Genomic DNA, 72,089 nt, shown 5'->3' with positions numbered 1-72,089 from the left:
ACTGTATATCAAATTATCCAGGCTCTATCGCTTTTTTCCATTGTAATATTTAAACGCCAACCCAAATTCAAATACGTTGGAAAGTATATTATCGGCTATGAGAGCAGGGAAGCAGCTGGATGTGGCCTTCGTTGACTTTGCTAAGGCTTTTGATAAGGTAGACCACTCCATTCTGATATGTAAACTGAAAGCCTACGGGATTCATGGCTCACTGCTCTCCTGGCTAACTGATTATCTAATGGATCGACGCCTAAGAGTGAAATTGCCTGGTTTGCTCTCCAAAGAGTTTCACCAAGTGTCAGGCGTTCCCCAAGGTTCCTTACTGGGTCCATATTTATTCATTGTCTTCATAAATGACATAGTGTCGAGTTTGCAAGTGGAAGCTCTGCTCTTCGCTGATGATGTCAAAATTTTTACGATGGTCTCCAACCAAGATGATTTTTTACGACTGCAGTCTAGTATTAATTGTATCATGGATTGGTGTAGAACAAACAATATGAAACTAAACTTTTTTAAGTGCTCTGTAATGACCTTCGGCCGTCTACGCTGTCCTCTGCTATTCCAGTACACATTGGAAGGACAACCATTAGAAAGGGTGTTTTCCATCAAGGATTTGGGTGTTACCTTTAGTGCTGATCTATCCTTTCATGAACATGTTTATGATCTCTGCAAACGATCTCACAGGCTATTGGGATACATCTTTAGATCTACTCGTGGAATGACAAGCCCTGTTGTTTTAAAAACACTATATTCTTCCTTTGTACGCCAACTCCTAGAGTATGCCCCAGCCCAGTTTGGTCCCCTTATCAAGTTGGTTTGACTGACGAGCTTGATGCTGTGCAGAGGAAATTCCTAAGGTTGGTGGGAGTACGACAGGGGCTTCGTTGGACGGAGGTTCCACTTGCTGATCTCCAGGCTGACCTCCATCTCCATGATCTTCAAGTCAGACGTGAAGTGGCAGATGTAGTATTTCTCGCCAAGCTGATCAATGGCCTGTTGGACTGCCCAATGCTTCTCACTCAGGTGGACTTCCGCACTCCATCAGTGACCCGATCTCTGGATCTGTTCGGCAGGAGGCATCATGCTCGTGCTTACGACTTTCACAGCCCACTTGCAAGAATGATGAGGCTTGGGAATCGATTCTGCCACACAGTCGACTTTTTCTACGAGAATACTTCCTCTGTTCGTAGAAGAGTTCTCGAAGCCTGTCACACCATTGAACATATATGAAAAGTCTTATTGTTGCTGTTGTTGTTGTCATTTGTTGTTATTTGTTATTTGTTATATTTATTTATATTGTTGGTTATATTTATTTATATTGTTTGTTATATTTATTTATATTGTTTGTTATATTTATTTATACTATCTAGTAAGGAACTTCCATGTGTGCCTGATAGCTTTCTAGAAATTTTTCTTTGTGGTATGTCAATAGTTTATTAATTAGCCACAGTGTTGTTGTTGTTGTTGCATCGTTTGTTATTACTACTATTTATTTGCTTGTTATGTTATGTATTTGTTAGCACTCAGTATCCATTATTTTTTTTAGCATGTAAATAGTACCTAGCCATCTTTCTTGTATTGAAATGTATAATGGTTCTGCCGTTGGAATGAAATAAAATAAAATAAAAAAAATAAAAAATAGTAAATATTTAATTTCAACCAAGTCAGTAAATGTTTGTAGCAAACTGTAAATTGGCAAACTTATTGCCTGTTTATAATTAACATATATGTTCTTCTTCTCACTTTTAATTTCTGACAACAGCTTGAGTTTCATAACAATTTTTGTTTCCCATGTTAATCTTATGGAGAAATACGAAACTTTAACCCTTCACGGACGGGTGACGGATCCGTCTAAGTCTTTGGCGATAAAGGTTGGGTGGCGGATATATCCGCTTATGGATTTTGATGTTCCGGACGGGAAGCGGATATAACCGCCTTCTTATTAAACAGACTGGCAGGTGCTTGAGCAGTAACCAGATATTTCGCGGTACCAAGGCGCCACTTTCCTGCTCTCTCCATGGCTACGCTCTCTCCCACACTCTCCCCTCTCACCCGCGCCTTCCCCTCTCCCGTGTAACCCCCTTCCGCGCACCGCCCACCTCTCCTACGCTCCCCCCTCGTCGTTTTGCGCTCAACACTACATTGTCTTTATTTATTGTTTATATATTGTTCTTTATTTATTGCCTGTGATAGAAAATATTCCCAGCTGTTGTTGGACATTGTTATTTTATTTGTTTATGTTGAACGTTTGTAATCATTATTTCATTCTCTAGATTTAACTCTTACTTATTAATTTCTTTTACTTGAATTGTGTTAAATAAAGCCTACTCATTCAAGGCAAACAATCTTTATTCTTCAACAATTTATTTAACACAATATCAGCAATCATGGAAAAACATTTTGCTCCGGCAAAACTTTCAACAGATCCAAACTCTTCAACAGCAGCAATGGAATGGAATCACTGGCTCAGGACATTTACAAATTTTATTGAAGTGACAGAAGCAAATGAATCTGAGAAATTGAAACTTCTAATCAACTACGTGGTGCCTTCAGTATATACTTATATCAGTGAATGTTTGAATTTTAAAGATGCAATTGGTAATCTTCAAAATCTATATTGTAAGCCAGTGAACGAAGTATTTGCTCGCCATAAGTTATCTACTCGTCAGCAACAACCAGGAGAATCAGTTGACCAATATCTAGAAGCTTTAAAGATACTCAGCAAAGAATGCAATTTTAACCCTCCCAGTGTTACTTGACGAAAATTCGACAAGCAGCACACTTTGTGTAGTGTTACTTGTCGATTTTTCGACACGCAGACATCGTTTACGGCGAAGGCTCTATGACTGACTGAATCGGATTGAACTGGATCGAGTTAGGTATCGTTCTTTCCGTAATATTCTAAGCTTTCTCCAGAGGTCTGTCTCTAAGCGCTATTCATTTTAGTTCCGAAAATATTGTAGCAGACAGCTGACGTGCGTGTATTTGTAAACAGCTAGGTTCCCCCGGACCGATGACTGATGTGTTTTATTACGTTTATCATTGTTTTAGTGTTAAAAATCAAAAGTAGTGATATACGTGGTGCATTATAAGAAGATTTAAGTGGTTTTGAAGTGCTGGTTGATGATCCTGAAGAAGTAGGTAGTGATATTGATGTAAATTATCAGCCAGATTCCTAGCTATGGTTAGGCTATGCATTCTTAGCTAAACGCTATGTACTGAAATCAGTTTTTTGCCCATAACTTATTTATTTGCAAATCTACTTCCTTATATTATTATATATTTGTAATCCTCATAAAATTTAGAACAAAGTGGCTATTTTCAAATATTTATAGGCCTATAATTTATACAATTTCATTGAGCGCGAACTTATTTTTTTTTTTGAAAATTTTCGAAATTATATTTTTTTTACCTAAAAATTTTTTTTTTGAAAAAAATGTTCCTTATGTTTTATATATAATATTGAAGCCCATGATTTTCCAAACAAAATGGTATATGGAACATTAGAATTAACATTGTTTTAAGCTTCTCAGATCCGTTTTAATAAAACCTTGCAAATGCGCCAAAAATAGGTGGACATTAAGGCCTAAACTATGGACACTTGGAGGGTTAAAGCTACTTCTGCAGAAGAAAATAGAGATGACTGCATTAGAGATGCATTCGTAAATGGTCTGATTGCTCCACACATTCGCCAGAGACTGCTAGAGAACTTTAAGCTGCCTCTTTAAGATGCTTATGAACAGGCCCGTTGTTTGGAAAGTGCACAACAACAAGCCCTCCTACATCAACCCAGCTCAAATCTCAATTTAGTTTTAAAACAAGAAAACTCAATCGTTCAAGACGATGACACAAATAATCCAACCATAGCCGCTACTTCTGGGAGTAATAATAGATGTTTCTTCTGTGGATTCAATAGACATCCAAGAAATGACTGTCCCGCAAGAAATTCTTACTGTAAAGGTTGTGGTAAAAAGGGTCACTTTGTTAAGGTATGTAAGTCTTCCTCTCAAATAGATAAATCAAGTTTTGGTCAAAACTCAAAAATTAAACATACAACTTCATCAGTCATAAGCCACATAAGTTGTTCTTCAAGTTATCCCCTAGGTCTTTCAAAAGCTATTGTCCCAGTTAATGTAAATGGTAAAGTAGCTCAAGCCCTAACTGACACTGGTAGTACCACTAGTTTCCTGAGTAGTGACTTAGTAAATCAGCTGAAAATAAAAACCTATCCTTCTAAAATCAGTCAAGTATCAATGGCGGCTTCTGAGTTAACTTCTAAAACTAAAGGTGAATGCAAAGTTAATTTGAAGATTCTTGGTAACTCATACAATAATGTGATTTTGTGCATTTTACCCAACCTCTGTTGTAAAACCCATTACATCATTGGTGGTTATTGTCATTGGTTGTTATTGGTGGTCATGATTTACTCAGTCGTCATTCTAAATTAGAACTCACATTAGGCGGACCCGAATCTCCTCTTGCTATAGTATCTGTAGCTGCTGCAAATGTACCACAAGCTTCACTATTTGAGCATATTTCACATGATTGTCACCCTATTTCTGTGAAATCTCGCCGTCATTCAGTAACAGATTATCAGTTTATTTCAGAAGAAATTCGCTCACTATTGCATGAAGGGGTAATCGAACCAAGTATATCTCCATGGAGAGCTCAAGCTTTTGTTATCAGCTCCGAAAACCATAAGAAGCGTATGGTAATAGACTACTCTAACACTATAAACAGATTTACAAGTCTCGATGCTTATCCAATCCCAAATCTTGAAGAAATTGTCAATAAAGTTGCTAACTATGAAGTGTTTAGTGCCATTGATTTAAAAAGCGCTTACCATCAAATACCAATCAAGGCTGAAGATAAGCCTTTTACAGCTTTTGAAGCATGTGGTCAGCTGTATCAATTTACCAGTATTCCTTTTGGGGTGACAAATGGAGTTGCTGCATTCCAGAGAGTTATTGATAGCATAATCAGGACAGAAAATCTTAATTGTCACAACAACAACATGACAACATGACAACATGACAGGCTACAACTGTAGCCTTTGCTTATTTAGATGACATAACAGTATGTGGTAAAACACAAGAGGAGCCGAGGAGCATGATAGGAACCTAAACAGGCTGATGAACGCTGCTAGCAAGTATAACTTGACTATTAATAAAAATAAATGTTCTTTTTCAATGAAATCTATTAGTCTCCTTGGATATACAATAAGCAACAAAACCATTAAGCCAGATTCTGATCGGCTTTTACCTCTAAAGAACTTCCCTTTGCCCACAAACGCATCATCCCTAAGAAGGGCAGTAGGAATGTTTTCCCATTTCTCAAGATATGTCCCACGATTTTCTGAAAAGATTAAAGTTCTGACAACCAGCTCTTTCCCTTTATCCGCAACGGCTATAAATGCATTTGATGAACTGAAACAAGAGATTGAAAATGCCTCAATGAGTCCCATAAATCCTGATCTAGGCTACCCTTCACTGTTGAGACTGATGCATCTGACACTGTAATAGCAGCAACACTGACACAGGAAGGAAAACTTGTAGCCTTTTTCTTAAGAGCTCTGTCATAGTGAACTAAAGCACAGTTCGGTTGAAAAGGAAGCATATGCAATCGTGGAGTCAGTACGAAAATGGACACACTATTTGCTAGGCAGACATTTCAAACTAATAACAGACCAGAAGTCTGTCTCTTTCATGTTCAACTCTAAGATATCGGGGAAAATTAAGAATGACAAAATCATGAGGTGGAGACTTGAACTATCGAGCTATAGTTATGATATTGTTTGTAGACCTGGTAAACTGAATGTAGCTGCTGACTCTCTATCACGAGTGTGCTCGATGAGCGACAAAATGAACAAACTTCATCAATATCATGAAAGAATGTGTCATCCTGGTGAAACTCGTATGTATCATTGGATAAGGAGCAAAAATTTACCATACTCCCTTGATGAGGTAAGAAGAATGACTGCTTCCTGTAAGGTATGTTCTGAAGTAAAACCAAGATTCTTCAAAAATTATGGAAAATTAATAAAAGCAACATCACCGTTCGAACGTCTTAGCCTGGATTTTAAGGGTCCTCTTCCCTCTTCTACAAGAAATCGGTATATGCTAACAATCATTGATGAGTACTCACGATTTCCATTTGCGTACCCCTGTCCTGATATGTCCTCTTCAACTGTTATTTGCAAACTGAAACAGTTATTTTCATTGTTCGGTACTCCTAGCTACATTCACTCCGATCAGGGATCTTCTTTTCTTTCAAAAGAACTAAAGGAGTTTCTCGCTTTAAACGACATCGCTTCTAGTCGGACTACTGCTTACAACCCTCAGTGTAATGGCCAGGTTGAGAGGTATAATGGTATAATCTGGAGAACAGTAGAACTTGCCCTTAAGAACTATCAACTTGACGTGACAAAGTGGGAATTAGTTCTGGATGAAGCTCTTCACTCTATCTGATCCTTGCTTTGTACTGCCACGAATTGTACGCCACATGAACGAATGTTTGGACATCCCAGAAGATCACAAAATGGTGTTTCCACACCAACCTGGTTGATGACTCCTGGAAAAGTGTTGATGAGACGTCCTATCAAACTCTAAGTAAATCTATATAAATAAGTATCCTTATATATAATACGTGAAGGCGATTTCTACGAAACACTACTCCTCCATTAATAATGGATGGATTTTTACAAACGACGTGTCCAAATAAAGTATTTTTTGTGTAGACGACCCCTTTCACCAATTCCTGTCATAACAATCCTCGGGCTTTGCCCCACAGGCCTTCAAAGTTGGATTTTCTCCCATAAGATTAACATGGGGGAATTTAAATATTTAATTGGAAACTTTGTCCCCACTAATTTGAGAGGACGGCTGGGCGTAGAAACTTGGTAGAGGTGTCCAAAGAAAGGTCTTGATCCGTAGATGAGTTATCAAAAGAAAAACTAAGCAAAATTCCTTAGGGCTCTGACCCAGAAGCCTTTAAAGATCCCTTCACAGAGTTGTTTACATTTTGGCTATATATATGAATAATACTTTTTAATAAAACAGCTGTTCATTTTTAAATTGTATTTCAAACAACACATATTTATTGGGAGTTACTGAATTGTACCAAATAAGTATTTGCAGTGTTATTTTCTGATTTTAAAATTGATTCTCCTCTTTATCATGTCATGTTTTGCAATATAACGTTCCATTACAAAATCAGTGGAAAATCCTTTTATCACAGCAATTCTTAAATTATTTCTTATTGAACTATCTTATATCTCTTGTACGCGTTGGTGTTTGCCTTTTCACCACTTTTGCCTACATTTTATCATATTATTCTACACATATCAAATAATTATGTAGAAATATCTGCTCTTATCGTGTCGAATAAAATCCAAACATAGAAACCTTGCCTAAAATGGTACCCATCTTGAAAAGTTATTTGCACCTGTCTATATTACGAACTTTGGCACACTGTGTTGTAACATTAATGAAAATAACACTACATTCTTGCTGTAAAATATGGTACAAAGAGAAAATACAATTTAAGCAAGACTGTCATGACAGAAAGGTCATATTCCTTTTAAACTAGATCACATCCTTTATAAGATACGTTGATTACCAATATGTAAACGTCAATATATACGTAACAGCCAATTTACAGTATTTTTGCTTTTTGGAAATGTCCCATTGCTATGTTATTTGCATTATTTGTTACCAATGAAGCCGCCAAGACCATATAAATGAGGAGGCCCCTAACAGTTCAAGAATAAAAGCCAACTTCACTTCAAGTATTCCACTACACCTAACATTCCGTAGAGAGATTATTTTGACAACTTTATGTTAATGATAAGGCTGAGACAACTAACTGACACCCCCCATGTCAAGGAATTCCAGCTTTAACAGTAAACCCACAATCAATTTCTCAAAACTATGCTAGAGGGTTCATTCATTGGCACAGAAGTACGATATGAACTGACGCGACGTGACGAAGGAAAAATCAAACTTACACTGTAACGGATATACCTCCCTTTGAAGTTAGAATACGTCTTCCCAAAAAATATTTTCTTTTCAAATTAAATAATATTACACTGATGAAATCACGGAAGTTTTTAACTACGAAAGACCCACCAATACGATTGTAATACTATTTAAAGGTTCTTCCAAAGGAAGAAATATATAACTTACTAATAATATCTCCGATGACGTACGGTATGGGAAATATTTTAATCATTGAATGATCATCCAAATTTGGCCACTAACGCAATTAAAATCACTATTGTTTTTACACTTAATACTCTTTAAACAATGATAAATGCTCAATATATGTATATTTCACCCAATTTATCGCAGTTAGATGAATAAACGTAATCCGTGAAAGTAACCGTCGATTTCGACGGGTTTCACCTAGTAGATATATAATACGTGAAGCCGTTTTTTGTTATCCTTCCTTATTTGTGGACCAATTTCAACGTTTAAGGTGTCAAAAGATTCGTCTCAATATTTAGTTTTGCAATAATGTTTTAGAATTTTAAAATTCCTTCTCTTAAGGACGTGAGGCCCTCTGAAAGGTCGGGTTTTCCCCATAAGAAATACATAGAGTAAATTTAAAAACAAAAAACAGCTGTTTATAAAAAGAAACTCATTAGCTTAATGGGAGTTAAAAATATTAACGTTTGTAATATTCAGTAGGTTAAGACCAAGTTAAACAGTTAATTAGTTTTGTCGGAGAACGGAAAATGCATCAAGTTCAAAGAAGAAATATTGAAAACGACAGGAGGTGACAATTAAGATATCTTATGCATATAAGGAGAGCAGAGAAAGAGAGGCCTGGCCTAACAGATACCCATCCAGATACACATCCACTTGGTGAGCTGAATAATATTTGCCAGTTCTGCTATGCAACTTACTTTGGAAGTGAAAAAGTATACGAAGCACATAGTATTATTGTCAAGGTGGTAAAGTAAACTTGCCCAATGTCAGATCAAATGAATGCATGCAAGAAATGTTTACTTCTGACACTGACAGATCGAAATATTTCCAAACATTTAGTAGAAACCATAATAATGCCTTGACTAAGATAAGTTCAAGTAGTAAGATAATACCAAATCTTGGCGGACCTTATGTTTTTATTGTAAACTTTTGTATTACTCGCTCTACTTAATTGAGAAAAACACAAATGGATTGTTTACTTGTAGGTTATGTTGCCAGTTCCTCGGACAAACTTATTCAAAGTTTGTTGACTTAATTCACCAACACAATCACGACATTTCAAGTAAAAAATAAGAAGTTTCAAAAACTCATTTGCTATTGAAAGTTTTAGTGGCAATATTAGACCAAACACAAGTGAAGGAATTAGTGTTTATGTATTCAATGATCGAGTAGTTACGGTAAAGTTTATTTTTATTATTCAGGACAGGCAAATAATATACGCTGTTCAAAAAGAGAAAATGAAAATTGCTATCCAAATCTTATAGCTACAAGAGTTATCCAACCTATTTCGACAAATGAATCCATACTTTCAAATCTTTGGAACAGGTATGAAGAGAAACTCCACCGAACAACGTGAGCACGTTCTGATGTGGGGTATACTGTGACTGACAGACAACACGATAAAATACGTTAACCAGCTTTCAATAGTGTTGCTGCTTTAGGCTATTCAAAGCAGATTATGGCTGTCCAGTTGGTAACCCAGAGTTTGTGGGTAAAATAATGGAGCACATGAAATGGTTGATATCACCCCACTTTTCAGGATTCTCTACGGGGAAAATTTGTTTGATAAGGGGGATGTCTCAAATCAAAGAAATAAAATGACCCAACTTAAATTACCTAACACAGGTTATCAGTAAGGCAACAGTTTCCTTAAATTCTCAATGCTGGAAAAACTTTGTTGCAACATGTTAGCTCAAATTGAAGCAGATCGTTTAGCATTCATTAGAAGTTATCAGTTAAAAACTTAGAGCAGAAATAATGTAGGTGAACCTTGACGACGCAAATAGAGATATTTAAAATTAGTTTCTAACAAGTGTTTAAACAACTCTAATATGTAACTAGATTACTCAAATTTAAACATAACGTCCTTGGCGTTATGTTTCATACTATGCGGCTCATTGAGTAAGTATAGATTAATTAACATTAAAAAATATCAGTGTAACAAAAGTTTATTATCTGGACACCTTTTCATTACAGCTAGCTGGAGATCAACAATCTGGTGACAAATCCAGAACATTTATCTTCAATGACGAAAACCATACCTTGGGGAACTGCTTAGTGTCAATCATTACACAATAGTAAGTTTATTTTTTTCTACCATTCTTACTAAAAACATATTCTTGTATTCGGGATCGAGCTGGGTTGAAATAAGTAAGTTAGTGACCGGTACATTTTTAATCTGCCTGATGATGAGATTTAAATCTCGAAACCTGGTTGCCATAGATTACTTTTAGGAATACTGACAGACTGGTAACATAAACCATTTAATTCAACAAGTAATCATGGACCACTAATCATAATGACATTAAATTCTCCTTAAATTTGAAAGGTTTGCTCAGAGATGGTATAGTCAGAAGTACGGCTCTCTGACCAGCCCTCCAGCATCCTGTGTAGTGCTGAGCGCACACAATATACTCGATGGTAGAGGCTTTTAGTGTAGTTTTCAACCCTGAAGTAGTTTTCATTATAGTTGCGTGCCTATCATTGTAATATGAGCCCATTTCACATGGACTCCTGATATATTTGCATTTCATATTATGCCTATATTTATGACATATAATGTGATGTAGTGAGGATGTTCTGTTCTGCGGATATACTGTGCCACACCCTGCCGAACAGAAGATGCATCTGAGGATACAGACTAACGGGCCTCCAGCCATTCAAATCCTGCAACGCGGACTGCAGGATCTGGAGAAGAAGTGCGACCAGGTGGCTGCCAATTTTAAGGTTAGTATGTAAATTTTGACAAATATTAGCGGACATCGCATTCCCATAAAGCTAAAGGCAGATTTAGGACTAGTCTTGACTGGGCTGCATAAATCACGTTTACACAACAATGGTCTCTCTGGCAACAGAAAGTTTGTCCACAGAGGATCACGTGATAACAACGCAACAGTAGTAGGCTGTACTAATGGATGTTAGTACAGATTTTTGGTATAAAGTGAATGGTGGGATGGTAAACATGTAAGAGGTTTGAAAACGCATGTTGTTACTTAAAAGCTACATGCTCACGCTCGTGTAGGCACAATTAAAATAAAATCTATTAAGAACTAGATACTAGAGCTCCAATGAATAACCTACTTTAATTGACATACAAATCTGATGGATTAATTCTCTTATGGAAAACTAAGAAGGATCATAGATTAGCAGTTTTAAGTCCCACAAACTAAAATCTTTTTGTTCAAAGTTGTCATTCTTTCATCAACAATCTACCATCATGGTTGGCAACTAACTCGGGTTTTGTTACTATCTCATTTACTTAGGCCTAAATATTCTTGCCAAAAAACATAAAAATGAATAACTTCAATTGGCTTAACATGTTTGTAACAATACTGAAAACTTGGCTCTTACAATAAGTTTGAAAGTCACATTTACCAGTGGGTTGGTAAATTAACCTATTGTTAATTTAAAATGACGGTAAAACTATCGACCTCCAGTCAACGTTCTAAAAAAAAATTATTTTTTTCCAAAATGTTCGTTTTTTAGTGCTGATTCCAAAAATGATATTCATTTTTTGCGGAAAAGTCCCGTTTTCCCGGAAAATGGGAAAAACGGGAAAAATATTTTTTTTCGCCCAAAACCCATGTTGTGGGTACTTAAATTGTGCGGAATTTCCTCCTGAACAAGAATATGTAGGCTAATTTTTATTACGATCGGACTACTACTTTTACTATTAAGTAAAATATCACCGGAAAAGCGGCCGCTGGCTACTTACCCTATATACTGCCGCATAGCGCTAGCATTGCGGGTGACTCTAAGCCATTGTAGAATGCGGGCTTTATTTTGGGTTAGGATTGGTTAGGTTAGGTTAGGTTAAGTTTGGTTAGGTTAGGTTAGTTTAGAATAGGTTAAGTTTGGTTAGGTTAGGTTAGGTTAAGTTTGGTTAGGTTAGGTTGAGTTTGGTTTGGTTAGGTTGGATTAGGTTAGTTTAGGTTAGGTTGAGTTTGGTTAGGTTAGGTTGGTTTAGTTTAGGTTAGTTTAGGTTAGGGTAGGTTAAGTTTGGTTATGTTAGGTTAGTTTAGGTTAGGATAAGTTTGGTTAGGTTAGGTTAGGTTAGTTTATCAATAACATGAGTATTGTAAGAAAACTAACCTAACCTAACCAAACTTAACCTAACCTAAACTAACTTAACCTTACCAAACCTAACTTAAAATAAAGCCAGCATTCCACAATTTTAGGTTCGTTTACTTTCAATACTCATGTTATTGATAAACTAACCTAATCTAACCTAACCAAACCGAACTCAACCTAACCTAACCTAACCAAACTTAACCTAACCTATCCTAACCAAACTTAACCTAACCTAACCAAACTTAACCTAACCTAAACTAACGTAACCTAACCTAAATAACCTAACCTAACCAAACTTAACCAAACCTAACCTAACCTAACCTAACCAATCCTAACCCAAAATAAAGCCCGAATTCTACAATGGCTTAGAGTCACCCGCAATGCTAGCGCTATGCGGCAGTATATAAGTAGCCAGCGGCCGCTTTTCCGGTGATATTTTACTTAATAGTGGTCCGATCGTAATAAAAATTACATATTCTTGTTTAGGAGGAAATTCCGCACAATTTGAGTACCCACAACATGGGTTTTGGGCAAAAAAAGATTTTTCCCGTTTTTCCCATTTTCCGGGAAAACGGGACTTTTCCGCAAAAAATGAATATCATTTTTGGAATGAGCACTAAAAAACGAACATTTTGGAAAAAAATAATTTTTTTTTATAACGTTGACTGGAGGTCGATAGTTTTACCAAAATGACCAGTATGTTAGGAAAAAACATATTTTGAATCCACTGACTTCAAAAGGAATAAAGTTAAGCATTTGTTGGATGGATTCCAATAGGAAAAGTTTCAGAAATATTTTGAATTCACTCACTAAGTATTGCTGCTGTTGTTCCTTCTGATTTTAATACTGCATTCTTACAACTTAGTTCGACACAAGATTTTTTGAAGTTACCTTTTTTCAGTTTCCTTTTGTGACTACAAACAAGATCAAAAACAAAAGGCAACTATTGTAAAAACCCAATAGAAACTACTACTACACAATTAAGATGCTTAACTTTGATAAATTTCAAATTGGTGTTGTTTTTGTTTGTTGGGTTTGAAAGGCAACTGACAAAACAGGTCCTATGGGTTGTAAAAAGTTCTTTCAATTGAGTAACACTTTTAATTTGCACTATTGTTTGTTTCAGACCGCAAGGAGCGAATATATGAGTAAAGAAATGGAGGATGTGGACTGAAATGAACATTTGATGTAAATATTTTTTATAAAATTCTTTTTTAATAACATAAGGTTTTTATACCTCCTAATCCTGATAGAATTGAGAATTGTAAACCAAGAATTTATGACTTCAATACTTAGAAAATTACAGAAAAGGAAAAGGAACGAAAAAAATTTACTTATCTGTTAAGGATAATTTACAATTACGATTGAGATTTGACTTCCATTAGGCTGTGTTTACTTTGGTTGGGCAAGTAAAATGATGGCACCCGCTTGGCCAAGCTTGCCATTTGAAACAAAATTGTAGCAGATTACTGGAAACCTGTGGCGACTTGTCCATTCATGGTTACAGTGCTCGCCACTAGCAAGCACACACAGGGACAAGCTTGCGCTTCTCCAATCAGGAAACAAAAAAAAATTGTTTCTAGAAGCAAGTGTGCCTCAGTTTGCTGTGGTTCACTGACACAGTAGCATCGGTTGTGTAAAACTGTTGTATTAAGGTTTTAGTTGTTCAACATGGATACTGAGCTTTTTTTGTCACAAAAGGAAAAATGTTGAAACTTAAAAACGGTCTTTATTCAAACAATTTATTCCATTTTAAATAGTGCTTTACAAGCTAAACATTGTGTAACATTTGCATAGAGAAGAAAACTGAGGACAATATGACAATAGACAAAAGACAATATGAAACAATTTACCAACTAATAAGGTCAATTTGATTAACATTGGTTATCTATTGCTTTGTAACACTGCTGCCTAATTATTCTTGGTAAAACAATTGCAAAAGTAACAATTCACAAGCTCATTTAAATATAAGGTAGGCTACTTATCATTTTACATACATTTCATTTTAACAAGTACAATACACAAACTCAGTTAACAACCATTGATAAACATTTGGTTTTTTAAATTGGGTATGTATTATCAAAATATTTTTTTCTTATTCTGTAGGTATTAGTAGCAAAAGTTCATGACATTTTTCAAACAAATCTTAAATCTACATTTAAATTAGTTTTAGTAGGTACATTATTTACTACAGTAGGCCTACCTTTCTTTCTGTTAAATAAAATCATTACGATTCATTTATGTTCCTAGCCAGTGGGGAAAAGAAAGCCTCGGTCCTACCCATCAAAATCTTCAAGTTTTTTAAAAATTTACTTATAATTTAATGTAATCCCATCCTTTTCCGAGGCTTGGTAACTACGTTTCGTAACTGGTATGTTTTCCGGTGCGGGTTGTTGGCCCAAAGCCCAACCCTTACAAGCCCTTGGAGGACCAGGCTCAAGTTGCCTGCCTTTCGCCTACCTCATAAGTTCTAAGCCAACCTAGGATGCGTTTCCTACCCTGCACTACGGGGAAGCATCAGACAACTCTTGCTAACACCTTGGATTGCACTACTGGGACTGACAGTGTTAGCGTTTTCCCTTGATGTTAGCCATCGGCATGTGCTAAGAAGAGAGAAAGGAACAAGACTGTATGAAGTTTGGAGAGCCACTGATTAAATGAGGGAATAAAATACATAAAATACTTGATTAATAATTGATGTAAAAAGGAAAGATATTAAAACATTTACACTTCAAACTGTGAACATATTAGGACAACATAATAATAATCACAAGCAACTGATATTAAAAGTAAAAGACACATTAAATACCCCCGCCGCAGCAAACCTGCAGACTAAGCGAATTTCAACTTGTCTGATTACATTTTTACTAAAATATTTCCATAAATAAGACATATTTATTCCCAATTTAAATAACATTAGATTAACAAGTGCTTAGGTTTGCTGCTACGGGGAAGGTAAAAAGTGTTTTTTGACCATATGTCAATAGTATAGGATGAAATAAATACATTTGCCAAATTTTATCAATATATATCCATAAACAAGTAAACTACAACAGTTTTAATTTTCTCCATAAGAATAACATGGGAATTTTAAATTACACTTTTTTTTATTTTCTCCGTGACCGTTAGGCATACAACAGCGCTTCAATATACTAAATTATTTATTTTTTTAAGCTCTACAAAATGGTTCAGAAAGAAATTGAAAATTTTTTTGTTTTTAGGGTAAAAAATGGGAAAAACCCATTTTTACCCCATAAAACCCCCCATAAACCCCTGTTCCCATGGTCCGATTATGCTGGTTCGCGAACTCGTTCAAATAAACGTAGGTTTACACGTTTGTACCAAATTTCATCAAAATCGGATCATTTTTGCTCGAGTTATCGCGCTAACGGACACATATATAAATATATATATATATATATGAATTTGAACGGATGGTGTTTTTGGTCTCTGGGGACCTCAAAACGAAAAAGTAAATCGGTCCCGGGTCTAGGTCTTACCATGAGACCTACGGTAATAGCTTATTCCCTATATGAGAAATTCGCTAAAAAAGATATTTGATTATATAGCACTAAGCAAAGCAATACTACCTATATAAAATCCTCAACATTCCCCCTTAATCAAACATCTTTTTTTTATTTAATCTGAGCCTTTAAGTCCCAAGTCCGTCACAAAGTTATTAAATTTTTCACGTGACAAAGGTTTGGTTAAAATATCAGCTGTCATATTTTCAGTTGGCAAATACTTAATTTAAATGCACTTCTTAACCATATTCTTGACCTTTAGCAACAAGACGTGCTTTGAACTTCTCACGATCACCATCTACATTTTTCCTAGTTTTATAAACCCACTTGCGTTTAACCACATTTTCATTCTTCGGACGATCAACCAACTCCCAAACATTGTTCTTAATTAGATAATTATACTCTTTATCCATTTCATTCATCCATTCTTCTTTGAAATTGTTTTCAATTGCCTCATTGAAAGTGTGTGGTTCTGCGAAAACATCAACAGCTTGATATGAAACAAAGTCGTTCATCCATAATGGTTTTCTGCGATCACGTTCAGGTCTTTTATCTTCAATCAAAGAATTTCCTTTTTCCAAAACTTGCTGTTCTAGATAAGTATTTTCATTTTACTGAAACTTCCTGTTCACTTTCACTGTTAGAATGAACAAGATTTTCTTCGTTGTCAACAGATGTTATATCATTGTTTGGTTCTTCCACAAGTTCAGTTGTGCTTCTGTTTATAACAGTATATTCAACTTGTTGACTTTTATTTTTCAGGTAATCATTAACATCAGAGGTATGCGATTGGTCTTCTACAAAAACAACATCACGTGCTTTTATTATAGAATAAGGTTTCTTAGGATCAATTAGTCTGTAGCCTTTGGAATGTTCACAATATCCAACCATTACAAGGCTTTGCTTTTGTGTCAAGTTCCTTTCTGTAACATTTGGGAATATGAATATAAGCTTTACAGCCAAAAACCCGTAAGTGACTTAGAACAACCTTTGAACCAGTCCAAACTTCCTCTGGTGTTGCATCCTTTAAAGCTGCTGTAGGACTATGATTCTTCAAATAGATAGCTGTGTTTATAGCTTCTCCCCAATATCGTTTTCCTAAACCTGAATCTTGAAGTAAACATCTTGTCTTTTCAACTAGTGTTCGGTTAACACGTTCACTTACACCATTTTGCTCTGGATTGTGGGGTATAGTGGTCTCATGAATAATGCCATTTAAACGTAGAAAATCTGCAAATTGTTTGTTAACATACTCACCCTTGCCATTATCAGTTCTCAAGCGCTTAATTTTTCAACATCCATTTTGAAGTCTGGTTAGACTTAACCATAATTTCTTTATTTAAGTCATATGTTTTCTAATTATTAAAATGTTAGTGTTTACTTTCAAGAATGTAAATAAATAATGAGTTGAGTGAGTAAATGAATGAGAAAACCATGTCCACTTTTCTGAGTAAATATCTATAATTTCTGTATGGTCCTTCTACGCCACGCGATATGAGCCAGCAAAGAGTAACAACATTATTAAAACAGAGGAGTACAGTGAAATCATCCCTTACCAGAATCAATACCTACCTAGAAAATGTGAGTATTACCAGTACAGATAGGGCAAACCTGATTGTAAGGCAAGAAAAGCTTGATAAACTATTTGATCAGTATCTTCAAATTCATGAAGAAATTAGCAGTATAGATGAGGAACAAGCTAATGATGACATTTTAGGAGCTTTCGAAAATGATTATTTTGCAACTAAAGCTAAATTATTAAATTTACTAAGTGAATATCAAACTAATGTCCCTAATCTAGTTCCTGTTCCTTCGGTTAATTCTATTCAACAAAGTGTTTCAGTTGACCCTATTTCTCAAGTCAAATTACCTAATTTACATCTACCATCATTTAATGGGAATATTGAGGAATGGCCTTCATTCAGCGAGTTATTTATATCTATTGTCCATGACAACCAGTCGCTTCCAAACATCCAAAAGCTATTTTATCTAAAATCTTGTCTAAAAGGGGAGGCACACCAACTATTGCAGTCACTTCCGTCTACAGATCAAAACTATTTTGAGGCCTGGGACATTCTAAAGCTCAGGTATGACAACAAAAGGCTGATTGTAAATTCTCACCTAAAAGGATTATTCAGTCAAGTACCTTTACAAAATGAGTCTTCACAAGGACTTAGAAAATTAGTTGATGAATCTGAAACCCATATTAGGGCTCTAAAGTCGTTAGGTGAAAATGTAGGTGAATGGAATAGCATACTTGTGTACATTCTAACTAGCAAATTAGATAGTGAGACTAGAAAACAATGGGAAATGTCGTTAACTACACAGGATAGTCCTAATTTTGAGCAGCTAAAATCGTTTCTTATCCAAAGAACTAATGCCTTGGCATCCTCAAGCATATCTAAGACATCTGCATCTAACATTAGTCATTCTAATAATAGAGGTATTCAAAGTAAAGGGTCGTTTAACCAAGCAAGGGGAAAGTCTTCTTTTACTCATGTTTGTGTAATCTGTGAAAAACCTAATCATGCAATTTATCAGTGTGACGAATTTAGTAGCATGAGTGTATCTGACAGAATAGATCTTGTCAAAAAGCGTAAATTATGTTTTAATTGTTTAAAACCCAATCATTCTGCTACTGATTGCAATGGTTCTACTTGCAAACTGTGTAACCGAAACCATCACACAATGATTCATATTGAATTGAAAAAGGAAAACGGCAAAGCATGTGACAAGAATAAAGTAACATCTAACTCTGCTAGTCATAATGCGTCTGAACAAGGGTTTGCATCTAAATCTGTTGATTTAAGTAATGCAGAGGACCCAATATCATCATCACAAGTTTTGCTGTCGACTGCTATAGTCCTAATCGAGAATTGTAAAGGAGAACGTGTAAGAGTGCGTGCACTACTTGATTCAGGTGCACAATCTAACTTTATAACTAAGTCATGCGCTGATCGACTTGGCTTAAAACTATTAAACTCTTCAATAACTATTAATGGTATAGGGCAATCGAAAACAAGAGCATCAAAACGAGTATCATTAAATCTTTTTTCAAGAGTTAGCGAGTATTTTACCAACATTTCAGCAGTAGTTTTGCCAACCATCTCCACTAAACTACCTGCTGAGACTATTAACCACACCAACTGGTCTCATCACTTCTCTACACTTGTCCTGGCAGACCCGGAGTTCTACAAACCAGGTGAAGTCGATCTGCTATTGGGAGCAGAAGTTTACTTCGACCTTATCATTGAAGGAAAGATATCAGGTACCAAACAAACACCTTCTCTTCACAATAGTGTTTTGGGCTGGATTATTGCTGGCAGGTGTGGGCAGTGCCTAAATGAGACTGAGTCAACTTGCAATTTGACTATTGAGAGTCAACTTAAGCGATTCTGGGAAATCGAGCAAGTTGTTACTGATCCTGTTCTCACTAAAGAGGAACAATATTGTGAGCAGCATTTCAAGGAAAATGTCAAACGAGATGAATCTGGACGCTTTATTGTAAAACTACCGTTCAATGAACGTCTAAATGAGTTAGGAAAATCACAACACATAGCTTTGGGTAGTTTCAAAAAAGTTGAACAAAGATTGTCATTAAATTCCGAGAGAAAACAGCAGTATAATAGTTTCTTACAGGAGTATCTGAAACTAGGACACATGGAACTAACAGGGAAGCTAAATTACAGTGAATCAGTAACCACCACAGGTAACGTAACAAATTGTTTCTTACCTCATCACGAAGTAATAAAGGAGTCAAGCTCTTCAACCAAACTGAGAGTGTTTTTTAATGCATCCTGTCCTACAAGCACAAGGGTATCTTTGAATGATACACTTATGGTAGGTCCAAACGTCCAGCAGGACTTGTTTTCCATCCTAACACGTTTCGGACTACATGAAATAGTTATGGTTGCTGACTGTGAGAAAATGTATCGCCAGGTGTTAGTTGATGAAAATGATTGTAAGTTTCAACAAATATTGTGGAGGACAAACAGTTATGAGCCTGTCAAAATATATAAACTGAAAACAGTAACATGGCACCTCTAGTGCTCCCTTCTTAGCTACTAGGTGTTTGAAACAGTTATCAGAAGACGAGAAGACACGATTCCCTACAGCTTGCGCTGCTGCAGGAACGGATTTCTATGTGGACGACTTACTAACCGGGTGTCATGATGAGAAGACTGCTCTACAGTTACAGGAAGAACTTGATCAACTTTTACGTTCACTAGGTTTCAAACTACGTAAGTGTTTCAAACTACGTAAGTGGTGTTCCAATAGTTCTGCTGTACTAGACAGGATACCAAAAGAGGACAAAGAGGTTGGTGCTATGAACTTAGATTTAGAAGAGAGTAAACCTATTAAAACTTTAGGAGTTGCGTGGGAACCCAAATCAGACATGTTTCAAATAAACATCAATGTCACAACTCAAAATAAATCTAGTTTAAACAAACGAGAAATTCTGAGGGCTATTTCAAGTGTATTTGATCCACTGGGACTAATAAGTCCTTTAGTAATAGTTTCAAAAATCATGCTACAACAACTGTGGTTAACTGGACTAACTTGGGATGAGCCGGTGAGTGAAGACATAGCAAAACAATGGGATCAAATCAAAGGTGAGCTGTTAACTATCAATAAATTGTGCATTCCAAGACAAGTCACAACTCACAATTACTTACGTGAAAGTATTGAAATTATTGGATTTTGTGATGCATCCGAGAAAGCTTATGCTAGCTGCGTGTATGTGCGATCTATTTCAACCAATCATGAGGTAAATGTTAATTTGCTTTGTTCCAAAACAAGAGTTGCCCCAACCAAACAAATTTCCTTACCACGATTAGAACTTTGTGGTGCCTTGCTTCTTTCTCAATTATTAAGTAAGGTAGCCTTTTCTCTGAATATTGATGTAAATAAGTGTTGTGCTTGGACTGACTCCACAATTGTTTTGTGTTGGTTGTCTCAGTTGCCAAATAAATGGAAGACGTTTGTTTCTAACAGGGTGTCAGAAATACAAGACACTATTCCGCCTTCAAATTGGAATCATGTTAGTTCGTTTGAAAATCCAGCTGATTTGGCTACTAGAGGCATTTCTGGTTCTCATCTGAAGCAATCTAGTCTATGGTGGCATGGGCCGGAATGGCTAAGGCAAGAGAAATCAAGTTGGCCTCGAAATAACATGAATGTTAACTTAGAGGAAATCCCAGAGTTACGAAAACCATCCACTCAACTTTTGTTTTCCCAAGAAAAGTCAACTTTGCTTAAGAAATTGATGAACTTCTCAAGCTATTTTAAGATCATATGTATTGTTGCTTATATCTTGAGATTTACAAATAACACAAGAAAACCTGAAGAAGAAAGAGAAAAGGGGTCTTTAAACAGCAGTGAAATTGAGAAGTCTACAAAAACAATTGTCAAACTTATCCAGGAAGAATGTTTTCAGGATTAAATAAAGCAACTGAAAAAACATGGACATGTCAAAAACAAGAGTAAACTGAAAAATCTATTCCCATTTTTGGACGAGGAGGGTCTCTTGCGAGTTGGAGGCAGATTGGCAAATGCAAATATACCGTTTGACATGAAACATCAATTGTTATTGCCAGGAAAGCATCATTTTTCAAAACTTCTGATTAGAAATGAACATATCAGACATCTACATGCTGGCACTCAATTGGTTCAGAATGTAATACGACAAAAATATTGGATTATTAACATCAAGAATGAAATAAAGTCAGTTATTCGGAGTTGTACAACATGTATCAGGTACAAATCGTCAACAGCTTCCAATATAATGGGTAATTTACCAATCTCCAGAGTCAATGTTGGAAGAGCCTTTAGTAAAACAGGAATAGACTTTGCCGGTCCTATTACTACAAAAAGGATGGGAGGAAGATTAAAAGTATTCTTAAAGAGTTATGTTGCACTATTTGTTTGTTTGATTACCAAAGCTGTCCACATTGAATTAGTTTCCGATTTAACTTCAGATGCCTTTTTGAGCGCTTTCAAAAGATTTGTTGGTCGAAGAGGATTTCCTAACGACGTGTATTCTGAGAACGCAACCAATTTTAAAGGTGCCTATAACCAACTACACCGTGAAATTGTCAAGTCCGATTCAATTTCGAGATTTTCTCAAGAACGAAGTATCAACTAGCACTTCATTCCTCCATCATCACCACACTTTGGTGGATTGTGGGAGTCAGCAATTAAATCTATGAAGATTCACCTAACTCGAGTAATGGGCGATCAAGTGTTAAACTTCGAAGAACTTTCCACTTTACTGGTTGAAATCGAAGCTTGCCTTAATTCAAGACCATTATCCCCTATGTCTAATGACCCAAGAGACTTAAATGTTATTACACCTGGGCATTTTCTTATTTTTGCTCCTTTAACTTCAGTTCCTAACCGAGATTTGACTGGTGATAAAATTAATCACGTAAAAAGATGGACACTTGTAACACAAATGAATCAACATTTCTGGAAGAGGTGGTCTCTAGAATATTTAAATAATTTACAACAAAGAAGCAAATGGATGGAGGTAACAAAGAATTTAAAGGTCGGAGATCTAGTCATCGTCAAGGAAGAAAATATTCCTCCATGTAAGTGGCACACTGCCAGAGTAGAACAAGTACATCCAGGAACTGATGGAATAGTACGTGTGGTCACTTTAAAAACGACAAGTGGAATAATCAAACGATCCATCTCAAAACTGATTGTCATTCCAACGGACTGATCTTGAGATACAGGGTATCTCAAGGGGCGGAGAATGGTTAGACTTTACCATAATTTCTTTATTTAAGTCATATGTTTTCTAATTATTAAAATGTTAGTGTTTACTTTCAAGAATGTAAATAAATAATGAGTTGAGTGAGTAAATGAATGAGAAAACCATGTCCACTTTTCTGAGTAAATACCTATAATTTCTTTAAAGTCTTTGAACTTACTTAAAACTTCATTTTTGTGTTTTCAATAACCAAAAGTTTTTCTAGAGAGGTCATCGGTGAATGTTAAAAGATAAAGAGATCCACCCCAACTTTTAACTGACATTGGTCCACATAAGTCTGAATGAATTAGCTCAAGTAATGAAGTAGCTCTGATACTTTGACCTTTAGGAAAAGATTTTCTTGTTATCTTATAACTTCAATACATGTGCAGTGTTGGGGAAGCTACTTTTAAAATGTAGCTAGCTACAACTACTGCTACATTTCCAAAAAAGTAGTTTAGCTACAGCTACAGCTACAGTTCCGAAAAAGTAGCTAGCTACAACTACAGCTACAATGAAATGTAGCTACAGCTACAATTTTAGCTACTTTTCCAAAGACGTTACTTTTTATTCCACGCACATTAGGTAAATGTAAAATTAATTGCAACTACATTTTTATTGAACAATCATTCAAACAAAAAATGTCAGTATTGTATCATTGACTATAGGCCTATATACCTACAGGTATGTATAGTCAATGATTGTGTCTAACATTACTTGGAAAACAAATTATCCCTAGATTGTATTTAATTTGTTGGTATTATATACCTAACATTAAAACAACAGAACCAAATAGTTGGGTTTCCCATCATATTTAGTACTTATTTTTAAATATTGCATTATTTTTAAGCATCTTATATGTAAATTTCATTAAGTTCAAAGGACATAGGCCTACAACCAAACTATATTTTAAAAGCTAATTTTATTTCTTTAATATAGATTCATTTATAGATGTCTTGTATAAACAATTAAGACCAATAAAACTGTAAAACGATTATTTAAAAATACTTGTTGGTGTTACAGAGCCTAAGTTAGCCTACTGAAATTGGAGTTTATTGCCTTTCTTAACTTTTAATGTTAAAAAACGACATTGTTATAACTTTTAACCATAGTGATAAGTTACTTGTTCTATGAATAACACTTTTCAATGTCAAGAAATCGTCCTTTATTGTCATTATGCATAGGGCAAATTGCAAATTGTGCTTCAACCTAGTTGGTACAGAAAACAGTATTCAGCAACTTATCCTGAAATCGGCTTTTAATTTAAACACGTGGAAATTTGTAAAGTAAAAATAACATATAGGCCTACTTGGCTATGTAACAAGTTGTATAGTAGGCTTGTTCTTGCAAGCACTAAACAGATATATTCCTAATAATTGAACTTGGAACTTGGTATTCGTCTTAAACCATAGCATAGCCTAGGAATAGTCCTATACAAGAGCTGTTAGCAGGAGCAAACTATGCTATTTTTTTCAATGTAAGTTTCATGTTATATGGAGATTTTTTCGTTACAATTATCATTTAGTCTAGGCATATCTTAAATCACATCAGGTAATTTCTTCTTTGTTAATTTAGTAAACCTTTGAAAAATCTTCGTAATCTAACCAAGGAAGGGCTTGTGATGATGAACCACAATCAACAGCTGAAGCAAAGGTTGATAGACCAGCTTTCTCATTATTTTAAGGTTTAGTGTTGGTTTCCATTAAAACCCAAGTTGAAACACTATCGATATAATAAAGAAACTAAATTGGTTACTAATTTCCCTGTCAATCACTTGCAAGCATTCAATAGCTTCTCTTGTCACCGCCCACGGGTAACGTTTAAAAGTCGTCTGCATCTAGCGATTTTATTTAATCTGACAGTAATCATAGAGTAGTAAATTAAGGAAATGAGAGCCAAAAATGTGGATAACACTCATTTAATGGCCTCCATGTCCACACAACGTTGTATAGGGAATAAAACGGCTGCAACCAGCTGTATGAAGCCAAGAAAGAGGGCCTAATTTTTTTGAAAATCTCAGTTTGAAAGGTTTCACGTAAGGTTGAGGTTATGATAAAAATCACTATCTCAAACAATGTTAATGTAGCGAGAAAAGTAGCTAAAATTCCGCTACAACTACTTTAAAAATGTAGCTAGCTACAGCTAAAGCTACAAAATCTTAAAAGTAGCTTAGCTACAGCTAACGCTACAAAAAAAGTAGCGCACTACTGTAGCGTCGCTACTTCCCAACACTGTACATGTGGTACAAGTATTCTCCTTTTCTGATTTTGAATAATTTACTCCATTAACTAAACCATTTCTAGTTCAAGAAATTAGGTAACAAAATATTGTTCATAAGCCCAGAAATCTTACCAAACACAATCAGTCCAGAATTCTTCATGTAGTTTTATGTAGTTTTATACATATCCAAAATGAATTATATCAAAAACGTCTTCTGGGCCCGTAACCTGATGAAATGAGGGAATAAAATACATAAAATACTTTATTAATAATTGATGTAAAAAGGAAAGATATTAAAACATTAACACTTCAAACTGTGAACATATTAGGACAACAACATAATAATATAATCAAGCAGCTGATATTAAAAGACACATTAAAAAGATATTTGATTATATAGCATTAAGCAAAGCAATACTATACAAAATCCTCAACAGCCACACCTGGAGGTAAACATCCTTTGGCAAGGCCAAAATTGAGATGGACTGACCAAGTATTGAACGACATCTAGACAATTGGTGCAAATGTCAACTTAGCAGAACAAGTGGAAGTGTGGAAGAGGCTGGTACACAAGGCGAAGAATCAACTGAGATTTGTGGAGCCGCGGCAGTAAGTAAGTAAGTAAGTAATGTAATCCCATATAAGAATAAATAAGCATCTCTATACAGAAATACTTCCGCCCCAGCAAACCTGCAGAGTGCAGACTAAGCAAATTCTAGTGATGGGAACTATCCGATAGAAACAAGCGATTCATCCGGTTGTTGCGTGCCAACCGATTCATCCGATGGTTACTTTAATTTTCGTGAGCCATCCATTCTATCACATGTGATCAGCAGAATGAACTATCTCATCTACTGTAAACTACCCGATCCATGTTTTCATTCAATTGTTAAACTATCCGTCCTGCATTTTCATTCAGTTGAACTATGAACTAGTTATTTGATTAATGGACTGTTCTGAATGCCGTGTATTTACACAAATGAGTTAGTACTTTACATTATTTAATTATCTACACAAATGTAGAGTATTAAAAAGGTTTAATTATTCATCCATTTACAGTTAGCCTAAATTATCTAACCAGATCAACAGTAACTTGCATTTATGCAGATATTGATATTATTAATTTTAGTTTAAATTATTAATAATATTATTAAGTTAGTATACTAACAGCCTTGACACCTTTTTAAAGGTGTATAATTATTATGTGAGTAAAACATCAAATATAACGAGTGGTCAGAAATCTGGACACATCAAAAGATTAAATAACTACAACTACAACCAAGCAACTTAGAAAAATGGGAATAGTCTCCTTAAATAGCAAATAACAAACCTTGTAAAAAATAACATTTAACTATTTAATAACTTTAAACAAATGAAAAATAAATAAATATATTTATTGTAAAAAATAATACATAGACGAGGGAAGTAATTTACTAAATGTTAGTTCTTTAATCAGGCAAAACATCTAAAACACTCAAACAGATGATTTATCTGTTTATTCATAAATGGTTAAATTCTCCGAAATATGGCGCTGGATAGGCACGCCAAAAGCCACACTATTAAAACTATCTATCTGATCAGGCGCATGAACAAGATGGTCTATCTATTCATTCTCTAGTCGGACAGATAGTTTTATCCGTCTCCGGCAGCAGCACGGACTCTCCCCACCCCACTACACTAGAAAACCATTGAATGAATCATCCATCTGAAGACTATCGGATGAAACGTCGGATGGTCAAAATCAGTAGTTTGTCCCATTACTATGAATTTTCATTTACCTGTTTGGATTTTCAATTAAATCTATTTAAATAACATTAGGTTTAACAAGTACCTAGGTACGCTGCTACAGGGAGAGTAATAAAAAAGTTTGTTTTTTAGCAAAATATTAATAGCTTAGTATAAAATAAATAAATTTGCCAAGTGTTATCAAAATATATCCATACACAAATACAGTAAACTTATTCTCCATAACAATAAAATGGGAATTTTAAATTTACAATTTTTTTAAATAATCTCAGTAGCTAATAGTTGTACAAAAACACTTCAGATTTTAGCTAATAGTGTGTTTTTGGCCTCTAGGGACATCAAAATTAAAAAGGATATTGGTTCCGGGCCTAGGTCTTACCATGCCACCTACGGTAATAACTACTTCCCTATAGGAAAATTTGCTAAAATGTGGTGACAAACCTAATTTGTCGACAGCTGTTAAAAGATTGATAAGAAATTTTGTCAGTAGTAGGCTACTACTGGTAACATCTTTATTTTTCCTTTGGTGGGATCCAGATGGTTGGAATTCTACTATATTTCTGACATCAACCAATTTACTATAATAGCTCCCTGAGTGCTTGGCAAAGCTAATTTTCTTTCCAATGTCTTCTCAAAGTGCTTAGAGATCAAAATATTACTCAAAGCTCTCTCTAAAAAATAAGAAAAAAAGACCAATAAATTTGTGTTCAATGGCTAACTGACATAGGGTCTTTCCATTGAAAGTCTTCAGGCGAAGCGCCGTAGAACATCCAGTAGGCGAGGTTGAGAGCAGCGAAGGACGTTGGGAACAGAATGCGCGAAGCCTGGTCGATGTACGACACACTGTTGACGTGTTTGGGTACCTCTCTCGTAGCCTCCCGCTCTCTTTGCTTGCGGTAGTTCTCGTAACCCACTGCAATATGTCAATAATTAATTGTAGAATATAAGTATACCCAAAGTCTCTACAATTCGAAGGGAGGGATTCCTTCCTGTCATAACAACTATACTTATACATCCTATTAGCACAGTAGTTCATCTTAAATAATGCCATTGATGAGGCAAGAATTAATTGAAAAAAAAAACAAATAAAATGTAACAAATCTTTTAGTAGCTAACTAAAAAATAAGCTGTTGTTTTTTGCAAACCTAAAATAAAATATTTAATTGTAAAGTTCTGTCCCTTATATACACTATTTAAAAAATAAACTCTTTGTCATTCAAATAGTTTATCTTTCCCCGTTGATAATTATTCAACTCTCTTGATGATTTAAAATTTATTTGCTCTTGGCCCACCATTTCAAATTATCAATAGACTACTATGTAGTTATATTCCGTTTTTAACCATAGGAATAAAATAAAGAAAATAAGATGCATAATTTCTGACCAAGACAGTAAAAGAGCTGTTTCCACTTTGGCACTTGATTCTCAGTCTGAGTCTGGCGCTCGACGGTCGTGCGGCTCGTGTGCACTCGAGCGCCAACTGTAGACAGAGAGAGTCTTTTGGGAGATGCGCTTATACCTCCTGTCATTCCTATACTTGGGTCCTGGAAACATTATAAACATGTTGATTTTTTTCTTTTGAAATAGAATCCTAGAGTTTCAAAAGAGAACTCAAAACAGGATTAATTAATACTGAACATTTTGGTGATTTATTTAGTACAACTAAACTTTAATTCTGACAATAATTTACATGATAGTTCCCTTGCCAATAGAATCACCTAGGGGCGGTTTGGGAGCTCGAGCCCAGCTAGTACGCGCCTAGTGTTAAACGCGCCTAACTTTAGTCCCCGGACGAGAAACCAGGCTTGGGAGCTCGCGCCTAAGTTGAAATGGTCGTAGATCAAGTATAGTCGCGCCTAAGTTGCAGCGCGGCTAGATGGACAGGGAATCGCGGGGAATTCAGGTTTTGACGTTGGCAACGGCCATTGCAGAACCCGTTACCATTGACAACAACAAAAAATGAACACTTATTGAAGATGGATACAATTTTATCTTGGTATATCAATGGTGGCTAATTAGTAGACTATGGTGTATGTTTCTGCATTGTACCATTGCAAAAATGTAGTTTTGTAAGATCGTTGTTTTACATCCCAATGACTGAAGAACCGTAATTGTTTATATTAAATTCTTTTAAGATCTAACTTTATTTTCACTTTACGATTTAATCAGTTGTCCTTAAGTACTACTAGTTGTCTTTTAAGTACTACACCTTATAAATACGTACAGAGCAACATAGGATTAACATCGGAAACTCGGTTTCATGCAATAAAAAGCTTCAAAATTAAACAGTAATTTCCCAGTACAATATAGGGGTACAGTATTGACAAAAAAAATAATAATAAGTAATTGCGGAGGTTATGATTGTGTGAAGCCAAGGTAAATGTAAAAAAAATCTTTTAATACAGTACTTAGAAAAAATTGTTGTCAATTTAAAATCTTTTTTTACATGACACTCTTTATCTAATTTTCCTAGGGAAGTATCTATTACCGTAGGTAGCACTTAGTTCCGGGACCGATAAACTTTTCCATTTTGATGTCCCTAGAGGCCAAAAACACTGTTCGTTCAAAATTTTATATATGTATAGCCTATATATAAATGTATTATATATACGTCCATAACCGTGATAACTTGAGTAATTTTTGTCTGATTTTGATAAAATTTAGCATGAAAGTGTTAGGCGCGATTCTCCTTAATGAGTTCGCGAACCAGCATGATCAGACCAAGGGAACCCGGAGTTGTATAGGTAGGGTAAAAATAGTTTTTTTCTCAATTTTAACCCCTTATAACATAAATCGTATTCTTTAAAATATTTTAAAAAGTAATTTAAAGAGTAAAGAGTAGTTTAAAGAGTATAAAAACAAATTAATATCTTACAATGCTTTGTACGGTTATTGGCTACAGAGACTATTGGTAAAATTGTAAATTTTAAATTCCCATGTGATTCTTATGGAGAATAAGTTAACTGTTCTAGTGTGGTCGTTTACGGATATATTTTTATGAAACTTGGCAAATTTATTTATTTTTTATAAAGCTGTTAATATTTTGTTAAAAAACACACTTTATTACCCTCTCTGTAGCAGCATACCTACACCGTAGGTAGTTTCAGGTGCTTGTTAAACCTAAAGTTATTTAAATAAATTTCATTGAAAGCTCTATTAGGTTATTTGGAAATTCGCTTAGTCTGCAGGTTTTCTGTGGCGGGTTATTGATATACTGTATATATTTTCTTATACTCCAAATAATCTAGGTAGTAGGTACTCCATTTTGATGTAACTAGCACTTGGTCAATGACACTGAACTGAGCTCTATGACAACGCAATTAAAATATAACGATTATGACTGTGAGCCATTTGCAGTTTTTTATGTTTTGTTTACTATCTCTTCACTCTTTCGTAGGGGGTGAGTGGGGGGTATGCATGTGGTTGCTAATTATTTCCTTACTAATAAAATATTTATAATTAAGGTACGGGTGCTTATAGCCAAACTCTCAGTTGAAAGAAATTCTATTTAGGGTCCATATTTGTATTGCAGTTAACAGTAAAAAACCAAAACCAAATAATCTTTCGTTAAATTTAGCTTTCTGCAAGATTTTCGTTTTATTTTGAACAACAGAAAACTAAAAAAAAGTTTTATCAAATATACTTCGAGAGTAATGAAAATGTTCGGAATTTAATAACGAATTCCAATATAACATTCTTTTAGTTAATATGTAAACAATTAACTTGCTAATGAGCTAATACCGGTATGATGTCGACTTAGACCTGCCCCCTGGCAGGACTAAAGTTGGGGACTAAACTCACTGATTTTTATGACGAAAACATATCTCTTAGTCCCGAAATTGGTCTCCCAAACCCACCGAGACTATCTCTTAGGCTGGCGCCTAAGTCTACTTGACTCCCAAACCAACAATATTTAGGCGCGTGCCTTACTGATCCCGAGCTCCCAAACCCGTTTTCGAGGCGGCAGCCTAAAATACCGGAAATATCCGGATTTAGTCGCGGACTAGCGCTAATACCGAGCTCCCAAACCGCCCCCTAGTGTAGTAATTTTAAATGTTGAATTCCAGGTTGCAGCGTATGTTAGGTGTATTTACAGCAGTTTTTTATGTGTTTTACTTGCATAAATAAGTGATACCTTGGTTATCCCACTTCCAATTAAAAGGGTTTTATAGTATAAAATGAATAATTAGATTAATGCAAGTCTACATACTACTAGTCTTGCATCTAATATATTGGTGTTTTTAGCCCTGATAACTCGTAACAGTTTTTAATTTTTAGTGGGGGTACCTTATATAATATATATTCTTCTGAATTAGACACCAACATTAACATTCTCCCAATTCTTTATGACATTTTGTTATACTACTGTAAGACCTATCGGGTAGAACACACCTAGGACAAACTATAGGCAGGCGATATCAGCGGTTCGGAACCTGGTACCGGTACCTGCCAATACGACTTACATTGTATATTGGACATATGAGTGATGAGCGACGACGCGCAGCTCTGAATGTGAGGCTCTCTGTGTCACTACCTGCTCGGGCTCGACTGAGGTCCATCCCTACACTCAGACCTACCACCTGTACAAAATGAAATATGGTTACGGTTATTTGATTTTAGACTAAATATTGTTTTTAGATTTTGCTTTGACAGATAGATGTTGGTGTTTGTAGGTGTAGATGTTGATGTATATTCCAAGTGAGTTTTTGAAACATTAAAATGATTAACATTCAAAGATTGTGGATACCATATCATATTTTAATCACAGATTTAAAATGTTCCAGAATACACACAGATGTGTTAACTCCTTTTATTATCCACTTCGTTGATCAAAAATAGTTCAAAAAGACGGCATATCTGTTTCCAACTGACACTCATGTGCAAAGAATTGCACGACAACTATTGTAGTCTTTATGATACACCTCTTGAAATCACATTTTGTCTGCTTTTGTGTGTTTGAGCAAGTAGTCTTAAAAAATATATATATAACTGCATCGCAACGTACGTCACAGAGTTATTAAATGTTATTTAGTAAATTATATCAATATTTTGTAGCATTTATCATATAAGCAATGTTGTTAGTTGAATACTTTTGTACAATACTTTTTACTATTTCGAGTAAACTTTAAAACAAATTACCTCATCCACTCCGACGTCTTCCCACTCTTCTTCGTCCACCGGGATTTCACCACTTCCCACCTGGAACGCAAAAAAATTAAGCTTCTGTAAAAGAAACAAGATAAAATATAGTGTATTTTATTTTACTTGTCGGTAACATATGTTGCATACCTTGGTAAAGTAGTGCACACCGGCAAACTCCAGCAGAGTAGCTATACAGTATAAGAAAGACATCAGGAGGAACCAGTCTAATGCTGTGGCGTACCGAACCTTAGGAAGGTCAGTCCGACTGTCTAAACTGATGGTGGACAAGGTCAACACAGTTGTGATACCTTTAACAGGAGGAAACATAAATATTAAGCCTGGAAATCATAATCGAGCAAATAAGTGATCTATTTGCCTTTAGCTAGTCAGTCATACGCCAATATTTCTTCTCTTCCGAGGCAACTTTTTTGGTTATTTTATTTGTATAGAATGTCTGTTGTGATTGTTCTTGCAGATCTGTAATTAGCGATTCCAAATGCATTGTTATGTTCAAAGGAATATAAATACTCTTATTCTTAAAATAGTCTTATTTTTAATAAACAGGTTGAACTATTTTTGGCAGTTCACACTGGAGGTCATCATATCTTTTATTAATCGTCATGTGTATAAGCTGATCGGTATGTAACAGAGCTTCAAAGTCATTTCACCCGCATCTTTCCAATGTGGCTTGAAATACCCCTAACAGTATTGACTTTTCAATATTTCTGATAACTTTTAAACGTTTATTTTATGTATCCCTAAGTGTTATTCTTCAAACCTTATTAAGTGTTATTAAACCTCCCAAAAGCGTTCCTAGGATAAAAATTGTACAACTATACCATCAGATACAGTGGTAGTTATATAGTAATACACTAAATATCCACAACTATAAAAACATAAATCCTACGGATACTCACACAGTCCCACCCTGTCACTAGTGGCTTCCCGATGTATCCAGAAAGATACCCAGGACAGTACCACAATCAGGATACAAGGGACATACACCTGGATAAGGAAATACCCTGTGTTCCTCTGCAAGTTGAAGTTCACTTGCAGCAATGAAAACTCTCCTACAGAAATGAACAGTGTTACTGTGTTACTATACTACAACTGATGTGCCGCATTAAACCATTGTTATGTTGTATAGATGCGATTTAAATTATACAGTCAAATACATTACGAAGTACACTAGGTCCCCAATTTTACTCTCAATGTCATTACTTCAGATTGAAGAAATCATGGTTTTAGCAATTGTAATAATGACCTAGATTGGTAAAATGACCCCATTGGTAAAATCTCAACCAAAAATGTTTGACAAACTGGTACAAAGTTTTAAAATTAATGATTTGTATACCCAGAACGGGACACACTTTTCCTCAATCATAACCTCAATATTTTTTGTTTAACATTTAAAATAAACGGTATCAGCATTCTGACACATACTTTCTCCCATAAGTTTGTCAACAACCTTTATCATGTGTAAGCGGTGAGAGTAAATATACAGAAATGGGATTTGTACAATCTTGTTCAGAACTTAAAGGAATATAACATGTTAAATTTTTATCAAAATCGTTCGGGCCTTTTTTGGGAAAATCCGATTTTTCTGTTATTTAATGGGGGTTTTATGGGAAAATGACATAATTTACAATAACTTTTAAACCGTAATTTTTACAGAAATGGGATTCGTACCATTTTGTTCAGATTATAAAGGAGTATGACATACTAAATTTTTATCAAAATCGGTCGGGCCATTTTCGAGAAAATCCTATTTTTCCGTTTTTTATGGGGTTTTATGGGAAAATCCCTATTGAAAATAAAAATTTCGAAAAAATTAAAAAAAAAACTATCAAAATTGTAAGGACTATAACATACTATGTTAAATCAAAACCGTATTTTTTTCTAAAATCCTATTTTTCGTTATTTTATGGGGTTTTTATGGGAAAATAACATATTTGACCATAACTTTTGAACCGTAATTTTTACAGATATGGGATTTGTACCATTTTATTCAGAATTTAAAGGGCTACAACATACTAAATTTTTATCAAAATCGTTCGGGCCATTTTTGAGAAAATCCGATTTTTCCGGTTTTTTATGGGTTTTTATGGGAAAATCCCCATTAAAAATCAAAATTTCAAAAAAATGAAAAAAACGCCTGGATATACCATAGATTAGAACCTACATACCAAATTTCATCGAAATCGGACCACAGGTGTAGTCTCTAGCTCTGTACACATCCAGACACACAGACACACACACACACACACACACATACGGGGTTTTACCGAATACTCGCAAACACCTAATTGTGGCATCTTTCAACCTGCGGCCACCAGTGGATGAAGGAAGGTGGTAGAAACATGTCTGCATCGATATTTTTAATGAACACTCCATTTTAACATCTAACATTCCAGTTTTTAAATTGTGGCACCATGCCACAAATCGGTATATATCAACAGTGTGTGGACAGGATGCCACTAATGCGTTGTGGTGCTTGAGCGGTGTGTGCGCCCCCCCTACTTCTCGCGTGCGCTGTTGCCAGTTCTCCGTTCTAGTTCCTTCATTCCGTTCTGTATTCATGTGGCTATGCCCTAGCCGCTGTAGCTCATTTCCCGCGCTCATGACGTCGTCTTTTATTAGTGTAAGGATTTTATATGAAGTTTTTTTCAAAGCTCCAATAATTTTTACAATTATTGGATTTAAAGTCAATGGACCAAATGAAATGTCGTGAGGATTACATAAAACTACATGCTATTTTGTTGATATTTTATCGTCACATTGTATGTATGGTTTACGAACTGAGATACTTGGAATAAAGGCCTTAATGTGCTAGGTAAATTATCAGTTTCATGGGAATATACAAGAAATCTATTCTATCTATATATTAATTACGTAAGCCGATTCTTTGCGTCAAAATTGTGGGCGACTGGGAAGTCGTAGAACGACGTGAGAGGGCTCAAATTAAAGGTCTTTATCTGGTGACGGCGGGAAAAATAGTGAAATTCCCAAAATCTTAACACAAAATTAGATATAACCAACGTACAATGTTCTCCATAAGAATAGCATTAGAAGGCATTTACTGCTGATTTTTGTTTACTTCAATCCAGCTGATCGTGATTTTATCATTAGCAAGTAAGCTTGCATTTGGATTACTCATTTGCCAGTCAATTCTGCAATGTAATGTATACTATATAAAACCAACTATATAAAGGGATAACGTTACCTTTAATAATCAAGACTTTTTAGTTATGTCAAAGTTGAAATAAATTGTTTTCAAGATTTAAGAAACGATTCAAGATTAAAAGAAGATCTTCTTTGTTTTTATTTCAAAACATATGTATAAGATTTATTCCAATTTTATTTTTATTTACTAACATTTACATTTGAGATTTATTGTAGTGTTTAATCAATATTTTGTATGAAGTGGAATAACCTCAACGGTTACTCTTAGAAAAAAATTTGGGAATAGAGATGAAGTAGGTTCGTACAGGTATTTAAACGAACCAAAAATATTTATGTCGTGATTAGTTTCGATAACTGGGTAATGGAACCCTAACTAGCCGCAAAATAGTTAGTAATTAGACGTTGACTAGGCCCTTTTTTGGTAGAATATGTAAATCAATCGCACCTTTAGGAGGATTAACACCACATACTTACACTAGGCTAATAGTGGTATTTTAATGTTGATCACAAACAAATTTAGGTCCAAGTTCTGTCAATGGGATGCCTTTACTTAAGAATAATTTTGTTAAACCTTTATAAAATGAGCATAGACTTAGAAATAATAACTGGGTAGGGTATCTCAACACACCATTTTTTGCCTTTTCTTATTTGACGAAGACAATTTCCAATACTGTATTTCAATCGGGGAAGCCTTGTTATCAGCATTAACCAAAAAACCAAAGCTACCTTAATAAACCAATATTTATTCATAAACATGTTTGCTGCCTTTAGCAGGTAACCTCTGGAATCATTCAAATTCTTTATTGAACATAACGTTATCAACAAAAGCAAACAAAGACAAACAACAAACTGTTTTGTTTTTTTTGCACAAAAGATATGTTGTAGTGGGATATCTAGGCCTATCCTGACATATAGATAATTTGATTCTGAGTTTGTTTAAATATTCCAACAATAATTCCTTTTCCGTAGCTTTTTAGGGACTATGTCCCTACAAGCCACTAGTTTACGTTAAAATACGCAATAAGTATGACTCCGTTTTTTCTGTATGCATATAATTAATTCATGGTAATGTAAAAGTATGCGTAACGAATTTTTCACCTCACTATGATGTTTTTAGCTGTTTTACATACATTTAGCTGGTTTATATTGGTGGCTGAAAGTTAAGTTTTGCTGGCCATGCCAGCTGTCATCGTCATATGGGGACCGAGCAGGGGTTTACATCCCTAGGGCCGCAAAATCACTTGTTCGCCTATTTACTTAAAACATTAATGTATATTAAATGCACAAGCTGTATCCATGGCATTGCAATAGACTTGTTTTTTGTCACAGCTGCCTAGACAACTATTTATTGTTATTTTTGATTTTGCTGATTCCTCAAAATATTTCACATAAATAAGAGGGACGTTATATTGCAAAACATACTTGGGTGAAAAATAGCGCTCGTACCACGAGCCAAAATGGGTTTGCAGCTCTCGATCGTTTCACGTTCTCGACTTCGTCCCGAACTTAAAACCCGATATCGAGTCGGCAAAACCTCACTGTAGGCCCTAGGTACGAAATATACAATTTTTTTACGGTGGATTTAGAGACCCAAAGATTCTCACCCCGTTGCGAAGCATGGGCAGATAGTTAGTTATAAGATTATAAAGTCTTTACTGTTTTGTCTGTACATTGCGTAGACTCATGAAGTGTTTGGTTATTTCTACGTTGTATATAATAAGATAGCCGAAACGAGTCTTGTGTATATATCTGTACGTTTGTTTGATTCTTACTGTCATTGTGCCTGTAACGCCAAAATTCCAATTCACGTGTCCTACCTTCGGAAAACTAGAGTACCGTTCATGATCCAAATAGTTTTGTAATTGTTTGAATAAATTTGCCAAGTTTGATCAAAATATATCCATAAACAAGCAAACTTCAACATTTTACAATATTCTTTATATGAATAACAAGGGAATTTTAAATTTACAATTTTTGAATTTGTCCTGTTACCAATAACCGTCCATAAACACTTTGATATACTAAATTATTTGTTTTATAAGCTATTTAAAAAGGTCTGGATATAAATTGGGAAATTTTGTATTTTTAAGGTAACGTTTTTCTCCATTTCATATATTAGTAACAATATGTATAGTATCAAATTCAGTAATAACATTGACTACTGTATTTAAACCTTAACACAAGTGTTTATATATTCATTGAGGCTACTGGTTCTACCGCTGATGGCTTATGCATGTGTACGTTAGTAGCTAGCAGACAATTTGCCAACTAGGAACATGAAATCAGCTGTTCCCCGTCCTCACTGTCGCGGTTGCTCGCCTAGCATGTCAACAGCTGACTGCTGTAAAAATTGGATGAGGCGACAGTAACTTTTTCTAGTACGCTTCTTTAACATGGCATCTGCCAATTCAATTTTGTCCTAAAAAATGTATACACATCTCTAAGATTTGTTGCCAACTAACAAGCAATTCAAATAAAAAAAAAACTATTGTTAATCATCCCTGCAAAACTGCTAATAATTCATGATCAAATTTTCATCAGAATTCCGTTAGTTTAAATCAACGATCACATAAGACCAATAGATGGAGCACATCTATATAACTCACATACAAGCAGTTGAAGCCAGGTCCGCCATCTTAGTGCAGGTTAGAAGTGGTAGATGCCAATGAAAACGGCACCAAAACTCAATGTCCAGCTTCAAAATAACTTGACATTTAGACTAAAGGTAAATCGTTGACACTTCGTGTGAAAGATGTCAATTAGTCTAGGACACTATTGGTTCTAATTAAAAGCTCAAAAGTTTATATTTTCTATTTTAAATCTTGAAATAAAGTCGGTACTTTTAAATGAGTTTTTAAATATGACATAACAAAGTTCGTCGGCTGCTACTGTTTTTATTTCTTCGTCAGGTAAGTAAAAAAACTGTGGATTTTGTGGCTAAAGAGCTCAATTTCTTGGATAATATTTTTTTTTAATTTTTATAAAGGAGAGTTGTATAAAGAGTTTCAGAAACCATCTTGTGACTTTGAAAATTTTTACATTGTAAACCAAACGCTAAACCTTTAACACACTTTAATACGATATAGATACATATATTATAAATTAATTTGTAGCTTTTTAGAATTTTTCTTTCGCCCAACAAGTTTTTGTAAGATACGGTAAACGCTAGGAAACAAATTAAAAGCGTATTTTAAAGGCCATTGTTCAACCGTCATGAATTGTTACATACCAACCTTTAGGGCCCATTGGTGACATTGGGGGGTGGAAGTCAGAAATTTAGTTTATTACAATTACGTCAATGAATGACCTTGAGCTCTGCTAGTAAGATGCTGTGGTATGGTAGCGTGTCGGGGAGAAGGGTAAAATTATTGTTCATGCTTACTCATTCGCTCTTACCCACAAACAAATTTATTTCAAGCCTAAAATGAAGAATGTAGATCTAACTTCTATATTCGTTTGGAAAACGTCAGTAAGAGGCAAGTCTAGACTGTTCCTATGTCTGCGAGGTCCATCACTAGTTACTTTCTTTACTTATTTTTTTTGAAAGCCTATGTGTCGATTATGTATCTTGAGCAATGTAAAATCAAGATGACGTTGTTCAAACTAAGATATGGTCGCCTACAGGGCAACAGAAGAATCTACAATTTCTTATAAAATCAGTTTTATTGACGTTTGCAGACAGTTTTATATAATTGTTTTAAGGAAACCCAAAATCTATTGGCAATCATAAGTTAATATGATTTGAACTTTTTGCCTTATACAAATGAAATACCATGTGCATATTGGTCCTCTGGTCCTGTTAATACAATTTTTTGAAGGGTTTCTTTTATAATTTAAAACTATATCATTGCACAAGCATTTTCAAGGACTCTCTTCAGTTTTGCGTACTCTTGCAACTACTAATTCAAGAATCAGTTTGATGACCGATTAAAAATAATGTGTTTATACGTTATAAAGATTCAACTGTTAAATATCATAGTTCTTTAGGGTGGGACTGGAAATTTAGACTATATTAAAGATTTGCATTCATAGTAGAACATTATATACTTTAAGTAAACCAACAGAAAAAGATTGTTTAAAATTTTCAAGTTCATTTTAGAACAAACTGTTTGCTCCACCTCCCAGTTAACTGAGAATTCAAGAAGAAAAACATATTAAATAAATAATAAGTGAAGTTAAATATATCCCACAGTGATTTTTAAAAAAATTACACAAACTTCACGGATGCCAATATACTTCTAACAACCTTACTAGGAATTTCCTAAAACTGATATTGTACGTTGAAATAGGTTTATCTATCTATCTATTCTATTCTATATTCTATCTATCTATCTTCTATACTATTATAAAGAAGAGGGGGTGTCTGTGTGTGTGTTTGTATGAGCTAATCTCAAAAAATACTGATCCGACTATGCTCAAATTGCACACAAATGAAGCTACAGCTCCGAGGATACATATGGAACTATTGCCGCTTCGATATTCACCTAGGGCTTTGCCCCGTGGGCTTTCAAAAATCTGAGATGAGAGATTTAAAAGTAAATATTGATTGATGGTATCCATGGTAACAAAGAACAAACCTAGTAAGTTTAAAAATGTAAACAAGCAGAACTAACTAACTGTCAAATTGATTTTGATTTCACAATTCAACACAGCTGGTTCAAACCTTATTAAATACTGCACGAATATTAGAACAGAGGGGGTAAGGATTATAAATTTAAAATAATGATGTCACTAGCCTGAATGTAAACATTATTTAACATTACCTAAAGGAGCTGCCAAACCATATGTTAATGTAATTTCATTATTATAGGATTGTTTCAGTTACAGTACTTCATTTGTTTATGATCTAACTATACTGAGTCTGTTTGTTAATTATACTTAAATATACTTAATTTTGTGAATTGTTGTAATAATATTTATTTATTTTTATAATAATTCATTGTAAAAGAAATCATTCGATGGATATAGGAAATAATCAACATTCTATATTGCCTTATCAACCTAGGCCCTTATCCTGAGTTATGAGGTATATTCTTTTGATTTATTTGTTTGTAAACAGTAATATAATCCCCCTGCCCCAGCAAACCTATAGACTGAGCGAATTCCCGTTTGCCTGATTATAATTTCACTAAAATATGTTAGAAAATTGCCCTATTAACATGTTTGGAACTATTGTGATAGGTTTTCGTTTACAGTGCAAACCATTAAACACATTCTTTTATTATAGGTATATGTGTGCTACACTATAGGATACCGTATAAATTAAAAGACCATATTTTCTTAAACCGTTTCCTCTCCCATCACTGCAATGATCATGTTCTACTTATATGCCAACCCCGTACGAAGGACGGGTATTCTACTAGTTATTAATAAAGTTGAGAATACTAAAGGTTCTACAAAACAAAACATTGAATAATAAAAATACATTTGTATGAAAGTAACAGATAGATTGACAAAATTGTAAAACGATCGTATAATATCTAACAATATCAAATTATTTACAGTATCATGGTTACAACTTTTAAACTACTTTTGTTATGACTCAATGTTAGCCTCTTTAGGACCTTTCATTTTATGCTTTTGTTAGTGGGGACTGGTTGAAACACCACAGTAGGTTTTACAAATATGATTGTGAGATGATATTATAATCTGAACTAGATTATGCGTGTTGATAATAATATGTATTTTAATTTAAGTACTTTAATTGATTCGGTTATATGTTTACCTCATATAACATTTGAACATGGATTGAAACATTAGATGTCTTTGGAATACTCTGAGAGTGAGAAGCAAAACATAACTTTCAGCAATGATGCATCGAAATCTACCTTTACTGACTGATTCAGAAATGTAATTGCAAAATATTTTGTCAACATGACTAAAATGTTAAAAAAATAGATGTATCAGCACGAAATAGTTTGTAAGATAAAAAAAAAACAGTCTAGGACAACTTATATAGCGTTCTAACCTCAAACATTGTTATTGTTTCAGTGTACACATTCAATTGATACAAAATAACTACGTTACCAATTTATGTTTGTAAACAAAAATCAATTTTTTTAATGGTTGCGTAATAGCTATTTACATTACAAGTGTAGTAAGAGTGTTTTTACTTCACGCAGGTGAATGTTGTGCAACGAGCGGAAGCGAGTTGCATTATTCACCTAAGTGATATAAACAGCACGCTCTTGCGTAACGTGTAACGTACAAGATTTTACCTGACCCGACAATAAACATGGGTTTACGTACAATATTTTTCATTATCCATTTCACTCATCTTCTATCAGTAACGTTCTTTTACTAACAAAAGCTAGGTTATGTAGGAAAATACTTTAAAGCTTGATAATAACACTCAAGCGCACAGCTGATTTCTAGCGTTGAACATCGTTGGCTCCATAGAGTATATTTTTTAAGTTAAGCACTCAATGTTATTTAAATGGGTTTCTTTACATCACCGAGTGAGTTTTTGATACTTTACATCACTCGAGAAGTAAGGAAGTTGTATACATCACGCTTGGGATAGGGAAGTTTAACATGGCGGGTTAGGTAAAATCAATTTAAATTATTATTTACTACACAAATTATTTGTCATGTAAAACATTGTTCAGCACTCGGAGCAAAAGTATATTATTTATGGTACTTAAATTGTTTTATAGTACGTGGCAGTATAGTATTATTAGTTTATTAGTTGCTTGTTGCACTGTTCTACACACTGCTCAAGCTCTACAACTCATTAAGTGGCATCCTGTCCACACACTGTTGATATATACTGAATTGTGGCATGGTGCCACTATTTCGAGTGTAGGCTGGCGCGAGAATTGGCAACGTAGCATTTGGAAAGTTATAGTTCCGGCGGACGGCGCGAGGCGCGCTAGCTACCTGTACGGTTTCGTGTTCCACAATTCGGTGTGTATCTGCGCTACTTAAACTCACATCAACGAGTTCAAAAATACTCAATTGTGGCATGTGATGTTTAAACGACGTAATAATGCTGGAAAACCTCAAAAATGATCGAATTAGCTGTGGCACCCTGAAAAAGGTGCCACAATTTTTGAAGGTGCCACAGTACGGCCGTGTGCCTGTGAAGGATGCCACTATTCGGTGAATACAAACACACACACACACACACACACACACACAGACATCACTTCGAAAACCACTTTTTTGGGTCCAGGGGGACCCAAAACGAATATATCCACTCAAAACTCAAACTCGAAAATTTTGACGAAAACAATACTTTCTCCATATACTATGGTATAGGGGGAGAAAGTAAAAGAACTAACCCTTTTTAGTGAGTTAACCGAAAAGGAAAATATAAATATTTTCTTTAACGTCTTAATACCCTGAGAATTGAAGAAATTTAGTCTTTTGTTAAAATGTTATTCTAGACTTTGGAATTCCACAGGTTTTTCTTTCTTCTGAGATTTTATCTACACTCTGATGTTAAATGGGCAACAAATATGCACGAATTTTGGATGAAGATTGAAATTTGACAACAACTTTCTACTGGCAAAACAGCTCTCCAAGTTCAATAATAATTTTATGTGTTAGTAGCTTTTTATCAAGGAGAAAAAAAATATTTCTGAATTAATCACAGGTCACAGGTATCCTCTGCAAATACCTTCTCTGCGCTTGAATGTGAAGTTCCTTTGAGGGCTGCTCATCAGATCAAACTGTGATAGAGTCATACCAGGAGAGAATGAGACAGCTTTTGCACTCTGCCATTGGTACTGCAGTTGGTGGGACGGGTAGGCATCTAAACATTGAAACATCAGTAGACAACTAACACGAGGGGACATTTACGACACACGAGGGTTTCAATAATTGATTCTGGGGCTAAAAAAAACTGATATTAGTCCGTCCCAAACCAACACAGATCATCTAGTTTCATTGTACTTTCACTTTTAATTCATATTTGGGTAATGACCAGTTTTTTCTCGATCTTAATTGGAAATATCAATGATAAAATCTTGTAATGGTTTTAATATTATTGAAATATGTTTTACTTTTTAAATAAACTTAAATCTTTTTGAATAAGGGTCATAACAGTCTTATTGATTAGTGTCCAGGGTTGGGCCAGAAGATTTATGGTAATCCCACTAAAGATCAAGTAATCACGAACCCTGTTGTCCTTTAAATAAAATCTTCAGATCCGTGCTTGTTTTTAGAGGGGTAGAGAACTCTGTGTGATATATAAGTGAGACGGGGTTCTAAGCCAATATAGTAAACCAGTTAAGTAGATTTTAAAAAACGGGTTAGTAAAGACTTGGAATAGGTGGTCCCATTTTTAGAGCTGTGGCCTTAGGCCCATTATTTTTTACAATGGCACCATGCACCCGTGGTCCTAGAGCCAGCGTTTTAATGTGCTATTAAATTGGTTTTGTTTGAATTTCGTAGCAGTAGCATAACTTAGGTTCTTAACCCATGCTTAATGTTTTCTTGAAATAAATTTTGAATCCTTTAAAAATATTGTTTTGGGAAATTTGACAGTTTAAGATAGTAATATAGGGAGGACTCAATTTCACAAGAATATACTTAGACTAATGTTGTGTACAAACTTTGAATGAGTTTGAACCTGTTTAGTGTATTGTACCTCAAGACAATTTTAATATACTTAATATATTAGTTAGTTAGTAATCTTTTTTTAAATTTTGGGTTAAAAAAATACATTGTATCCATATTAATAAATAAATAATAAAAATAATAAAACTCACAGCTTCCAAGAAGGAGAGGACAACTTTGCCAGTCCATAGGAAAACTCTGAAGCTGCATTGGACATGTTGCTTTTATCGTCAGTCTGAAAATAAACAGCATTTTACATTACAAGTTACAGGTTAATCTTGTTTGTGAAATGTTAAATAAACAACCACTCATACTTTAAAATCTCATTTTCTTAAAAAAAATGGTAACGCTTACATTATTTTAACGTATTAGCTAAACTATAATTCGGTAAAAGGTAAATAAATATCTTTGGTGATTTTTTTACAAAACATTATTTAAATTTTTTTTTTTTTTTTATGAAAAGAGATGTGTTTGTAATGTTGGTCGAATCAAGAATATATAATTTCTTATGCTTAAGACACAATTATAGCAAATTCTCCCCCCTCCTATTGACCTACTGCATTAGAACAATGATATTCTTCATTTCTTCTTTTAAAAATGAATAATAAATAATTATTTATTTATAAGTTACTATAGCTGCTGTACCCGTGCTTTGCAACGGAGATGACACTGAAGAGGAAAATAAGATTTTTTAATCTGTAATATAAAATAGCTACACATCCGCCTTTGGTTTCAGAAACAAAATTCAATTGGACCTCTTAGTGTAAAAAATATCTTTCTTGGAAGCTAGGCTAACTTATAAGGCCACCTAGTACGAATTATATGAGACGCTGATGCATGTATGAAAATACTGTACTCATGCGATTTTCAAATGAAACACTTACTTAAATGTTTATTTATTTTAAAAACTTTAATATAATGCCAATAAGGTAAAAAAGAATCACACAACATAGGGTACTTGAGCAAAGCAAAAAACAGTCTATATAGACTGTTATTTGAATCAATAGGTATACCTATTGATTCACATAAAATTGATAAGTTTTACTCTAGGCTAACTACTGAACTTACGTCAGGAATCTTTACCTACAGCTCACCATGTAAATATCACAGTAAATAAAAATAAAATAAACGGTATCAGCATTCTGACACATACTTTCTCCCATAAGCTTGTCAACAACCTTTATCATGGGTAAGCGGTGAGAGTAAATATGATATTTTATAGATAAAAACAAAAAAAGTTGCAATAACTTGAACCTTAATTGTTACAGCAATGGGGTGTTGTTTTTTTTTATTTTTTTATTATTAAGACCATAACATAGCTTTTCTCGTTTTTTTTTTTTTTTTTTTTTTTTTTTTAAGGAAAATAACATAAGTGACAATATTTTTTTAACCATAATTTTGACAGAAATGGGATTTGTATCATTTTGTTCGGAATTTAAAGGACCATAACATACAAAATTTTGTAGAAAATCGTTTGGGCCATTTTCGAGAAAATCCTATTTTTCCGTTATTTTACGGGGTTTTATGGGAAATTCTTATTAAAAATCCAAATTTAAAATTAAATGAAGCCTCGGTGACAAAAAAGTAATTTAAGAAAGTTGTAGTGGTGGTGTCTAGGAACAGTTTTACAACGTCTAGGACGTTTTAGGCAAGTTGGGCGTCGGAAATATTTACCTAGTTTGATTCCCCAATGAGACAAAAAGTGGCCTACAGTGGGCTAACTTTTCTGAGTCCGTCAAAAACTCTTAACAGCTATTTTTTGTTTTGTTAATTTTTTTTTAATTCCATCTCCGCTACCCCAGATTATCAAATCATACCTGATAACACTTTCAAAAAAGTATTTACAGGAAACATGTCTTTTTAGATTTATCAACAAATGTACAACTCTGGACAATTTCTTATTTAGTCTACAAAGTCGATATGCATACAGTCTTATTTTATACAAAGTAACGTTAAACCATTTTCATAACATAATCATGAACAAATTGATGGTTTACATGAATCTTTTTCATGGTCACCAATAACCTCTATGTTTTTTGAGAATTTAAAAACAATCCATTTACTGCAAACATTCCTTTTTAAAAACAGAGTTGGCAACATTTTCCATACCATCTAAATTTCTGTAGTTAACAAGTAAAGATGTCATCAGCAGAAATGGTTGACTTACAATTCTTACAAGCTAAATTGAAACTTATGCCATTAATTAAAATTAAAAACAAAATGGGACCAATAACCGAACCCTGCGGCGCCTTTGACCTTGCGGTTTTTATCTCTTTCCATTATCCTCAACAATGGGGATGGATTGCCTATTTATATTATTAACAGTCAAAGATATTAGTACAGATAAACCATTTTTACAATAATAAATACACAACCGTGATAACATGACACATGGCAGTTTGAACGTGGGAAAAATATGTATAATGGTAGATAATGCGCTAAGCAAGATTGAAACTTGCTCTTTTCCAAACATTGTTCTCTTTTGCTTGGAAATGAAACTGAAATTCGATCTTTAAATTTGGTAAAAGATACGACGATAAGGATTTATGTTTGGTTTTAGATCGATCTGTCATTTACAACAAAAAGATAGTAAATAGCTGAAGAAAAATAACAATCATAATATATGCTACATAATTCACAAGTAGATAACTAATGTTGGCTTCAACTACCTATTGAATAAATTCAATGCGTCTACTGGTCTACCTTAGAAAAGGTTCACCTGGACGTTTTGTAAACCTCAAAGTAGTCTAAACATTTGGCCAACCACGCACCTCATTGAGTAAAGAATATCTCCGTGCTGAGTGATCCGCAGCAGTTTGTTGGGCACAGTGATGGTGTGCACGTACGACTGTTTGCCGTTGTAGAAGTATGTGTCAGGTCGCCAGATACGCTCCAGCATCTTGATGCTGAGACTGAGGTTCTCGATTGGTCCTTTGTAGCTGAGCCGAGAGTCCCTCCACGACTGACGAAAGTAGCAGTCCATCGAGTACTCCTGCAAAATGTTTATAATATTGTGACGTGTCGTTTAAAGTTATAAGAGGTGTTTGTCAAAGTTTTCAAGTCCTATAATTTGTTTTACTTAATCTTGCATAAGATACAGCAAATGTAAGAGGATTCTATTTTCCTAGTTAATAAACTTGTATTCAAAATAAAAACAACTTAGATAGAGAAGTGAGTTCTTCCAAAGCTTTTTGATTGGTTCTTAGCTACATCAGTTCTTACTATAGTAATGGGGAAATTGTGCATCACATGAAACAAATTTGGAGAAAACCCTATGACGTCAATGGTATTATTGTTGATAATGGATGTGATGAAAACTAGCTGTTACCCACGGGCTCTCCACCCCATTTTACTACATTGGTATTAATAATAGCTATTTACATTACAAGTGTAGTAAGAGCGTTTTTACATCACGCAGGTGAATGTTGTGCAACGAGCGAAGGCGAGTTGCATAATTCACCGAAGTGATGTAAACACGCTCTTGCGTAACGTGTAACGTACAAGATTTTACCTGACCCGACAATATTCAGGAGGTTACGAGCAATATGCTTCATTATCAATTTCACTCATCTTCTAACGGTAACATTCATTTACAAACAAAAGCTAGGTTAGGAAAATTTTTCAAAGCATAACAATAAAATTCAAACACACAGACACAGCTGATTTCTTGCGTTGAACGTCGTTGGCTCCATAGAGGTATATTTTTTAAGTTATCCACTCAATGTTATTTAAATGGGTTTCATTACATCACCGAGTGAGTTTTTTTCAACTTTACATCACTCGAGAAGTAAGGAAGTTGTATACATCACGCTTGGGATAGGGAAGTTTAACATGGCGGGTTAGGTAAAACTATTGATTGGTTAAGTTAAGATGAAATAAACAAAGCAGAACACAAACAAATAATAACAGCTGAGGTATTTTTAACATTAGGTAAATGGAAAGTTCCCTTTGGAAAGCAATTACGACCTTATAGGGCAACTTATGAAATAATGGATAATTTTGCGCAAGGTTTCTCGTCATGACGAACATTTTAAGTATATGGTTTATGGGGGTGTGACTTGTAGTTTTCTCAAAAGTTCATGGGTACTTTTGGCTTTATATATAGATTGTGTGATGAAAATCTGTCAAGAACATATTACAATTAGTTCAATACCACTCTATTTTAGTTCAAAATATTCAGCGAGTTTCAACAGATGATATAGCAATTATTTTTACTGGAAAACGATTATTTAAATCTCAACTAGTTAATTGATATTGAATGCTTGTTCCTATAAAAATCAATATAAAGGCACAGTTTAAACCACTATATTTAGTAATAATGGAATATATTTTGTTTTGTTAAAACTTTTATTGTACTATTTCAAGTTGGGAAAATCAATAATTTAAGAGAAAAAAATTATAAATGCCGTAAATAACAGGCTTGTCTAGTGTTTATGGTCACAAATTGTTAGTCCCGATCAAACTCACAAAACTATCAATAAACTACAATGATTCTAGTAACGTCTTAAAAGTCAGCAAGATGAAACCTAACGTTTTCTCACCATATCAAGTTCCGAGACAGGACCCATGCTGCGGATCAGAATGTTGGTTTTGACAACTGTTGGTTCTCCTGAAAAAATATAATTATACTGTGCTGAATGTGTAATACAAATTATTTCAATTGAACTGTTTCTGTGTATAATAAGGTTTGCTGAAACAAACAATACATATGGTTTGGAAAATATATCCGTGATTGAGTAAGCATTCATTGTTAATTGTTGTTTTATTGAAACTTGGTTTAGTATCTATACAGGGTTAGTAAAAAGTGTGGAGACCCCCTGTTATTTTTTTAATGGCCCATACTAGAAAAACTAAACTCGGCACACCTTTATGACATGTTATGAAGTACTTTTTGGGCATAACCGTCACTTGGTGTACATCCCCAAAATGGGGGATTTTGGGGGAAACTCAAAAATTTCAAACACAAAGACCCATCAAGTGACCCCTCATTTTGAAGGTCCTGGTAAAAGAATACCAACAATGCAAACTAAAGGTCTTTATCTCAATCCAGTAAAAAGTGGCAGCCAATTGAAATTCTCAGAAGTTAAATTTAACTTACAGCTTTCCAAGTCTGGAGACCCCCTGTAAATTTTGTAGCGGCTCACACTAGGAAAACTAAACTCTACACACCCTTTTGGCATGTTATGAAGTACTTTTTAAGCCTAATAGCCTTTTGCTTACCAAACCCAAAATGAGTTTCGGGGGAAACTCAAAAGTTTTAAATGATAAGTCCCCTCATTTTGAAGGTCCTGGTAAAAGAAGACTAACAACGCAAACTAGAGGTTTCTCTCTCAATCCAGTAAAAAATGGAAGCTGATTGAAATCTTTAGAAATCGGAAACAACTTGCAATTTTATATTCAATTGGCTGCCATATTTTACTGTGCTAAGATAGATACCTATAGTTTGCGTTGTTAGTTTTCTTTTATTATGACCTTTAAAATGAGGGGTCACTCGATGGGGCTTATAATTTAAATTTTTTGAGTTTCCCCCAAAATCCCCCATTTTGGGTTTGGGAACTTATGAGAATTTCAATTGGCTGCCAATTTTTACTAAACTCAGATAGAGACCTCTAATTTGCGTTGTTGATTTTCTTTTACCAGGACCTTTTAAATGGGGGGTAACTCGATGGGTCTTTGTTTTGAAATTTTTGAGTTTCCCCCAAAATCTCCCATTTTGGGGATGAACACCAAGTGGCGGTTATGCCCAAAAAGTACTTCATAACATGCCATAATGGTGTGCCGAGTTTAGTTTTTCTAGTATGGGCCGTTAAAAAAATAACAGGGGGTCTCCACACTTTTTACTAACCCTGTATATTAGTAGGCAAGCATGTTTCTTTTAAACCTTTTTTCTCAGCTCGTGTGCATCGCAGAGAAAATTTACGCATACTGTTGAAAACAAATTTTCCTGTAGATGTGCAGAATCCCTTTATAAATTAAAATAGGCTCAAAAATAAGTACAAAAAATGAATTTAAAATTCTAAAAAAATTAACATGGACCTTATGGGTTGCCTTGCTGGTGAAAAATAACAACACAATATAAACATAAAATAAAAACAAACTGAAGAAAATCCAATCATATATTTGATTTACAGCCTAGAAAATAGAGAGGTCTGTACGTTAACTTACATATTTTTGGTTCAGTTTCGACCACTGGACGACCTCTAGTAACTTTTTGTTGTACACAAACAATAATAATGTTTATGTATATATAGATACTGTATCTTCAATCTATCTATTCTATATATTAATAGGCAAGCATGTTTCTTTAAAACCTTTTTTCTCAGCTCGTGTGAATCGTAGGGAAAATCTACGCATACCGTTGGAAAGCTATTTTCCTGTAGGTGCGCAGAATCCCTTTATAAATTTAAATAGGCTCAAAGATAAGCACAAAAAATGAGTTTAAAAATTTGAAAAAATTAACATGGATCTTATGCGTTGCTATGCTGGTTACGAAATAACAACGAAATATAAACAGAAAATCAAAACAAATGGAGGAAACTCCAATCACATGTTTTATTTACAGTGTGGGGTGAAAATAGATAAGTGAGTACATTACATATTTTTGGTCGAGTTTCGACCACTGGACGACCTCTCGTATATATTAATGGCAAGCATGTTTCTTTAAAACCTTTTTTCTCAGCTCGTGTGCATCGCTGGGAAAATATACGCATACTGTTATAAAGATATTTTCCTGTAGATGTGCATATAGCCTTTTTAAATTAAAATATGCTCAAAAATAAGCACAAAAAATGAATTTTTTAATTTGAAAAAAGTTAACATGGGCCTCATGGGTTGCCATGTTGGTTACGAAATAACAACGAAATATAAACGGAAAATCAAAACAAATGAAAGAAATTCCAAACACAGGTTTTATTTACAGCGTGGGGCGAAAATAGGGAAGTCTGTACATTACATATATATTTTTGGTCGAGTTTTCGACCTCTGGACGACATCTAGTTTGTTTTAATGTACCATCTGTGAATAGGGTGTGAACCACATCTACTATGTTTTTAAATACAAAATAGGCTACTTATAATTTAGCAACAAGATATAATGTATATCTTTATTTTACTGTAAATGCTTTCATGTAGTGATTTAAGTTATAAGAGCATACTGCTAGTGAAAAAAGATCCAGTATTATGATAATTACCACGTCATGAGAAATACTATGAAATACTAAGTAACATATTTTATGATTTAAAAAAGTACATATTATGTACCCTTAGATCCTTAGCCTGGTTTTGGTTGTAATTTATCCTAATCAAACAGTTGTCATTCATGCAATTAGAAATAGAAATATATTCTAAACCTCCTTTGTAACGGTTTGCCGTTTAAATTTTTTTAAATACTAGGAACGGCTTTAATTTTCAAACACAAATAAACAAAATAAAATTATGTCCTTGAACAAATTTTACAGCACATTCAATGTGCAAAAATAGAAAACTTATGTTTGTTTTGTAGCATTTTTAGAAAATAACAACATTTAAACTATAGCTATATGCTTTAACAAAAATAAACATGCTGTAGCATCAGAATGTATTGCGATGAGTTTCTTCGGTTGCAATCTGAATCTACCAAGGAATGGATTCAGTCAAGAAGTGAATGGCACAGAAGCAGATAATCCGATCTCAATATACAGTTGAATATCATCCAAGTATGCCAGACGTGTATTGGGTTCCTCAACGTACGCTTTCAACTAACAAATTGTTATGGATTTTAAAGTAAAAACAACTTTACAAGTAATAAAATAAAACGTTGGTTTTCTGAATACTGGAGTATGAACGTTAGTTCACTGAACTAACTTTTTAAAATTCACTTGGGTTTTGGGTTTTACAATTTATAAACATAAATACTTTTTAGTATATCTAAAATAAGGTTCTTACTGTTGGTTAATTAAATAAAGGAAATTAAAAATTACTAGGGGACCCGTCCGCAAATTGTGCATTGTAATAGTGTTTGATTTAGAGGTAAAACTAATAATGCGATACGCTTTTACGTGAATAAACCTACTGATTTACGATGAGTTATTTTTTTCCTTTTAGACTACAATGTGAAGAGTATTTACTCACCTCGATCTGGTTACAGTCATCAAAAATTATCATATTTATAATCCATTTTCATAAACAGTTTTGTCTCCTGTTTGCCTATCCATAAACATTCAACTGAAACTGTGTGATTTAAATTAACAACTAAAAACTTTATAAAGAAAGTTAGTCAGCACCCCTGAATCTATAAAACCGACTTAAAAAAACAAATCTAGAGGGGCGAAGCCCTAAATTAAATCACCTTTTTAATTTACCATTCATCGTCCCTCTGCTGTATCATTAACTTTACAATGGCACCTCAACGGCACCTCAATTGTGAAAAATCTGTTGAATGGGATGGCTGAAAAATGTAACCCAGAAAACGCTTAAGTAATGTAGCCTACATAGATTAATCTTCAGTCTATAACAGATAAATTTCGTTTGCACTTAAATCATGCAAAAATGAAAGAACAGCTGTAGGCCCTAAGTTATAGCAACCTTTGAATTTTCCTTGAACTATGACAGTATGAATAAAATATAAACTGGCATTTCAATTGTATCACACTCTCATAGACTTATTTTATAACAATGTTTATTTATTAACTCACTTCTCGTTATCATTCCTGAAAATCACTAGAATAGTTTATGCTATGTTATAATTTATTTACAATTCGTGCTATAGTAACGTTAAAATTCAATTTATTTTCTAACTTAAAGAAAGCAACTATATACTCAAGTCTACGATGTCAAAGTCGTCTTGTATATTGAGTGAAAGAGTCAAAGTTTCTTCCAAGAGTTATATGGACAGGAATACTAATATTCTCCACTCGTCACATTCATTCTTCACCAACATTCATCACCTAACAGTGTTCATTGTCGTTGAGTATATACAGTTAATTATGTAAAAAGAAAACAATAAAAAGAAAGAATACTAAAACTCGAGTAGTACAAAACCATTATCGCCTATCTATTAATTTATCACTCTAAAGTATTTAAGTGGAATTTCATATTTAAGAATTAATGTGTTAAACTATATGAAATGTGAAGTATCCGGACAGCACGGCTACATGACGAGAATTCTCGCGTGCCTTAAGAGTTTTCCCGCGTCTGTTGCCGCTGACCACATGTTTGCTTCTCATTCCTCTCTTGGTGCAACATTTTCAACATATTATAGGAAAACCGCCAGTTCTATTTGAGTTAACCATTTACTCTAAGCCAAATATGAATAAAGGGTGGGTGTAGGAAGGTGTGTGATGTCTTGTGTAGCTTTGTCACTAAGTCCAGCTGTTAAAAGGCAGGACCTTTTTTATTGAGTGAAAGCTTTTATTATAAGCACAATGATTACACAGCTGGACATAGTTTCGAACAATTAGACCTCCAAGGCTACTGCGGAGAACAAAAACTGTATAGGTTAGGTTAAGTTAGGTTAGTTTAGGATAGGTTAGGATGACGTCATGTAAACCAGGACATTCCTTCTGCCGGCAACTCACCCCTACCTGGCTTGGACTTGGGCGCAACTAAGGAACGTTTTTTGGGACCCTCAAAGAGACTTCATCAGTGTTAGCGATATTGGATTTTAGAGTCACATAAAAGCAATGTTAACATTGTATCAGAATTTCAAAAAAAAAACCTCTTGTGATAAAACAATGATTCCTGATTTCCTAGTATACCAAGTTATAAACCTAATTATACATTTTCAAAACTTCTTTATAAATAACACCAACATGCTGCTTCAAATGATGTTCTGTCAAATTAAACATTGCTCTTATGGGAATAAAATCCAATATGGCTGCAACTGATGAAGACTTAATCGAACCGGCGGTGACAGTGACAGTTTGAACACCAGGCGAACAAAGACCCCTCAACTACTCAGCCAGTGTAAAGTGTACTACTGTATAGGATATTCTTGTTTATACATTGTCATAAACATATACTTTCGGGATTCATTCCTAATACTCTTCTATAAGTTTGAAAATTATATAAATAGATTCCGACACATAATCTGTCTAAGGTGACAAACTTAGTCGAATTATAGGAAAAGTGTACGTGATTCAATACTTTGTCCCCGAGGATCGTTCTATGATACGTGCTCATCTTCTTACACCATAACTAACGGGGTATTTTCATGATTCCCCATGAGGCGTTACGGATCGCTTGAAAGCTTTATTTTGTTCTTTGTTTTACTACCTTCACTTTCAGATCATTAAAACTTCTGCCGACTCATTTTCCCCAGTTGACCAACAACACTAATAAAAATACAACAATCATGGTGCGACGCGACGTTGTAATTTCTTGATTGCTAACAACTATTTTTAACTTGCACGCAGTATTTGACATTGTAAATATATGGGAAGTACTTGTATTTTAGTCTACATCTACTTTATCTCTCATTTTATCAGCTAGGGTAATGTTGTTTTGCTTTTAAATTTATATTTTTTGTATTGTTGTCATAAAATAAATGTAATTATCTGGTTTCTTCACTCGCTATTCGTAACGGGACAAAAACTCAGAAGAGTACCTTTAACAAAATTACACGACCACTGCATTGACTTGAAATAAAACCAGTACTACAGTTGTACCTCCTTTAGTTCAATAGTCTGTGTGACAGAATAATCTAAATATTTTGTTGAAAAGTAAACAAATGAATTGTAAATTATTCAAGTGTAAACAATAAACAAGTATTATGTAACAAAATAATGCAATTATCTGGAAATCTATAAGTATAAAAGAGGATGTTTGTATATATATATATATTTAGGAGTGATAAACTCAGACACCGCTGAACCGATTGCCACGAAACTTGGTACATACGTGTAGAATTTCATGGAATAGGTTTATACACCATCAATTTCGTGATCCGTCCAATCGGCTCCGCCCCAGTGGCTCTGAAGTTTCCCATGTTAACCTTATGAGAAATGGAATTAATGAATCTTAACAGTTGTTTCAATTAAACAAGTTGGTTCTGTTCTATGATGTTCAATAGCATTAAAGTTACAAGGATTACCAACAGGGTGCAGCACTATTATTTCTTTTACATTTATGACAACAGCTAATTTGCAACCAAAAGGTGAGTGAGCATAGCGAACGAACTTCAACCTGGAGGCGAGTTAGCGTAGTGAACGAGCTAACCTGAAGGCAAGTGAGCGTAGCGAACGAGCTAACCTGAAGGCAAGTGAGCGCGGCGAACGAGCTCCAACCTAAAGGTGAGTGAGCGTAGCGAACGAACTTCAACCAGGACGTGATTGAGCCATGCGAACGAGATCATCTTGAAAATTAAGAAGTTAAACGGGGCAAAGCCCGCGGGTTACAGCTAGTTGCCTGTAAATACACAGTATTTGTTATCACATTCAACATAATGTTTATTTATAACCGATATTCAAAACTACAACAAAAACAAATAAAAAACAGTTTTTAACAAACGTACCGGATCCGCGGCTGTAGTTAGAGTAGACACGACAACAGTGAAATGAGCGGATTTATTGAGTGGGAATTCCTGCTCTAGAGCGTAAATGAGCTATTTTGCCTTCTGTTTACAGGTGTGGCAATGTGATCATGCAGTGGCAGAAAAAACAATAAGTTTTATGACTGTAAATGACATTGTTCTAAGACCATAAACAATGGAATAAAATGTAAAAATGTATCTAAATAATTCTTTAGATTCAAACATTATAAAGTTATTGTTTTATGAAATGTTCAATAATTTTTATTTTGAAATATTCAAATATTTTAGCCGGTGAACATTAAGGAGGATAGTTGTACTTTTTCTGTTTGGTTATGAAAAGGATACGTTTACCTCGAAAATTGAGATCCAACATCAAAGTGAAGCCACGAGTCAATAGGTGACATATGACGGCATCTTATTTGTTATTATGATGTCTTTACGATGACATGGCATGGCTTGATATCAGAGAGGATATTAGTACAGTTTCGTGAATATACAGATAACTAAATAAACTATAAGTAGTAAATATTAAATATTATACAATACTATTATACAATATTTTTAGTTAAAATATTTTAAATATTGATTTCATGACAATTTACCGGGACCTTAATGTTGCTCTAACATTTAAACATTTACATTTACATTTGTTGTCATGAGAGCCGAAGCCCCCTGACTGCTTACCCGGTACCTATCCTTCAGGACATACCCGGGCCCCATGATGTAGGCCGAAGCTTACGCATCAACCTTTAGCACATCATGGGCGGATGACTTAAGGTCATCAGGCTCGCCGGCTGCCGAAGCAGACCCTTCGGAAAGAGGGTTGCCCCTCAATCCTAACCAGGGATTCCGGCTGCTTGTTTAAGCGTCACTCCACCTGGGTTCCACTAGGTCGGAACCTAGAGGTCCATAGTAGAGCGCCCCGACGCATTTAGTGCAAGCAACACTCGGGACCTATCTAATCCCTGACAGGCAGAACCCGCCATCAATAGCCAGGAGGAAGGGGACCATCAGCACGCTGACGGGGGGAACCCCAACCTCCCATTTACACCGCTGCCCGATCGAGGCCTGACCCATTGCTGGGAACCAGAGATATCCAGAGCGATAGATCCCCAGATACCCCTGGCGGGCTCGGACCCAGCACCCGATCTACTTCGTTTGCCCGTCAGACCCAACATCACTGCCAGGCCATCAGGGTTTCCCAAAAGGAGGGAGGTATAGAAGTGGGACCCACCCGGATGAACCTATCCACCAGAGGTGGCGACACCCTTGACTCAATTGAGGTTCCGGGAAGAACCCCCCACACTCAAGATAACCATACCGTCCGTGCTCAGAGACAGGGATAGGTTTGCATAAGTACCTACAAACCGTTGCCCTCACACTGCGGAAAGTTACGTTGCCCTTGAGTGTCCCCGTGAGCTGCGGGTACTTGCCCGTTTTCACCTCCAGGAAAGGTTACTTCCAAAGTCGAGGATTTGCCCACTGAATGCTGGTCGCACACAACAAGCAGGCCGAAGCCCAAAGAACCACAGACACAGGTAGGTTAGAGATTATGATGTACTTCCATCTCTCCTAGAGCTAAACACCCCTCCATCCTGGATAAAGGAATGTCACTGGGACCCGATGCCCAGTCGACCATGTCTGTGGCCAACTTGAAAATGCCGATACCAACACGGAGCATTTACCTCCCCTCTGGGGGCTAGGTATTTCACCTCCCAGGACGAGGCTACTTCCAAAGTCGAGGATATGCCTCACAAAATGTCAGTCGTACACGACAGGTAGGACTCAGTCACAACCACAAGCTACAGGCAGGTGAAAGATCTATGAACTTAATCAACACTAGCAGAGCTGAACACCCCCACCACCCTGAATGGAGGGAATGTCACTGGGTACTCTCACTTTGGGTAAACCCAAAGAGGCTGGCTTGTCCAGTCGTCCATAGCTTGTGGTCTACCTGAAGTGCCGGTTCCAACACCGGGCAATTACCTCCCCTCTGGGAGAGCTAGGGTCCGCGTGGTCGCCCAGGCCAAACTCTAACAGCCCAAACTCCCCCATTCGAGGGAGCGAGCTAATCTAGTGGTAGAGCGCGGGACTTCGGTTCCCGAGGTCCCGGGTTCAAATCCCGCCAATCACCAATGGATTTTATGGTACCCTGACCCCATCTAGACTTGATCTGAAGTAATGTGGAAAACTATCCCGTGGACTAGAACATAGAGAAATGAAAATCTGAATGCCCAATTGTTTCAGTTTGACCATTGACTAAATCTACTCTTCAATGGGTTGACTTAATCCCTCAGCCGCCACCAGCTTTGGCGCGGAGTTATAGAGGTCGCCAAAAATATGTAATGTCAAACTTCCCTATTTTCACCCCACGTTGTAAATAAAACAGGTTTGATTTTCTGTTTATATTTAGTTGTTATTTCGTCACAAGCATGGCAACACATAAAGCCTTTGTTAATTTATTTAATTTTAAAATAAAATTTTCGTTTTTATTTTTGAGCTTATTTAAAATTATAAACATATGCAAATCTACTTAAAAATATCTTTCTAACAGTATGCGTAGATTTTCCCTGCGATGCACACGAGCTGAGAAAAAAGGCTTTAAAGAAATATGCTTGCACAACAAGATAAGTGAAAGACACTGCTTCCTTTTCGTATTCACGACGTTTCGGGATCTTGTGATCTACCGTCATCAGGTGATTTAGTACCTCAAGATTTTTACACAAACCAGGCCGAAGATGGAAAGTCACAATGGGAAAAAGCCACACAGATAACTGTATAGTATTGAAACTAAAAACCTTGAAAAATAGTAATTAGTAGTAACTGAGGTTTGTTATGTTTTAGTACCAGGGATTTACTTTTTCACCTGAGGACGGTATTTATTATCAGACCACGAAATGTAGTGAAAATCTTCCGACGATTACAACATATTTTCCTAATCGTGATGGAAAATATTTGCAATAATTACCTTAAATAACAATATTTTTGTAGCTTTGTTGTTACTTTTTACACTTGGAATATTTATTTGTCCATTCAGACGTGTTCAATGTAAACACGACTCCTCTAAGACGCAATTGTGTAATGTGTGTTGTATGTCATTACGGCCAAGTTTAGCGCGCGTTGGCAGTGAAATCCAAAACTGCAAACTCTGAAGCCTTCACCACAAAATGGACTTTACTCTCCAAACTTTTGCCCTTGTTTCGGCAGAGCTTTATCGAACTTGGGGATCCTAAGCTTATAGAGATACGTTATTGAAATATCAGGATGTGTATAGTGGACCATAAGGTTTTGTTTGTATGTTAGAAGTACGTTAATGTTTTTCAATCACCATACATCAACACCATTTATATACTTTTCACTTTCTCATAAATCATTAAATGAAGAAGAATATTGTGGAAATAGAATCGAGCTTTTATTCCATTATGGACTGTTGTCTACACTGTAAAATTAATAGATTAGAAGAAATTTAAAAATGGGTTCTCTTATTCCATCAAGATATGTGTAAATATTTATGGTTATTTTAGAGTAATTTTACGTTTTTGAAGTGTCAATGGCTAATTATGACCAATGCTCAATTTTATAATGTCGTATGACAAATGAATAAAGACGTTATATAACGGACTACCGTACCATCGAAGTAAATATATTATATTTACTTCGATGTACCGTGCCAACAAGGCTGGTTAGTTGGAATCCTAAGAGTAGTTCAAAGTTGACTTCCAAATTATGTCAAATATATCCTCCTAAAATTCCTTTTACGGGGAGCGTAGTCTAATGGAAGAGCGCGGGACTTTGGTCCCTGAGGTCTCGGTTTCAAATCCCGCCATACACCAATGGATTTTATCCAAGTGATAATGCCGTGACCCCCTCAAGTAGACTTAGCCTGAAGTAGGCCTGACGTGGAAAAGATTCCGGGCTAGAGCCTTGAGGCATTTAATAGTGCACCCCCTCAACTAGACTTAGCCTAAAATTATGTCGAAATATTCCGTGTTAGAACCTGGAGGAATAAAACACCCTAAACGGTCAGGTAAGGGTAAAAGTAAACTATACCTTTCCCATGATTTGGCAGTTCAGAACGCTCGTAGTTCTTCAGCAGATTCTCCAGAAGGTGGGAGATATTTCTGGAGAAGTCGCTATCGGCATGTCAGAGTATTCTGCGGTAGACGGTTGTGCCTCGGTCGATCCTGGGGGCTTCGCCCTCGCGGCCCGTAGGCCTCTGGGTCATCAGAAGGTTCTGGAGGCGACTGTTGGTCCAGACTGCGGCCTCGGAGTCATTGCCTCGGTACACGTGTTGGATCACTAGACGAGACGCGTCAAAGCTGGAAACTGCTTCGTTCCTGTTGACGAGAATTACTTTACATTACCTCATTATAATTTGGTAAAATACCTTCTAGTCATTTTACTATATTTTTTAATATTACCTGGTTCTTAAGGATTGGCCTTTGGTTTAAGACCCGGGCTAGTCCTAAGTAGATGTAGGGTCAGTTTTTGTAATTTGGATGATAAAAAAACACATCTTGAGGTCATCGACGTAACTGCGATGTATATAGCCTTCCACAGGTGCCGTATGGCCAGCGAATTGTCGACAATTGTTAAATGTTGCGTTTCGTGTGTTTTTTTTAGTTTAAAACTTCCAACCATCCAAAACGCATATTATTACATGGCTTGGGTATGCTAAGAGTATCTTCACATTCACTACCGGGTGTCTGCAAACTACTTATACAGATAAAAAAAAGTAATAATCTGCAAAAAACTGACTAATTTTAATATCAAGCAACAATTACCCTCCGTGAAATAATTCAGAAATAAGTTGGGAGCGAAAAATGAGACTTGTCTTAAGACTGATTACTTTAAGTTATTGAATTAGCTCAACAGAGTTCCGCTTTTAGAATACCAACTACGTCGTGTTAAAGGCGTTAAGGTAATACCCTCGATAAACTACTACGGTAATACCAGTAGGTCTACTATGCTTTTCGAAGATTTTATGATACAGTACATAAAATATTTCCTCTGTTTTCAATGTTTTGATATCAAAATCGTCTAACAAAGTGGTTTACACATTTACAAGTTCAAATTAAAGATTTCTACAACGATAATAGAGTAAGATGATAGTTGACATTAGGTATATTAAAGAAAAAAAGATTGTGATTAAAATTAGATAGATGGATAGATAACTTATTATATAGATAGATAATGGATATAGATAGATAGATAGATAATATATAATAGATAAAGATAATAGATTATAGATAGATTACAACTTAGATAGATAATCTAGATTCAAAATGGGATTTTCTACGATATCTACAGTTACCTAAAAAGTCAATGTAAGAATATTAAAATGCAAATATATGACTCACCAAAACAAAAATTATCAAAATATTTTAATTTTAATCATAATTCCTAGTCTTCGTTGATAGTTTTTCAGTGTGTTCTTTTCGAGATACAATTGAAATTAAGTTGAAAATAAAATATCAGAGGGAGATGTTACCGATCGGCTCATAATTATATTTTCGTGTTTCTGCGTTCAACAACAATACAGGACAAGTATTAACACGATCAGTTTCATTGTCACACGAATAATGTTTTATTTTTTGTTTATTGTTTTTTATTTTAGTCACGAACTATCCTATAACACATCCATGATTTTAAACCTGAAAAATATGTCTAGTTCTTAACTTAAAACACCCTAATTTAAATAGGCGTACAGTTCCGCAGAGAACCTGCGATATATTATCGGGTTGAATATCGATATCTAGCAATTGTAGTTCGGTGTAAACACCCGCAACCCATGTAAACACCGAATTGATCTATGGTTACGTTTTTATTAGTGTTAAATAATGTAAAATTCGTATCCATAGAATATATTAATAGCCTGTTTAAGTTCTTATTGTTGTTTAATAAATGAAACTAACTTAAGTTATCCATAAACTATTCAATCAACAACAGAATGTAATGACTGAAAAACCAATGTTTGTAAATATAGTCATTAATTAAATTCCAAACTAAATCTTGTTTATATTTTTAATATTTATTCATGTTTATCTTGTGAAAATAATGTAAAAATGTATTTACCTAGACATCCCCAAATAACATGTGTTAATATTAGTAAAACCATATTGTCTCGACATATCTATAATTTATACCGGTAATCAAAATCATTGGCTTATCAAAATCATTATTCCAAACAACTTCTACAATTAAATACCATGCATCTAGGTTCAAGATTACAAACACATTTCAACACATGTTTTAAATATGTGAACCCCATATAACTGAAGAAATGATTGACAACAATGAACAGTGAAGAAAAGGTTTCCATCAAGAACAGATCAACAGCAATTATATAGCTGTGCTAAATTAAATTGAGAAATAATTTAACAAAGTGTTGTCTAATATTGAAATTAATTGAAGAAAGAAGAATTAACTTACACTATCCTGAAGACAAATTGCCCACAGTATTGAAGATTGGTGAGGAAATTCCATTTTATTATTTACTAAGACTAGACACCATCAGCATCCATTTTGGTACTATACCTACCTACATTTCAACACCAACCAAAGGAAAGAAAAAATAATCAGAATCAAAATTTTACTAAATTATTGTTTCCAAATTATTATTTAATTTACAATTTACTTATTGAATGTTATATAAGGCCTAAAAGAAATCTTTTGATTCACAGTCTACACGAATCCCCGCCCCCTGAAGAATTTTGTAGCCTTAGTTTTAATAATTTTTGTACCATTAAACATTGTATTTTAAAACATCTGTCCCTCATCAATTTTACTATAAAACAATAGCATACTTAGAGGTTTATTTCAAGAACAATTATGAATGTTATAAAAAAACCCCAAAGCTTGTTCATGTTGAAATGTTTATTGACATATATTACGAATACTTCAAATCACCCAGCTCGAAACTATGTTTATTTTTGCATCACCTAACCTGTCTGTCAAAGGCGCCGATTCCAAATCACATTTAAAACGAATGCTCAAAGGCCGCTCTCCTAAATAGGTTTTCCAGGGGACATTTTGCAAACAGGAATACAACACGTGTGTAAAATGGTGGGATGGAAATAGATTGCAGATACTTATTTGTTGAAATGTTGATTACAGTTTGGCTATCGAACAATGCAAATTGATTTTAGATTCAAATAAATTAAAATAATATTTTATTTTTATGGCATTATCTTGTGCATTAGGAAGTTAGATGAAAAATGTCAAAAACAAAAGTAAACAACTGTTAAACTAGTTTACCATTTCTTATCTTCCTTATACTCGTTCATAGAAAGTATTAAGTTGATGTTGATTTCGACACTATGATCAATTTTCACATAGAACACTTTTCAATACCTAAGGCATATAAAAAGTTGTTCCTCAAATACGTTTGACCTTGCTGTGTAAAGTTGAGGCATGTAGAGTATTTTGGTAGACGCTTTGCACTTCATTCGTTGCTTCACTGCATTTCATTCATAACTAGGATATTATGACCTTAAGTTGAATAAAGTATCTTCAAAAGGTGAATTTTACAACTTATTGACATTTTACCTTAAATTGTTTACGGAAAAAACCACAGAGTAATTCGAACAAATATACAAATAGATTAGGCATTTGTTTTACAATCGGAGACTGGGCCTGATGATGACCGGCGACACTGGTCGAAACGTGTCGCCATTGTGACATATTTATAAATACTTGTTGCTGTATAACAATTATTGTCACTTTGTCATTGATTTACTAACTCTAAGCTATAAGTACATAACGCCACACAAAATGTTATATCTTTAAAATTCATAAACTAATCTAATTTTCATTTTAATTACCGGTACTTTGTAATTCAGAATCAGTTAGCAATCAGGGAAGGTTTTATTCTATAATTATCTTAGTTTTTCATACGCCCCATTTTCAGATCCTATGTCATAGTTAGGTTCTGTTCCTATAAATGTCTTAACAAATTAACAGGCAAGACCCGGCATTATCATTTTGAATTAAATTGTTTATAATAGTATATTTGTTAGTTTTATCTATGTTTTTGGCTTGTTGGCTGCTAGTTAAACTGAAACAATCATGACCAGTAAAAGTATTTGAAATATGTCAATGTTAAAAAAAAAACTAAGTCTCTTATGTGTCAACTTGATCACGAGATTAAAAGTGTATATTTTTATCGATATTCACTCGTTCTATTTTGCAGTGTATTTAAAATAAGTTAGCAATCGAATATTCCTATAATCTTTTAAAATGTAGATGCAATTTAAAAACTGGTTTATGCTTTGCATTTCCTCTCCTAGCTCAATTAGCAGCTACAGGATACAGAATCTGTACAGCAACTCTGAAACAAGTAACAATACAGAATAAAGTCGTAAAAACGTGTTCAAATTCAATTTTCATTGTAGAAGTCATATAATTTCCATAAGGAATATAATTAAAAAATATAATTAAATAAAGGTGTGGTTATTTTTGAAAAAGTAGAATTATATTTTATTGCCATATATGGCTAATAGTTGAAGTCCTCCTTTTAATTCTTTCTCTAAATCTTATAGTTTCTGATATATCAATAAGTGACACAGTTCAGTCCATTATCTACCCTGTATGACATCCTTAACAACTTCCAGCTTAACTTGACATAAATGTAAAGGACAACACATCTACATTACGGCCTACATGTTAACTAAGGGTGGATGCAAAGACATGTAAGCTAATGAGTAGGGGGAGGGGGGGGGGCACTTACCCCAACCATTGTAGAGTCAGCAATAAAATAAGTGGCCTCATCCGCCCCGCACTGTGAATCTGCAATAAGGAATTACTATATTACCAATTTACTATTTTACTATTTTACCTTTTTACTGTTTTACCATTTTGCTATATTACCATCATTGGGGGACGTAACTACGCGTATTTAACCCATATATCAATGGGGAATCAGATAATAATATGGAGTGAGACGCCTTGTTGCTAAGATTAGCTAATAGTCAATGCTATTTCTTTAGCGGGATACATGTATAAGCAGTCTTAAATGGGGAGTGAGCAGGTTTAGTAAATTGTGGGACTTCAGTAACCAAGGTAGCGGGTTCAAATCCCGCCAATCACCAATCAAGTTTATCTAAGTGATAATACCGCAACCTTTAGTCCTAGGCTGAAGTGATGTAAAACGATACCACGAAAGAGTTTAGTGAAAAATAGTATAATGATCAAGGCTTGGTCCATTTTCTGATTAGATTGTTTGCAGAAACCTCAATTATATTTTAGATATGTGACTGTCGGGAAAAGCAATTCTACTGACCAAATTAAAGAAATAACGTAGTTAATTACTAAATGAATAGCTTTAAGATACGATTGAATGTTCAAAACACTCCAAATGCGTATAGGCTTTGCATTAATATAGTTTTTTTAAAATGGTTAAATCATTGAATACTGGTACTGAAGGTGTATTAATAGTCAAAGGTAACAAATTTTATTTAATTGAAATAGCAACATCTCATCTGGAATTGTTATTCTCAGCTAGTAAAAAAGTAAATTCATCATGGGCTGGCAAGAAACAATAAATCATTTCAGTTTTTACCATGGAACGTGGGTAGGTCTAGTCAGTCAAACGACACAAATAGAGAACTATTTAATGTTACCTATTAGTGTTACATATAGAATGTATTCTAATCCCAGAACGTAACTATCAGTGTAAAACTAGAGTTGTGTAAAATCCATCTCACATATTCAAGAAGTACTGATAGTACTGTAGCACGACATTAGCAATTACAATACAATACAACACAATACAATACAATACAATGCAATACAATACTAGACTAGACTACATCGAGTCAGTAGCTATTGTAGGTAAGCGATATGCTATAACTTTATCCTCACTACGTATAACCATCTCAATTATTTAGCAAATACTACGAACACTATTGTATGTGCTCCACTAACATTAGTATGCCACGATGTAAATCCTTATGTTTGGCATGTAGTGGTAATATACATCGTCACATAGATACCACGTTGGCAACACTAGACCCTAGTGTCTAGAAGAGACAGACAGCCGAGCCAATAAACACTACTTACAATATTGTATTACCAATAATCTGTCAACTCAACAGCTGGCAAATATCTTCGGCTAAGGTTACATAGTAACATAGAGTAAACATACTCCCTTAGTAGAAGTCATCCTTTTTTGATCAGCTGATTAAAATGTAAATTACAAAGCATAAAACTATCAAGAGAAACAAATGTTGACGACACTAGAGCTCAGTGTCACCAACATGAGCCACACATAAAAAACAAGCTTCGGATTTTACAATGGGCTGAGAAGTGTTATTTTGATGAACTAAAAATGACACGAAGTTGTATGACCATAATCCACTCTGAAAATGCCACAACAGTTAGAAAGGATTATAAGGGTGTTTTTAAGAGGGGCAGAGATACTGAAATTTCCATAACGGATTCCTCAGGTAGATGAGGACAGTTAATACTTTAATACTTTAAATATCTAGGGCCCCTAGATATTTAAAGAGATAAGAAATTGTGTTTCCTACAGTCACCCGACAAAGTGGGCTTCCTTGCACTTATTATAGTACAGAAAACTGCTAATTGCTGCATTTACTTACTCTTGCCGCGCACCTTTTACTTTGTCGCACAGTTTTTTTTTTGCCGCTCACCAGTATTACAACCAAACAACACAAACCAGCGTGCTTTTATTATGCACGTAATCCGTGTACGTTTGAAAATAAGTTGGCAACACTTAAAGATAATAGGACTACGATCAGCTGGTGGAGCGTTTCCCATTAGTTCAATGTTTGGATTTAACCTGACCTAAAAACGTGCTGTAGAGTGTTTGAAAGACTAATTATTTATATGATTTATAGTAACTGCATGACAAATATAATGTGTACTGTATAATGTGCCACTTTGCCTCTAGTTACACAAATAAATATTTGGATTTTTAAATTAATTTATGAGTAAGCACGGCTAGACTCCAAGGATTCCTTATATCAAAAAGACGATTTCAAACCAACCATTGTTCTTTACCTAGTTAAATGTTTTAGACCTCGCTACTTTAGAGGTTAGGTACCATTTATATTAGTCCATGCTAGTAGTTGACGAACTGTAATTAAATTACATACATTTCATCTTGAACTTGTGTATCGTTTTCTAGACAACATTTAAACATTTCAGTTACACCTAACCTAAACAAATAATTGTAGTTGACTACAATTTTGTGATATGTAGCCCCCCTCCTAAAAATAATTATTTTAAAATAAAATATTCGGGGACGAATGATAAAACAAAAGGAAATGGATAAAATATCGCCACCTCATACAGGGTGATTTTTAACTGTCCCTCCCAAACTTTTTTCTAAATTTTTTTAAATATCAATCCCAGACTACTTCCAAACATTGTTAGGTAGTAAGTACTTCATTTTGACAAGGTGGTCATTTCCGGCCGCCATCTTGGATCCGCCATATTGCATGCAAAATATTTTTTTCAAATGTAAAGGTGGGGTTGTGACCCATTATTTCGAACTAGACTTTTACCCTGATTACAATGCCGCAAACCTTTTTTTAAAAATCTTGATTCATACCAAAGTTATGAGGACTTTTTAAAACTTTATTTTTAGCCCATTTTAACATTGTGCATTTACAAACTAAGACCATAATCTCAAAAAAGTGCTAGATAAAGATAAGTATACACTACCAGTCAGTGCCAACCTATTTCTACTTGGTTATGAATGATGTATTTTTTCGGCCGCCATCTTGGATCCGCCATTTTGAAATGTAATAAATTATTTTAAATATAAAAGGGGTGTTGTGACCCATCATTTCGGATTAATTTTTTAAGCTGAACTCAATTCCATGATCCATTTTTCATGTTCATATTTTGTTTTTGAAATATTAACATTTTTAACAAAAATATTGCAATGTTTCATAGATAAAATTTGATAACAAAAAATGGATTGCGGCAATGAGTTTAGCTTAAAGAAGTAGTTCGAAATGATGGGTCACAACACACCCTTAATATTTAAAATAATTTATCCCATTTCAAAATGGCGGATCCAAGATGGCGGCCAAAAAAATGCATCAGTAATAAATAAGTGAAAATAGGTTTACAATAACTGGTAGTGTATACTTATCTTTATCTAGCACTATTTTGAGATTATGGTCTTAGTTTGTAAATGCACAATGTTAAAATGGGCTAAAAATAAAGTTTTAAAAAGGCCTCATAACTTAAGAATGAATCAAGATTTTTAAAAACGGTTTGCAGCATTGTAATCAGGGTAAATATCTAGTTCGAAATAATGGGTCACAACCCCACCTTTACATTTGAAAAAAAAATTTGCATCCAATATGGTGGATCCAAGATGGCGGCCGGAAATGACCACCTGGTCAAAATGAAGTACCTACTACCCAACAATGTTTGGAAGTGGTCTGGAATTGATATTTGAAAAAATTTAGAAAAAAGTTGGGGGGGGGGGACAATTAAAACTCACCCTGTATAAGTCTCGTCATTGGTTAGAGATAATATTTTTCAGGTATTCTAGACCAGTCAGATCTAAGGAGTTATTCTAGCCAGGTCTTTTTAATATGTTTTTAAATAATTTTAAATGAAATGACGACCACAAAGGAAAATAACTTCATAGTACAGATTGAATTAAGTAGAATAGTTGTCTTCAAAGAACTTGGATGTGGGAGAGCGTTTTTATCATTATGCTTAGTGGCCCACGATCACTTATTGAATTAAATGGTTTATAAACTATTTAATCGTTTGTATGTCCTATATTTATACGTTTTGAATAAAACAGCCTCCTTGTCACATAGCATGCAATATTGTCCTCGGTCTTCTGTTCTTGCATGTTTGTGCTATGCACACATCATACTGAACAACCAGGATGACACAAAACATAAGTCGACATAATAGTAATTGAAATGCAAAATTACTGCTGAACGAATATATATTTCTGTTCGAAAAAGGTTATTATGTAACAAAATCTTAACATCGACATGTATATTGTAAAATAGTATTATGAAATGGATTTGGAAGGACCCTTTTGTTACAAATCATTTAATATAAAGTTGATATACATAGAAATATAAAATAGACCCATAGATTTTTATTAGACTGAAGAAATAGTAAATTGTAATCCTTGAACAATGATTTTAGGAAGTCCCTACGGTTATATTAAACGTAAAATGAGGCGATTCGAGAGAAATAAGGTAAGTTTAACTGAGTAACTAGCAATTTATGCAACGGGCTGTACGAAAATCCTTAACCAATTAACAAACGAACTGTGAAGAATTGCAGCAGATAATTCGATTGTTGTCTGTGAAGTAGAATACCTAATATTCTTATTGCCGTTAATAGTAATACCTTTAATTCATTTTATTGACACTTAAAAACGGCTGTTTACACGTAAAATGGTTTAGGCCACAAACACTACAAATAGCCCTTTAAATTTCGAATAAAGTGGTAGAACTCCAATTTCTGTACGGTTAAAAAACTATTGTAACTTATTTCATTTTTCCATAAAAACCTCAAAAATAAAGAAAAAATCGATTTTTTTTAAAAATCTTGTTTTGATTGAAATTAGTATGTGATGGCATATAAAACATACTCCCTTAGTCTATTGTGTTGCTTAGTCTATGAGATGATCCTTATAATTATTAACAACATAGTGCAACCCCCATTGCTGTAAACATTACGGTTCAAAATTTATTGTAACTTACGTTATTTTCCCATAAAAACCCATTAACAAGCAAAAAGGTGGTTTTTCGATAAAAAAAAAACCCCCCCGGGTCTGATTGAAATTCTCCTGTTATGGTCCTAATAATTAAAACAAAATAGTGCAACCCCCTGTTCTTGTAAAAATTACGGTTCAAAAGTTAATGCAACTTGTGATTTTATGATTTTGATGATTTTATGATTTTATTTTTTATGATTTTATGATTTTTGTGATTTTGTGACTTTACCTATTAAATATCATAGTTACTCTCATCGCTTACCCATGATAAAGGTTGTTGACAAGCTAATGGAAGAAAGTATGTCTCAGATTGCTGATACAGTTTATTTTTCATTGCTAAGATATAAAATCTAAATACGTGTTTTATCTATACTGTTTCTACGATTTTTATTTAATAAACGGACATGTAATCCAAACATGTCTTCGTAAGTAAAGTAGAAAATAAACCAGTTACAAACGACTACTGTAGGTGATTGCGAACACTAAGTTGTGAAAAGATCAACATGAACATTACCAAGTGACAAAACCCAGACCTCACACCACTACCTAGATTGTTTGAACTTGCTGCTCAGAACGGATAAATATTTTATTTTAATGAATCATGTCATTATAAAAATATTATATTATTGAACAAAATACGTGCATGATTATGCGCGTATGAAATCACGCATAGGTTAATGCGAGATTTCTTTTGAGTGGTTCTGGAGAGTCCAAAAAAGTGTTAAAAAAATGTTGTGTTCTGTAATATCCTTAGTAAATGTAAATGTACACGATAACCAATTTTTAAAAGTTAAATTAACATATTGATAGCTGTTGTTTATAGAAATAATATTGTAGTGCCAAAAATGTGTGTATCCCTAGCTTACAAATAAAAATAGACCCATAAATTGTTAATTCAGAAGGCCTTAGGTAAACATAAACGTTTTTCATTTTAATTTTTTCGTACACGATTTACAAACACACAAAATTTTATTCTTTTAGATGAACCACGTTAATTGAACCATGTTTATTGCCACTGTCAAACCAAATTTCTTTAAAACGACGTTTTACCAATTCTTTCTGGTTGTGGACACAAAAAAGCCTTTTGCCTTTAACAAATCGTAACCAAACCTTAAAATATTACTCTTTTACTTGTATTTAACCACATCCAAATATTTGTAAAGATTTTAATTCACAAAGGCGCCAGAGAGTAACATAATAGAGCATGAGATATCCAAATATTCTGGTGAGTATATTTTAATGATATATATTAAGATTGATTAGATTTTACAAAATAAAAGAGATGAAAAACTATTGATGGTTTATTAACATGGTTGAGAACAAAACTGATAAAATGTAAACAAGTAAGTAAATAGATCATAACAATTAATAAAACATATGATTTTATCCTCAAATGGCAGGCTGTAGAGAGTATACATAGAGTACTTCTAACATACTCCCCCCCCCAAATTGGAACAGGGAACTGGGCAGTTTTATTCTGTGACAGGAAGAGGGCTTGAGTGTTCCAGTAGCTGTCTTCAGTGTTACCAAACGAATGAGGTTGTCAGGTCCGGGATTTTTGGCTGACTCTTTTAGTGGGAGCTGTAACAACATATCTTCCTCTTTCAGTCATAGAGTGCGTCGGTTGAAAGAGTTCTTCACTTGTTTGATTTGAAGGAGATAAAACTTGAACTGGATCTTTGGCAAAATCCTCCTGTTCCCAAAACTTCTGAAGTAAATTATCTACATTGTTCTCCAGTAGGCAATGATACATTGATGATTTATTGTCATTGATGAAAAATCCACATGGCCCAGATAACACCCAACCAAAGATGGTTGATTGAGCGATAGGAGTTAGAGGCGGACCCTTGATAAGTCCAGGAAGAATGATACTTCCATAAACATCAGCTCCAAGTATCAAATCTACAGACCCAGGGGTCATGAAATCTTGATCAGCTAGTTGAAGCTTCTTGATATGATGCCAGTTAGATTTACCTGGTGTCATAGTAGGTAACTTAGCAGTGAGTTTCGGCAGAATATGAGCTGTTAACGGACAGATGAATTTGTCATTAGATGGACTCCCAATGTTAAGGGACACTACTCCACGAGTAGTTGATGTTTGATTTCCTCCGATACCGATAAGAGAGAGTGAGGATGAGGAGCGTTCAATATGAAGAGTCTGCACTAGATGATCGCTGATAAAGGAAATTTCGGAGCCTTGGTCTATTCATAGACAAAAAGAATGAAATATAGACTGTCAGCCGTGCTGCGGTTGCCATGGTTACCATAGGTTCCGGCGCACACCGCTGTAGTTTACGTGGCGCGTACGCCGTAACTACCGTGGTGCTCCAAGCGGTGTGCGCCAGAACCTATGGTAACCGCAGCACAGCTGACGGTCTATATTTAATTCTTTTTGTCTATGGTCTATTAGAGCTCTACATACAATGTTGTTACCTTTCGGGCTGATTACTCTAACTTGAGCAGTAGCTAAAAGGACTGTGTGTCGATTTCCAGTGGGAAGAGAGTGATTTGAGGACACTTGTGGTGTGTTTGATGATTTTCTTTCCGAATGTGGTGGATTAAGGGTTTGATAAGTGGATTTTATTTGACTAGATGTATCAAAAGGTCTACTGACAGTGTCATGAATCAATGTATGGTGGCGATTACAACATTTCACACATGATTTTTGAGATCGGCATTCTTTGAGCAAATGAGGGCCAAGACAGTTGAAACATAACCTGTTACTTGATAAGAAGTCTTTCCTTTGATCTGGTGTTTTAGCATGGAACTCTTTGCAATATGCTATGTAATGAGCATTACTACACAGTTTACATACATATTTTCGTTTAGATTCATCTACCAAAGCTGTGTTGATGTTTGGATAATGCTGAGGATTACCTTGATGTTTTGGTAGATTTACCATTCCACTCGAGTGAGACACTTCCCTGGCTTCAATATTTTCTAAAGCCCGTACACGTCCCTCGATGAAGGTTTGTAGGTCTTGCAGCGATGATGGTTCTGTCGAGACGCCTTGGTGAAGCTCCCATGCCTCGTGTGTGTATCAGGATCTAGACGATGAACAGTCAGATATACAGTACTAAGATGTGATCCCATTGATCGATCGGCGAGCCAAGAGATTTAAGTGAGCCCAAACTCTCATTTACAGTTGAGATCAGATTGTTGAGCCCTTTGGCAGATTTTTGTTTTAAAGGTTGGATATTGAAAATGTCATCTAGATGTTTGTTAATCAAGACCCGTTTGTTTTCAAACCTAGCTACTAGTTTTTCCCAAGCTGGAATAAAGTTTTCCCCAGTGATTTGAAAACTAGATATCAACTGAGCAGCCTCGCCTACCAAGCTATTTTTTAGGTAATGTAATCTTGTTACATCATTTAAGTCAGGATTAGAAATTACTAAAGAATCGAAAAGATCGCTAAACGGTTTCCAGGATTGATAATCTCCTGCAAAC

At 34.7% G+C, this 72,089-nt stretch overlaps 2 protein-coding genes across 2 annotated transcripts in view; one reads left to right on the top strand and one right to left on the bottom strand.

The window, feature by feature from the left end:
- Positions 1 to 13,504, top strand: part of LOC128990720 (probable DNA-directed RNA polymerases I and III subunit RPAC2) — a 15,802-nt gene extending 2,298 nt beyond the window's left edge. The window contains exons 2-4 of the mRNA XM_054413255.1: positions 10,185 to 10,285; positions 10,778 to 10,934; positions 13,405 to 13,504. Coding sequence (XP_054269230.1) covers positions 10,185 to 10,285; positions 10,778 to 10,934; positions 13,405 to 13,452 — 306 coding nt within the window. The 3' untranslated portion in view covers positions 13,453 to 13,504. The remainder of the gene's footprint in view (positions 1 to 10,184; positions 10,286 to 10,777; positions 10,935 to 13,404) is intronic.
- Positions 13,505 to 27,229: 13,725 nt separating this feature from the next.
- Positions 27,230 to 63,750, bottom strand: LOC128989849 (gamma-aminobutyric acid receptor subunit alpha-2-like). The gene is made up of 12 exons (XM_054411927.1): positions 63,642 to 63,750; positions 58,964 to 59,250; positions 47,950 to 48,017; positions 46,180 to 46,400; positions 43,561 to 43,643; positions 42,468 to 42,602; positions 32,581 to 32,733; positions 31,811 to 31,971; positions 31,654 to 31,720; positions 30,981 to 31,064; positions 27,906 to 28,043; positions 27,230 to 27,435 (listed from the first exon to the last, which is right to left on the bottom strand). Exons 3-12 carry the CDS (start codon positions 47,974 to 47,976, stop codon positions 27,230 to 27,232), a joined length of 1,275 nt encoding a protein of 424 aa, XP_054267902.1. The 5' UTR covers positions 47,977 to 48,017; positions 58,964 to 59,250; positions 63,642 to 63,750.
- Positions 63,751 to 72,089: the final 8,339 nt, after the last annotated feature.

The sequence above is a fragment of the Macrosteles quadrilineatus genome, unplaced genomic scaffold, assembly GCF_028750875.1.
Source record: "Macrosteles quadrilineatus isolate MER2022 unplaced genomic scaffold, UCM_ALF_1.0 Scaffold_3__2_contigs__length_128488019, whole genome shotgun sequence".
Lineage (NCBI taxonomy): Eukaryota > Metazoa > Arthropoda > Insecta > Hemiptera > Cicadellidae > Macrosteles > Macrosteles quadrilineatus.
The sequence above is the reverse complement of the archived record's forward strand: the minus strand, read 5'-3'. Positions and strand labels throughout refer to the sequence as shown.

Bases quoted from the DNA above. Each gene is read 5' to 3' on its own strand.
- LOC128989849 (XM_054411927.1), bottom strand. From the start codon at position 47,976: ATGGGTCCTGTCTCGGAACTTGATATG. The intron at 43,644-46,179 runs GTGCGTGGTTGG...GTTTATTTTCAG, and splicing joins GATATTCTTTACTCAATGAG to ACTGACGATAAAAGCAACAT. The intron at 31,721-31,810 runs GTATGCAACATA...TTTGCGTTCCAG, and splicing joins GTGTGCACTACTTTACCAAG to GTGGGAAGTGGTGAAATCCC.